This window comes from Miniopterus schreibersii (genome assembly GCF_964146895.1).
Source record: "Miniopterus schreibersii genome assembly, chromosome: 1".
Taxonomy (NCBI): Eukaryota; Metazoa; Chordata; class Mammalia; order Chiroptera; family Miniopteridae; genus Miniopterus; species Miniopterus schreibersii.
Genome location: NC_138101.1, coordinates 90,222,630 through 90,294,718, shown reverse-complemented (window position 1 = coordinate 90,294,718; position 72,089 = coordinate 90,222,630). Strand labels below are relative to the sequence as shown.

Genomic DNA, 72,089 nt, shown 5'->3' with positions numbered 1-72,089 from the left:
GTTTTGCGGGCGCCCTGCCTGGGCCCCAATATGTGAAAGAAATCACGAAACCTCGCCAGCTACCTGGCAGGTTTAGAGGAGGACCAGGGATGGACGCTGGCAGCTGCGTTCCCGCCTGAAACCAACAGAATTGACTAAGCTTCTGGTTGTGTGAGACAGCGATGAATTTCATGAAATGATAATGGAGATGTGAAGCTTGGGGGATGTAACAGGACTGTTCTTTGTGTGCGTGTGTGTTTCTTTCAAGGACACTAAGTCCAGGAATACTTGACAGCTGCTCGGACCTGCCTCAAGCGCTCCTGTCTGTCCTGCCCGTCCTGCTGCACCCACAGCAGCCACTGGGGGGCTCTCTTGACGACCAGGTTTTATCTTCTGCTTGTGCCACAAAAGGAGTAGTCACTGTGTAAAGAAGATACAAATGTGCTCAGTATTTCCAGGGATTTACATACTCAAGTGCTCTGTAAAATCGCCCCATAACTACCAGCCAGGCATGAAGCAGTGCACATGGCAGGCACTCAAGCATCTGCGCGGGGCCTGGGTGTGCTGCCCTTTACAAGTGGGATGGTAATAACATTCCTTCAGGAAGCCCTTTGCCAAGGTGTCCATTCATTCCTGTGACCATAAGTGGGCTGGGAATTCACATGGGCCAAGTAGGCAACAAAAGTATTTGATTTGCAGCTGTGACTTGGCCTCTGGCTTTGGCTGGCCCAGCAGCCTCTGTAGAACCTAAGAGTAAAAGGCGAGTCAAAAACAAAAGAAATCTGTCATTCCTAACAATTCTTATCGCAGCACTTAAACTGAACTAGAATCAAAGACCAGTGTTCTACTTTTGCAGATTTACTTAGAACGACTTACAGTTTATGCTGAGCTCGACATTTGCCCCACGAACTGGAGAAGAATTGTTCTGGGAGCCATTCTTCTTGCTGCCAAGTATCTGCGCAACTGGGTTGTACGGAATTATCGCTTCTGCCGAATCCAGCAGGGCATCACACTCAAGGACATGTGAGTTTGCAAGGTTTTGGTGACCTTTCTCACCATTTTCCAATACCTCATTTGCCCCCATAAAGAATATTTATTAAGAAATATTTTTAAAGGTTCCATTGTGCAGAGAACTGAATGAGGCATACAAGTACATTCATTTTTCTATCCACATTTCCTATAACAATTCATATTCCTCACTAATCAGTAGACCTTTGTCTGTTATTGTTGTAATAATCTCTGATAATTTGAAATGTATTTCTCTGATGGCTATTGGCAAACATTTTACAAGCTCACATCCTAAAACAACAGTGCTATTAATATCTTCATGGCTTTCTGAAAGCCGTCTGCCAGTTCCAGTCCTTTCCCCCCCTTTTTTATTTTTACTTATTCTTTTTTCCAATAAGACTTTACATTCAATATTATTTTGTACTAGCCTCAGGTGTACAGCATCATGGTTAGAAAATCATATGCTTTGCAAAGTGAAATGATGTGGTATTTGTATTTCTCTGACTGACTCATTCCACTTAGCATAATCCCCTCTAGGTCCATCCATGCTCTCACAAATGGTAAGATTTCATTTTATGGTAAGATTTCTTTTTATGGCTGAGGAATATGCCATTGCTTTTTCATCCACTCATCTATTCATGGCCGCTTGAGTTGCTTCCATAGCTTGAGGATTGTAAATAATACTGCAGTGAACACAGAGGGCATAGATTGTTTTGAATTCGTGTTTTGGGTTTCCTCAGACACATACCCAGAAGTGGAATCACTGAGTCATAAGGCAGTGCCCTTTGTAATTTCCTGAAGAAACTCCATAATGTTTCCCACAATGACGGCACCAATCTGCCTTCCCACCAAAAGTGCACAGGTGTTCCCTTTTCCCCACATCCCCTCAGCACTTGCTGCTTGTTGGTTTATTGGTGATGGACATTCTGACAGGTGTGAGGGGATATCTCATTGTGGTTTTAATTTGCGTCTCTCTGATGATTAGTGATGCTGAGCATCTTTTCATATGTCTGTTGTCCATCAGTGTGTCCTCTTTAGAGGAGCGTCTGTTCAGGTCCTCTGTCTGTTTTTAATGGGATTGTTTGTACGTTCGGTGTTGAGTTATGTACGTTTTTTATAAATTTTAAAAAATAACCCCCTTACCAGATATATTATTGTCAAATATGTTTTCCCATCAGTGGGTTGTCTTTTTAGTTTGTCCATGTTTTCTCTTGCTGTGTTAAAACTTTGTATTTGATGTAGTCCCATTTGTTTATTTTTTTTTTCTTTCACTTGTTCAGGTCATCTATCAGCAAAAAAACATTACTAAGAGAAATGTTCCAGGTTTTACTGCCTGTTTTTCTTTAGGAGTTTTATAATTTTGAATCTTACATTTAAGTTAATAATCCATTTTGAGTTTATTCTTGTATATGGTGTAAGAAGGTGGTCTACTTTAATTTTTTGGAAGTATCTGTCCAATTTACCCAACACCATTTATTGAATAGACTCTCTTTACTCCATTGACTGATTTCTCCTCCTTTGTCAAATATTAATTTACCATATAGGTGTTGGTTTCTTTCTGGGCGTTCTATTCTGTTCCATTGATCTATAGGTTTGTTTTTATGCCATTACCATGCTGTTTTGATTGCTATAGGCTTGTGGTATACTTTGAAATCAGGTTGCATGATACCTCCAACCTTGTTTGTTTTTCTCTCAATTGCTGTGACTATTCAGGGTCTTTTGTGGTTCCATATAAAATTTTGGCTTATTTGTTCTACTTCTGTAAAACACCATTGGTATCTTGATAGGAATTATGTTGAATGTATAGATCGCTTTGGGTAGTATGGACATTTTAAAGATGTTAATTCTTCCTATCCATGAGCATGGTATATGCTTCCATTTATTTGTATCTTCTTCAGTTTCTTTCTTCAGTGTCTTGTAATTTTCCAAGCACAGGTCTTTTACCTCCTTGGTTACATTTATTCTTAGGTATTTTTTGATTCAATTATATGTGGGATTGTTTTGTAGTTTGCCTTTCTGATAATTCATTATTGGTATATAAAAGTGCAACTGATTTCTGGATATTTATCTTATGTCTTGCTACTTTACTGAGTTCATTTGTCAGTTCTAATAGTTTTTTGGTGGAATCTTTAGGGTTCTCTATACACAGTAACATGTCATCAGCAAATCATGACAGTTTTGCTTCTTCCTTCCCAATTTGGTTACCTTTGACTTTTTCTTACTGTCTGATGGCTGTGGCTAGGACTTCCAGTACTGTGCTGAATAAGAGTGGGGAAGGGGGACATCCCTGTCTTGTTCGTGATCTTAAGGGAAACTATAGCAGTTTTTCTTCATTGAGTATGATGTTAGCCGTGTGCTTGTCATATGTGGCCTTTATCATGTTGTGATATGTTCCATCTGTTCTTACTTTGCTGAGAATTTTTATCAGAAATGGGTTATGGATTTTGTCCAATTTTTTTCTGCTTCTCTTGATATGACCATTTAGTTTTACCTTTCACTTTGTTTACCTTTTTGTGTTTCATGTAAATTGATATGTGGATATTGTACCAATCTTGTATCCCAGGAATTAAGTTCACTTAATCATGATGTATGATCTTTTAAATGTATTGCTGAATTCAGTTCGCTAATATTTTGTTGAATATTTCTGTATCTATGTTCATCGGGGATATTATAGTATACTTTTCTTTCTTTTTAGTGTATTTATCTGGTTTTGAAATTAGGATAATGTTGTCCTTGTAAAATAAGCTTGGGAGTCTTCCATCCTCTTTAATTTTTTGGAATAGTTTGAGAAGGATTAGTGTCAATTCTTCTTTGAATATTTGGTAAAATTTACCTGTGACATCATGTTCAGGACATTTGTTTGTTGGAAGTTTTGTTTTTTAAATTATTACAGCTTTGATTTCATTAGCTGTAATCAGTCTATTCAGATTTTTATTTCTTTTTTGTACACTTTTAAGATTGTGTATTTCTAGGAATTTATAGATCTCTTCCAGATTATCTAATTTGTTGAAATATAGTTGTTTATAATCTTTTCTGATAATCCTTTGTATTTCTTTGGTGTCAGTTGTTCCTACTGTTTCATTCCTGCTTTTATTTATTTGAGTCGTCTTTATCTTGATGAATCTGGTTAAAGGTTTATCAGTCTTGTTTATTTCTTCAAAGAACCAGATCTTGGTTTATTGATCTTTTATATTATTTTTTTAATTTTTATTTTGTTTATTTCCACTATGGTCTTATTATTTTTTTCCTTCTACTCGATTTGGGCCTTGTTTGTTGTTTATTTTCTCATTTCTTTAGGCATAATGTTAGATAATTTATTAGAACTTTTTCTTATTTCTTGAGGAACACTGGTATATGAATTTCCATCTCATGACTGCTTTTGGTGTTTTAAATAGATTTTGTGTTGTTGTGTTTCCATTTTCATTTCTCTCAAGGAACCTTTCAATTTCTTTCTTGATCTAATTGTTAACCCATTGATAGTTCAGTTAAAAACTACTTAATTTTTTAAAATCTTCACCTGAGGATATGTTTTCATTGATATTTTAGAGAGAGAGAGAAACATCCCTCAGCTGCCTCCCATGCATGCCCACACCAGGGATCGAACCTACAACCTGGGTAAGTGTCCTGATAGGGAATCGAGCCCTCACCTTTTTGGTGTATACGACTGTGCTCCAACCACATGAGCCACCCAGCCGGCGCAGCTGAGTGTTATTCAGCCTCCATATGTTTGTGTGTTTTTCAGTTTATTCTGTGATTAACTTTTAGTATTAGTTTAGTGTATAGTACTAAAAGTTAATTTAGTGTATAATACTAAAAGATAATCCAAGAAAATTCTTGATATGATTTCAGTTTCCATAAATTTATTGAAACTTGTTTTGTGCTCCAACATTCCATTTATTGTAGAAAATATTCTCTGTGCACTTGAAGTATATTCTGCTTCTTTGAAGATAAATGCTCTGAAAATATCAATTCAATCCCTATGGTTTAGTGTGTCATTTAAGATGAGTGTTTCCTTGTTGATTTTCTTTCTGGAAGATCTATCCATTCATGTGAATTGGGGTGTTAAAATCTCCACCTGTGACGGGATTACTGTGGATTCTCCCTTTATGTCCATCAAGATCTGCTTTATGTATTTAGGAGCTCCTATGTGTGTGAATAAATGGTTACAAGGGTTATATCCTCTCGTTGGATTGATCCCTTTATCACTATGTAGTGTCCCTTTTGACTCATATTATAGCCTTTGTTTTAAAGTCTATTTTGTCAGATACAAGTATTGCTACCCCAGCTTTTTTCCCGTGTGCATGAACTATCTTTTACCATCCGTTTACTGTCAGTCTCCATGTTTCTTTCATTCCTAGCTGGGTCTCATGTAGACAGCATGTATATAAGTCTTATATTGTTATTCAATCAGCTATTCTTGTCTTTTGATTCCAGCGTTCAAGTCATTTACAGTTAAAGTGATTATTGATTGATATGTATTTAATACCATTTCATTTCTTATAACTATATGCCTGTTTTTCTTTTTTTTAAAAATTTTATTTTTTTAAAAATATTACAGATGTCCCTTTTTCTCCCCAATGATCCACTCCACCACGTCCCATCCCCCTCTCCAGTCCCTCTCCCCACCATTGTGCATGTTCTTAGGTTGTGCATATATGCATATAAATTCTTGGTTACTTTCTCCCCTTCCAGCCACCCACCGTCCTCCATCCCTCTGACATTTGTCAGTCTCATCTGTGCTTCCGTGTCATTGAATCTATTCTGTTCATCAGTTTATTAAGTTATTTAGATTCCACATATAAACAAGATCCTGTGATGTTTGTCTTTCTCTGCCTGGCCTATTTCCCTTAGCATAATATTCTCCAGGTCCATCCATACTGTCCCAAAGGGTATGAGATCCTCCTTCTTTATAGCTGCGTAGTATTCCATGGTGTGAATGTCCCACAGCTTTTTATCCACTCATCTCCTGATGGGCACGTGGGCTGTTTCCAGATCTTGGCTATTGTAAACTGTGCTGCTGTGAACATCGGGGTGCATATATTCTTTCTGATTAGTGTTTCAGGATTCTTAGGATACATTCCTAGGAGTGGAATCACTGGGTGAAAAGGCGGCTCCATTTTTAATTTTTTGAGGAACCTCCCTACTGTTTTCCATAGTGGCTGCCCCAGTCTGCATTCCCACCAGCAGTGGACTAGGGACCCCTTTCTCCACACCCTCCCTGCACATGTCATTTGTTGATTTGTTGATGGAGCCATTCTGACAGGTGCGAAGTGAGACCTCACTGTGGTTTTAATTTGCATCTCTCTGATGATTAGGGATGTGAGCATTTTCTCATGTGTCTCTTGGCCATCTGTGTGTCCTCTTTGGAGAAGTGTCTATTCAGGTCCTTTTTCCCATTTCTTAATTGGGTTGTTTGTCTTCCTCTTGCTGAGTAGTATGAATTCTTTGTACACTTTGGAAATTAGCCCCTTATCAGATTCATCCTTGGCAAATATGTTTTCCCAGACCGTGGGGTTCCTTTGTATTTTGAGGCTGTTTTCTTTTGCTGTGCAGAAGCTTTTTAGTTTGATGTAGTCCCATATGTTTATTTTTTCTTTGGTTTCTCTTGCCCTAGGAGATGCATCAGTGAAAATTCCACTACGTGGCATGTTTGTGACTTTACTGCCTATGTTTTCTTTCAGGATTTTTAAGGTTTCGTGACTTACGTTTAAATCTTTTATCCATTTTGAGTTTATTTTTGTGTGTGGTGAAAGTTGGTGGCCTGGTTTCATTTTTTTGCATGTATCTGTCCAATTTTCCCAGCACCACTTATTGAAGAGACTGTCTTTACTCCATTGGATGCTCTTGCCTCCTTTGTCAAGTATTAACTGACCATGTGGCCTGGGTCTATTTCTGGGGTCTCTGTTCTGCTCCATTGACCTATGTGCCTGTTGTACCAATACCAGGCCATTTTGATTACAGTGGCTTTGTAGTGCAGTTGTTGTCCGGGATAGTGATCCCTCCCACTCTGTTCTTTTTGCTCAAGCTGACTGCAGCTATTCAGGGTCTTTTTTGGTTTCATATAAATTTTCAAAATATTTGTTCTAGATCTGTGAAATATGTTGTTGGTGTTTCAGTAGGAATTGCATTGAATCTCTAGATTGCTTTTGGTAGTAGGGTATTTTAATATTAATTCTTCCAATACATGTACATGGTATATTTTTCCACTTGTTTATATTTTCTTCTATTTCTTTTTTTGAGTGTCCTGTACTTTTCTGAGTACAGGTCTTTTACATGCTTCGTTAAATTATTCCAAGGTATCTTATTTGTTTAGTTGCCATGGTAAATGGTATTTTTTTTTTTTTTTTAGTTTCTCTTTCTAAAAGCTCATTGTCGGAGTATGAAATTGCCATTGATTTTCGGGTGTTAATTTTGTACCTAGCTACTTTGTTGAATTCATTTATCAAATCTTATAGTACTTTGGTGGAGTCTTTAGGGTTTTCTTTGTACAATATCATGTCTTCTGCAAATAATGACAGTTTTACTTCCTCCTTTCCAATTTGGATACCTTTGGTGTTTTCTTCCTGTCTGATGGCTGAGGCAAGGACTTCCAGTACTATGTTGAATAAGAGTGGTGAATGTCGATAACCCTGTCTTTTTCCTGGTTTTAAGGGAAATGGTTTTAGTTTTTGACCATTGAGAATTATGTTGCCTGTGGGTTTGTCCTACATGGCCTTTATTTAATTCAGGTATGTTCCCTCTATTCCCATTCTGCTGAGTGTTTTTATCAAAAAAGGCTGCTGGATTTTGTCAAATGCTTTTTCTGCATCTGTTGATATGATCATATGATTTTTGTCCTTCATTTTGTTTATGTGATGTATCACATTTATTGTTTTGCAAAAATTATACCAGACTTGCAGGCCCGGAATAAATCCCACTTGGTTGTGGTATATGATCTTTTTAATATATTGCTGGATCTGGTTTGTTAGTATTTTGTTGAAGATTTTAGCATCTATATTCATCAGGGATATTGGCCTGTAATTTTCTTTTTGTAGTGTCTTTATCTGGTTTTGAGATTATGATGATGATGTCCTCATGAAAAGAGCATGGGAGTTTTCCCTCCTCTTGAATTTTCTGGAATAGTTTCAGGAGGATAGGTGTTAATTTTTCTTTGATTATTTCATAAAACTCGCTTGTAATTCCATCTGGCCTTGGACTTTTGTTTGCTGAGAATTTTTTTATTACTGCTTCAATTTCATTTGTTGTTCTTGGCCTGTTCAGGTTTTCTGATTCTTCCTGATTCATTTTTGGAATATTGCATGCTTCTAGGAATTTGTCCATTTCACTCATGTTGTCCAGTTCCTTGGCATACAGTTGCTCATAGTATTTTGTTATGATCCTTTGTATTTCTGTTGGTTCAGTTGTTATATTTCCTCTTTCATTTATGATTTAATTATTTGGGTCTTCTCTCTTTGTTTCTTAGTGAGACTGGCTAAAGGTTCATGAATCTTATTTATCTTTTTTAAAAAATCAGCTCTTGGTTTCATTGATGTTTTGTATTGTTTTTTCAGTCTCTATGTCATTAATTTCTGCTCTGATCTTTATTATTTCCTTCCTCTACTGCTTTGGGGCTTTTCTCGCTGTTCTCTTTCTAATTCTTTTAGTTGTGTGTTAGATGGTTTAGTAGAGCTTTTTCTTTTTCTTGAGATATGCTGGTGCTGCTATGAACTTTCCTCTCAGGACTGCTTTTGCTGTGTACCATAGATTTGGGGTGGTTATCTATTAATGTGTGTTTTTTTCCATGAAGTGTTGGATATCTTCCTTGATCTCATTGGTAATCCATTTACTGTTCAATAACATGCTCTTGAGCCTCCATGTGTTTGAATAATTTTGAGGGTTTTTTTATAGTGGTTGATTTCTAGTTTCATGCCATTGTGATCTGAGAAGATGCCTGATGTTATTTCTATCTTCTTAAATTTGTAGAGACTTGCCTTGTGCCCTAACCTGTGGTCTATTTTTGAGCATGTTCCATGTGCACTTGAGAAGAATGTGTATTCTGCTATTTTGAGATGAAATATTCTGTAAATTTCAACGAAATCCATTAAATCTAGTGTGTCATTTAAAGTCTGTGTTTCCCTGTTCATTTTCCGTCTTGATGATCTGTCCAGTGATGACAGTGGGGTGTCGAAGTCCCCCAATATGATTGTGTTGCTTTTGATCTCCTCCTGAAAACCTACTAAGAAATTTTTTATATATTTAGGTGCTCCTATATTGGGTGCATATATATTTATAAGGGTTATTTCCCCCTGTTGGTTTGATCCCTTTAGTATTTTGTAGTGACCTTCTTTATCTCATGTTATGGTCTTTATTTTGAAGTTCATTTTGTTAAAGATAAGATAAGCATTGCAGCTCCAGCTTTTTTTCATTTCCATCTACATGGAATATTTTTTTCCATCCCTTCACTTTCAGTCTGTGTGGATCTTTTGCTCTCAGGTGGGTCTCCTGGAGACAGCATATATATGGGTCCTCTTTTCTTATCCGTTCAGCTACACTCTGTCTTTTGATTGGAGCATATATTTTGTTTACACTTAACATTGCTATTGATATGTACTTATTTAATGACATTTTCCCCCTTTATGTTGACATATTTTTTGCTCAATATTTCTTCCTCTTCTTAAAGCATTTCTTTTAGCATTTCTTACCAATAGTAATAATAACGATAATAATAATAATACAAAGTTAAAAGTAGAGACACTACTTGGAGACAAAATGGGCAGAGAAAAGATTCTGAAAGGAATGAAGGGTGAGCAAAAAATTAAGAGTAGAGAGTAAGAATAGAAAAATGGCTGAAAAATAAAAAATAAAAATAAAGATAGAAACACAAACAAACAAAAAGAAAAGAAGATGAAGAATAAAAGGGGTGAAAAGAAGAAGAAGAAGAGAAAAGGAAAGGAAGGGAAGGGAAGGGAAGGGAAGGGAAGGGAAGGGAAGGGAAGGGAAGGGAAGGGAAGGGAAGGGAAGGGAAGGGAAGGGAAGGGAAGGGAAGGGAAGGGAAGGGAAGGGAAGAAGAAAAGAAAAAAGAAAAAAAGAAAAGAAAAGAAAAGAAAAGAAAAGAAGAAAAGAATAGAAAAGAAAAGAAAAGAAGAAAAGAATAGAAAAGAAAAGAAAAGAAAAGAAAAGAAAAGAAAAGAAAAGGAAAGGAAAGTTACACCAATGGAACAGGAAGAGAGAGAGGTAAAGCGAGGGCAGGGAAGGAGGCCAATAAGAGACATGGGGAAAACAATAAAGAAAATCAATAAACTTATGAGTTATAATGATAATATCCCGGTAATAAAGCAGAGAATGTCAAGAAAATCTTTGTAATAGAACAAAAAACAAAACAAAGGAAAAAGCAAGACAAAACAAATTTTTTTAATTAATTAAAAAATTAAAAACAATTACAAATTTAAAAAGAAAATTTTGTCTATTCCATCATTTTCTATGAAATAATAATAAAAAATAAAAATAAGAGTCAACCTGCCGAGTGCTGTCTGGGCGGCTTATGCTGTCTGGGGCTCATTGTTCTCTATGCTGGTCTCAGGTCTCCTGAGAGGCACTTTGTGTTGGCCAATGTCAGGGGCTCTCTAGGTTGTGCTGGGTAGTTGGCTTGTCTGAGCCTCTCTGTGGGCCACCTCCACTTGTCAGCTATTTTGCCTCCCCCTTTTGGTTGCCTGGTCTTACTCCAGAGTCCTCTGAAGAGTTTTCAGGGTGCAGCTGGCTAGTGTAGCTCAGGATATTGCTCCCCTTACTTAGAGGTTTCATTGTCAGGCACTCACTGTGCAGAAGTTAGTCTCTGTTTATGGATATTTTAATGATTTTAGTTCAAATCCATGAACACAGTATATGCTTCCACTTATTTGTGTCTTCCTCAATTTCTTCATTTTTTTTATTCAAAATATTACACATGTTCCCCATTGACCCTTCCACTCCACACCCACTCCGTTCCCCAGGCCTTCCCCACACTATTGTCTGTGTCCATGGGTTATACATACAGGCATATAAATTCTTGGCTTAATCTCTCCCCACCCATCCACCCCCACCTTCCCTCTGAGGTTTTTCAGTTTGATCAATGCTTCCATGTCACTGAATCTATTTTGTTGATCAGCTTATTATGTTCTTTAGATTCCACATATAAGTGAGATCGTGTGATATTTGTCCTTCTTTGCCTGGCTTATTTTGCTTTGCACAGTAATCTCCAGGTCTATCCATACTTTCCAAAATGGTACGAGGTCCTTCAATTTCTTTCTTTAATGTCCTATAGTTTTCTGAATACAGGTTTTTTTTACCTCTTTGGTTAAATTTATTCTAAGAAAACTTATTTTATTCTTGTTTCAATATTAAATGGGATTGTTTGCTTAGTTTCTGATAGTTCATTATTGATGTATAAAAATTCCACTGATTTCTGAATATTAATTTTGTATCCTGCTAGTATGCCAAATTCATTTATTAGATCTAGTAGTTTTCTGGTGGAGTCTTCAGTGTTTTCTATGTACAATACCATGTCTTCTGTGAATAATGACAGTTTTCTTTCTTCCCTTCTAATTTGTATGCCTTTTATTTCTTCTTGTCTGATTGCTATGGCTATGCTGTATAAGAGTGGTGAAAGTGGACACCCCTGTCTTGTTCCTGTTCTTAAGGGAAACTTTTAATTTTTACTCATAGAGTATGATGTTGGCCATGGGTTTGTTATATATGGCCTTCATTATGTTGAGGTATGTTCCATCGTTTTCCAATTTGCTGAAAGTTTTTATCATCAATAGGTCCTGGATTTTATCAAATGCTTTTTCTGAAGGTACATGCAAAGAATAATGAAACTAGACTACCAATTTATACCATACACAAGAATAAACTCAAAATGGATAAATGCCGGAGCCCGTCTGCAGAGTCGAATGGTCCTGAGGAAGGGGTGAGGATGGAGAAAAGTCAGACACAAAAAAGATGGGATCGGGAGGACTGCAGTTCATGACTGCTGCAGTCCAGACTTTATTTTCCCAGCTCAATTTACACAGACACTGTTGATTTTGCTGAATAGCGCCCCGCCCCGCATTCCTTCCCCTTGCCCGATACAGAGTAGTTCCTTCAAGGCCCTATGAACGCTCCTTAGAGTAAACACCCTGCCTCCTGCAGGAGCTCAGACCTTGGTAACTGTCTTTATCTCGGCTTCTAATGGGAACTTTTGGGGAGGATTGAGTCCTTGGCTGGTATGTGCCTTGACTGTCCTTTGACCCTTCAGGCTGGGACCAACTTCCTGATAAGCCTTTCTGGAATTTCTGGCCGCAGGTTAAATTAGTATCGCCTTGGTGCCTCAAGGTCTGGGTCAGGGAGCAGGAGAGCAGATCTGCAGCTCAGCCAGGCAGCTCCTCCGTGCCTGGGGCCACAGCGGCTCCCCACAACTTAGATTCTCCCTTAAAGATTCGGAGCTGCTTGACCTAATGCTGGACACGCTGAACACTGTGGGACAGATGACAGGACCGCACTCATTTCAGCTTAAAATTACAGGCACAGAGGGGTGGGGCAAGTCCCAGCTGACAGATGCCAATGGTGGGGGACATTTTAAGAAGAAGAAGAAATTATGACAAGACAGGAGTGACCGCAAACTGGGGACCATGCAGAAAGGAGTACGGTATTCCAAACTGCTAATATTTTTTTAAAAACTTCCGGCTCTTCATTACATTACAGAATTCATCACACGTTTTGTAATTACTGACCGGTTCAACAACAAATTAGGAAAAAGTTTTAGGATAAATTCTATGCAGTTTTACAAAACATATTTGCATTTAAATATTCCATTCAAACCAATCTCTTGAGATTACCTATAAATACAAAGGAACTAAAATCAGATGATAGGTTCAGGCAGGGGAAGCTGGGAACCAATAACTAATATAAATTTGGGATCAGGCTACAGGGTGCAGTGAGTGTCCTGCTCCAGGAGCCGGCGGGGACCCCAGTGGATGGGTTGAGCGCAGGAATATCTGGGCCCCGCGGGCCCCCAACACTGATTCCACAGCCGGGGCTCCGTCCCTCCTTCCTCAGCTCCTGGGCCCTGGCAGGTCACCCTTTCAACCCAGGGGCCGCTCTCCCCGCAAACATGACTCCCCTGCAGGCAGTGAAGCCGCCCTCACACACTCACCTGCTCACCGTCCCCCTCGCAGGGAGCTGTCCCCAAGGTGGGGGAAGGTCGCCCCCAGGGAGCTCCGGGAGGTGGTCCTGCCCGAGGTCCCGCCTGCGGGTGGCCCGCAGCCTCGCGGGAAGGGAAGTGGGCGGCCTCTGAGTGCGGGGCTGAGGGCGGGTGCGAGCCGTGGGGGTGGGAGTGGGGGTGGGGGAGGGAGGCGGGTGGGCGGGGTTGTGCCCAGGTGACCGAGACTAAGTCCCAGGGCACCGAATTGAGCGTTTGGAGATTTATTTGGCCACCGTGGGAGGCTCAGAGCGGGCTTGTGCCCTAAACAAACCCGCAGCCCCAGCAGTGTTTGCGGGAGGCTATAAAGGCAGAAAAACAAACTCCTCTCTGTCTGGGAAGGGGAGCAGTTGGGTCGCGGGCGGGCGGGGAGCTGGCGGGGCAGCGCGGGAGCTGAGCCCGGCTCATTGACTCTCCAGTCAGCGTCCTCGGCGGGGCCGCTCCTCTGCGCAGGGAGGGGGGAGGGCAGCGCTTCTGCGGGAGGGTCTGCTGCTCTGGCTCATCCTAAAGTGGGGCTGCAGGGTGGAGGATGGGGCGCTGTGCTTCAGGCGGCTGGCCCGGGTCCGAGCGCACCCCGCCCGCCCCGCCCGGAGGAAGAGCCGCCCTCACCCTGAGAGGAGAAATCCCGCAACTTCAAGAGAAATGCCCCCCCCAGACCCCGGGAAAGAAAACCTTCGGGGATTTGCCCCCCGCCCGGAAATTCTGTTTGGGGGGCCTCCTGGGCTGGAGGCTGACTGTGGGGAAGGGGGACTTCCGTTCCTCCAGCGGGTGCGGGGCCGGGCCAGGCGGGGCTCGGGGCGGGGGCGCTGCGTCCCCTCCGGCCCTGTCTCCGCGCAGCAGGGAGGGTCGAGGAGGGAAAGATACTCACCTTCCTGCAAACGGGAATTTAAAAAGCTGGGCAGCAATACTCATATCTGACAAATAGACTTCAACAGGAAGGCCACAGCAAGAGAAAATAAAGGTCCCTACATACTAAAGGAACGGATCCAACAAGGGGCGTAACCCTGTAAGCACATGTGCACCCCAGATAGGAGCACCTCAATATAAAAAGAACTTCTGCAGACGTTAATGGAGACATCGGCAGCAATGCAGCCATAGGAGGGACTTCACCATCCCACCCACCTCACTAGGTGGATCTCCCGGACAAAAAATCAGCAAGGGAACAGGGAGTCTAAATGACACACTAGGTTAGATGCATTTAATCAACATTTACAGAACATTCCACCCCAAAGCCGCAGAATAAACACTCTTCTCAAGGGCACACAGGACATTCTCAAAGATGGACCACATGTTAGGATACAAAACAAGTCTCCACAAGTCCAAGAAGATTTAAATCACATCAAGCACCGTCTTGAATACAGTGCCAGTGGGAATGCAGACTGGTGCGGCCACGGTGGAAAGCAGTGTGCAGTTTCCTCAGAAAATTAAATCTGGAACTGCCAATTAACCCAGCGACCCCACTTCTAGGAATATATCCTAAGAAACCCAAACACCCTGTATTCATAGCAGCACAATTTACAATAGATAAGATCTGGAAACAGCCCAAGTGCCCATCAGTAGATGAATACGTTAAAAACTGTAGTACATTTTCTCCATGGAATACTACACAGCTATAAAAAAGGATCTCTCACCTTTTGAGTCAGCCTGGAGGCACCTGGAGAGTACTATGCTAAGTGAAATAAGCCAGCCAGAGACAGACAAGTACCAGAGGATCTCACTCAGATATGAATCTAATGAACAGAACAAACCAATGAACAAAATAGATCCTGAGAAGCACAGAACAGACTGACAAACCTCAGAGGGAAGGTGGAGGTGAGGGGTGGGGAGCGATTAACCTAAGAATTTATATGCATATAAGCATATAACCTGTGGGCACAGACAATAGTGTGGTGAGGGTTTGGAAAGGGGGGATGGTGCTAGGTAGAGGGGGTCAGTGGGGGCAAAGGGGCATCTGTAATACTTTCAACAATAAAGATAAATTTAAAAATAACAACAAAACTACACCACAGAACCTAAAAGTATATCCCAAGGACAAAAACAACTACAAAGAAATCCTAAATTGAATCCAGTTATTTTAGTGTTAGTAAAACAATATTTGTATTGTTATTTTGAAAATATTAGATATACATATATTGTATGTTAAAGCAAATAAGTAATTATGTTGATGTTATTAGGATCTCAGGTTTTCAAGGTAAAAATACACAAATATTTTTTCCCCAAACATTTTTATAATTTATATATTTTTCAAGATGTTAAGGAAAAATTCTATAATCTTCCATTGATTTGAAAACATCAGTATGAATTCATGATATATTTTTCCCTTTGTATGAAAATATGTGTTTCCTAGTGTTTCCACTAAAAAGGCCTAAAAGAAATGATGCCTAGTGGCAATGGGCTTTCCTACTCACTATCACCTAGATGGTGGTCTCTAAACACTATTTCCCAATAAAAGTGGCTAGACTGCCTTGCCCAGGTCTAATACAGAACATTTACAAAATACTCCTTAAGTATCTTGTCATGCCAGAAAGAAAGGACCTATCAGAATACTAGGGCCGTATAAAAAGATAATTAACCAAAGGGGTTCCCACTCCCTAAAGACGGGACAATTTAAACATGACTGCAGTGGGTTAAATCACATATAACCCATGTGTTATAAATCTATACAATTCCGTGAGTTCATAAAGATGCTTAACAAAAAGTAAAACTATAAACATTTGGAAGTAGCTCTTCTGAAAATTGGTGATGAAAGGGAAAGTATCAGGCACTAATTCTGCTTTCCTCATAAAATCTGTACTTCAGAGTAATAATTGGATGAGAAGGGAAAAGTCTTTATAGAAGAAGGCCAGCTAATCAGAGCTAAAGCAATAATAAAAATGTAAAACTCATCATGTTTCAAGCCTTAATAAGATAATGCATCCGAGCAATGAATCAAGGGATGCCAAAACCCTTCCATGAAAGGTGGATCAGGTTCATTCTGTCAATCTTTTGATTTTTGTGTATGTTTAAATGTTTCCATAATAAAAGTTTCATCTTTAGGTTCCTTGTTCCTAGCATAGCACCTGGCATGTAAGAGTCAACTACTTTTTTTTTATTGTGACTCAGTTCAGTCAGACCTTATCTGTTTTCCTCAAACAGCTTCCCATTTTTAGGAAATCTTTTGTTTCTGTCTAAACCTGTGCTGCTCACACTTCAATGTGCCTGAGGATCGTGGAGTGGGACTGGAGGTTCTGCGTTTCTAATAAGCTCCCAGATGGTGATGCGTTTCCTGGGCTGTGGACCGTGCTTTGGGTCTCAAGGATCTGAACCAGTGATGTAGTTAGTGGACAAGGTATGATCTCATATCCAATGACAGGAATAAGAAATAGAAATACATTATAGCTGTTTACTCATTCCACCCACTTAGGACACAGCATTGAAAAAAAATCTACCACATTGAGCACGTTGACCCGGCCCCTCAACCGCCACTGTTCGACGGGGGCTGTGGGAGCCCCTGGCTGCCATCGGGCTGCGTCTGGGATGATGCCGCAGCCGGTCATGGCCTGGGGACGGCCACATGCTGCGGGAAACAGTGCGCGGTAAAGGCGGCAGAGAGCTAGGGCCGGACAGTATGTATCTGTTGGCTTTGTTGGGCACAGGGTCTGTTGGAACATGAGAGTAGACAATATGTAAACAAAAGGAAGGGGTTGAGTTCAAATAGATCTTTATTCATTGCAATTCAAATTTCATGTAATTTTCACATATCACAAAATATTATTCTTCCTTTGATCTTTTACCAACATCTTAAAAATACAAAAAATTTTCTTAGTTCACAGGCTGTGCAGAAACAGCAGGTCAGATTTGAGCCATAGTTTGCCAACCACTGGCTTAAAAGATGGAAAGTCAATTATTATTTTTGGGTTTTTGCTTTCTTACTGCTACTATATATTTTTTCAACCCACTCAAAAAGTGCATATTCCTAAAAAGTAGACCCCCAGCTCATGCTTTCTCAGAGCACAGGGATCTCCTGAGGGGCTGTTTTTAATCTCTCTCTGAGGGTGAATTCCAATACAAATTGGAATCTTCACACCAACATCTTTCCCCCTCATATTACCAGGTCTTAGCTCCCACAGAGGAGGTTATTATAACCAGGTACTGCAGTTCATGCTAAGGTATTCATTGGAGTCTTACATAGGATAAATTTTAAAAACCAAACAAACAGTTAAATAGAAGTTATGGAATTATGTGATTCTATCAGGTCACCACGAAGTGGAAAAATACTGGTAGAAGGATAGAATTTACACTGTGATCACGTTTTACGCATTTATGAAAGAAGTGTGATTTGTAATATTTAACGTCAATCTAAATACACTCACAGATTTACTGAAAGATTAGAAATATATTTAACCCCGAGGTACCAAAGAAGTTTTAGAATAGACTCTATTTTTATAAGGTATCCTAAATGTCAGGGCTATAGTTTGAAGCTGTGTATCATGTTCTTCAATATTAGAGTTCTGCTCAATCTAAGTTTTGGGCACAGCAAAAAGTTGAAGTGTGGCTCAGTTATGTTCCACTGAGATGCAAGAGAGCTTTAGCATATCAAGGATAAAGGGCTTCCACTCTTAAGGACAATCAGATCACGAACGGAATGAGCCTTCTGTTGATAAACAGAAATCCAGGTATATAATCTACATCCTAAAGTCAAATTCATTCTCAGAAAACCACTTGTACATATAGTGTAAGCTGCTGCTGTAATGAAAAGCAAGCACTTCTCAAAGTCCATAAACTTTAATTCACCACTTTCTAATATCTTTCCTATTGTACACCAAACATTATATAATTTTTCTATCATATGTCCTTCACTATTAATAAGTGGATCCTTCTGGGGCTCTCTTGGACCTTTCTGCTGAAAGAATTACATTTTGCTCTGGGCTCTGAAATGGGACAGAATGGTCTATCAATTGAATGATCTCAATGTCCATTCTGAACTCAGAGACACTTCCTATCCCAAAATTGTGTAGAACCATATTTCCCAATGTAGCCTCCCCGAGTTTCTGCAGTGAGATCATATAACAATGTCAAGATATAAAAATTAAATATTCTAAATTAAATTTTATAAAATGTTTTCCAAATTATGTAAATATGTAGTGATGTTCCAAAATTAAAATAACTTCTCTCAGTAATTTCCTAGTGATATAATTAAAGGATTATAACCTTAAAAAATTAAAATCCAAAATCTTTCTGTTGAAGTCCAAAAGGGCAAAAGTGTAAAAAAAGTCCTGATGTCCTTGCACATTACTAATCCAAAGAAATTAAAGTCCCGAATCCCACCTTAAAGGCCGGGGTCCTTCTTTGCAGCGCCTCCTTCTGCCCGACTTCAGTGAGATGAGCCCCCGGGTCTGCGTTCCCTCGGCAGCTGCGGCCTTTCCGGGGAGGTGCGCGCAGGACATCGAAACCCTGTGTGTTCACCGCGGAGCGGCTCGGGAGCCCCCTCGCAGGGACTCAAAGCATAAAAAGTTTACACAGCAATTGTTTCCCACGCCTACACATTTTAGAAAACAAAGCAGTCCCCAACTTCCATTCCAGTTATCACACATACAGTCATGGTCCAAAACCCAGAACTTAGTATTGTCAAAGACCATGCTAGAAACTCAGAAGGATCTAAAAAAGGAATAATGGTTCCAACTTCACCCACATGCTGACCAGCCCGTGATGCTTGCTGGGGCCCATGGTCATGGGAGACAAGTGCTGTCCATCCACCCAGCAGAACAGTGTCAGTCACTCTAGTAAGAAATGAGGAGCGCTACACGTGACAAAATGGGGGAACTTTACATCACGCTAAGTGAAAGATGCCAACCACAGGAGGCTACACAATGACTGATCCCATTTCTAGGAAATGTCAAGAACGGGCAAATCCATAGGGAAAAATAAAAGCGGATTTGTCGTGACCAGTAGACCGGGGAGGGGAGAGTTGGGCCTCAGGGCTTATATGAACAGGGTTTCTTTTTGGTGTGATGGAAATACTCTGGAATTAGGGAGTGGTGATGGTTTGACAACATAGTTGATGGACTAAAAATCACTGACTTGTACACTTTCAAACAGTGAATGTTACGTTACATCCCAGTTTTTTAAAAGCAATTGGGAGAAACCTCCCATAGTGGTTAAGTCTGACCCCGTGGGATTTACTCTGTGCAGCCAAGATGTAACAGGGACTGTAATTCACTCGCACACCCGGTTGTCATTTAAGAAATTCCTGCCTTTGTCTTTAAAGTGCGCGGTGGCCGCAGGCCCGGGGTCGGGCCTCACTGAGAGTCTCCCCGCAGCCTTTCCAGTCTCAGCTTTGACCTCGCGCTGCGGGCCCGCGTCCTGGCGCCTTCCCGCTGCAGGGCGCTGGGCCCCACCTCCGGACGCGGTCTCCACGCTGTCCCCGAGCCTGTGCTGGCCCCGGGCCACAGCGTCGCTCCGTTTGCTGTGACTTCCTCAGGCAGGGAGCCTCCTCCCCAGGGAAGGCTGTCCCGCCCGCGGGTCCCCACGGCTGTCCCAGCTGGAGAACTGCAGCCAGTTCTGGGAGGAAATTGCCCTGCGAAGTGGCCCCGGCGGCCTCCCGTGTCATCCCCGCCGCAGGGGTGTCCCCCGGCCCAGGCCTGGCGCCCGCGCTGCCCCGTTTCCTCCGCCGGCAGCTCCAGCGGGACGTCCCAGGAGCCCGCTCAGGGGCCTCTGCCCTTCCCTCCAGCAGCGCCGCGCCCTCTGCCGGCCTGAGGACTTTCTTCTTCTTTCCCATTGATCTTTGCTCGAGACGTTTTTCTAATATATTCCTTTGGATTTTATTTTATGCAGCTTTCCACAGTGAGATGTGTGGGAACAGCAAGCTCTGCCCCTACCAAAAGCACCTGCTATTGAAACAGATTTTATCCACAACTAAATTTCCCGGATTAGATACCCCCCCAGAAGAGATCATCCCATCAGACCATCTATAAGAAAATCAATAACCCAGTCAATATACTCTTTCCTTTCCCTCCCTCCCTTATAGTTCATCTTTTCTGTGTCTTCCCTCCAATCTTAACCATAATTTCTTGAACCTGTTTTCCCAGGTTACAGCATACAATGAACGGTCTCCTTAGAGTCACTCATTTTTTTTAGGTTTAACACTCATCTAACCTGACTTCCCCTTTCAAACCTGTCCTGATATTCTGTAGCCCATTCATCCATGTTCCAGCATGTATCAGTACTTCACAAATTTTTCCTTTTAATACTTATCTAATGCCTCTGGGGAGTTTGTGGATGATAACTCTTTCATTGAGTATAGAACTTTTTATTTTTTGTTAATTCTCACCTGAGGGTATTTTTCCCATTTACGGTTAGACAGAGTGGAAGGGAGGGAAGGAGGGAGACGGAGAGAGAAACACTGATGTGAGAGAGAGACACATCGATTGCTTGCCTCCCACGCTCGCCCTGACTGGGGCCAGGGATGGAACCTGCATCCAGATCTGTGCCTTGACCAAGAATCAAACCCTTTCGTGCACAGGCCAATGCTCTAACCACTGACACTCACCGGCCAGGGCTAACACTATTCTTTTAGTAAAAGTATCTTTTCACTAAAAATTGACACAGCACACATATAGAAATGCTGTACACAAAACAGTTTATCATTAATCTTATAACAGCAAGGAAAAATGATTGATATTTTTTATGGCCCAAATGATATATTTATTTTTTAGATGGAACAAATGTTAGGCCAGTGTACTTCAATACAACTGCTAATAATAAATACGTGCGTGGACCACACACACAATGGACTAATGGACTGTAACCAGCCTGATGTTGACCTGGACCCAGCTCCGACACGGAAAGGAAACTCTGGACACTGGCTTTACTTTTAGCTCCACCGAAATCCCAGCTCCACTTCTCTGACTGGACTAAGGGAGATGGGGCTTTGGAAACCCAGGGATGTAATTCCGTGGAAATAAAGCTTCTTACCAAACTTCATCCTCCCGTGGGGGCCTCCAGAAATGCTTCTTCCAGCGGTGCCCCAAGACCACACTTCCACCGATAACAATTTGTTAGAGAGCCAGAGAAAACTAACACACTAATAAAGGACACGTACTTTTAAAAACCCACTATCTACATAATCATAGAGAGATATTCTGTTTTTCCTTTGCAATTTCAACAAGAAGTGGATACCAATTATTCTCCCACCCTTTTTTAAAACCCTGTTTGCATAAGAAAAATAATATTCTAGGCATTGGAAAAGAAGAAACAAAACTATCACAATTTATAGATTACATGTCTGTTCATGTAGAAAATCCAAAAGAATCTGCAGATAAAATATTCAAGTAAGAAAAAATGAGAGTTTTGCAAAATACTGAATCCAAGCTCAAAATGCAACATAACAATTTTATTTCTAAAAGCTGGCAAGAAAAAGAAAATTGATTTTTTAAATGACGTTTATACTAGGATCAAAAATATTAAATAATTGCGAATAAATCTAAAAAATATATGCAAGATCTCTATGGAAAATATTTTTAAACATTGAGAGTTAATCAGACAAACTATTAAATAGTTTGGAAAACTCAATATTATACATGTCTTTTCTCCACAATTTATTTACAGATACAATGCAATTCCAATCAGAATCCTTGCGGTATATTTGTAGTGCTTGACAAGTTGTTTATAAAAGGTTTTTGGAGCCCTTTCCTGCTTCCTTCTCTTCCAAACATTTTGGTTCAAAGGCATGGGGACAAAGGCAGGGAGGTGCGGTGGCCCAGAGCGAGGTGCTGGAGCCCGGATGGAACGAGGAAGGTGTGTCTGGGAGGGTCCCCTGCACAGTGTTGGAGCTGGAGCCAGAGCACCCCGAAAGGCGGGCGACATGGCAGGAGGGGTCAGACAGCAAGGTCAGGGGGCACCCCGCAGGCAGGACAGCCCAGCCTGGCCTTCAGAGCTGACAGGGTAAGTCATCTGCAGAAGAGGTGGCCCGGCACGGGGTGAGGAAGGATGGGGTGAAGAGGGCACATGCCTGGAAGGGACAGCAGTGGAGACAACCCAATGTGGGGGTCACAGTCCAGGTGGGAGGGAGGGGACACGTGCGTAGGGGCAGGGCGACAGAGCTGGTTACCAACAGGAAGCCTGACCCGATAACCAGATACTGCGGATGGGGCCCGCTTACTGCCAGAAAAGGGACTAAGAATGGGAAGGAAACAACTAGCATGAACCCTGCGGGATTAGATTGGGGAGAACTCCTGCTTTTCAATATGTTTCCAGAGAACTGCAGACGAATGTGCGCGGATGTACGTGTCCATCTGAACACACGGTCCCTGCTGCTCTGAGGGACCCGTGAGCAATGACAGCCCGGGAGCAACGCGCACCCCCACAGCCAGCGCCGGGGCCTTGGTTTCTAAACGTCCTCGCCCCTAAGAGGAATCGGGGCTTTTATGGAAAAGGCTGATTCTAGGGCTGGGGAGGAAACCACAGGGTGAGCCTGGAACATCCTGTTGCCCAGAGAGCAAGGAAGAGCTCACGGGAAAATGGGGACAGGTCAGAAAGACAGGAGGGCACCCCGAAAGGCCACCACGGGCCCAATCGGGGGGAATTAAGCACCAAAACAGTCAGCTTTCCCTTCTCCCTCGTGCCCACTTGTCTTTAACTGTCTCGGTGCAGAAGGGATGGCGGAATGAGGGCCCCAGCACCTGGCAGACAACATGGTGCCAGCTGATTCCAGCAGGAATCATCGCGGGCGCTGTACCAGCTGCGAGAAATTCAGAGGAGGGGCCAGGTATTGGCACCGCTCAGAGGACCCCGCACAAGGGATCTGTGACATACAAAACATAAATAGGAACTTCACTGTGGGCAAGCCTGGCAGACGCTTCTTAACCGCACGCTCCAGGTCAACAGCGCCAGGCCTGGAGCCGAGCGTGTGCCCCAGGTCGGCTGTGCTGGAAGATCCGCGTCGCTGCGGGACGCGCCCGCCCGGACGGCATAACCTGAGCTGCGTGAGGGAGCTCCACGCGGCCCCAGACGGGAGTCCACAGAATAACTGCCTGCACTCTTCAAACTGAAAGTCATGAAAAGCAAGGAAGCCTGAAGACTGTCCCAGATGAAGGAGACTAAAGAAACGGGACAATGGGCACAACACAGCGTCATGGATGTTCTTTGACTATAAAGGATATTACCGAGACAATAGGAAAATCTAAATGATATCCAAGATTAAATATTAATACTGAACCAATTTTAATTCCCCCATTTTGATAATTATACTGCAGTTAGGTAAGATAATTCCCTTTTCATAGGAAATGCACACTAAAGTACTGAGGAGTAAAGAGGCATGTTTGTAACTTTCAGATTTTATATATGTGTGTGTGTGCGTATGTGTCATACCTACATTTATATTTATCTAGGAAGAGAGGAGGGAGGAAGGGTAAAGCAAATGTAGTAAAATGTTAGCATTTGGGGGATGGTACCCAGGAATTCTTTTTACTATTCTTGCAACCTTTTTGTAAGTCTGAAACTGCCAATACAGAGTTTTCTAAAAGAAAAATAAATTGAGAAAAATTATTTTAACAAATTGTAACCCATTGAATAAAATAAGCCATGAGCCTATATTGATAAATGAGTCAATCAGAAGTGTAGGGAAGAGACCGTTGCATAGTCCCAAAGTACTTCCCTATAAAACACTAATTGCTTGTAAAGTGAGGAGGGAACATTACAGAGGAGAAACCAAGCAGGTACCACCCTCACTGACCCACATTAACATCACCAAGAATGGAGAAGCAACAGTGTAGGGCCCACCACAGGACACAGTTAGAGGAGTAGAGGACGACTTCTGTGATGCTTGGGCTAAAAATGCATAACCGAAATCTCATCATAAGGGAACATCAGAAAATCCACCCGAAGGACAGTCTACGTTACGGAGCTTACTCTTCAAAAGACTCAAGGTCACGAAAGTCAAGGAAAGACTAAGGGCCTGCTCCAGACTGAAGGAGACGAACACACACTACAGCTAAATGCAACCCAGGGATCTGAACAGGATCCTTTTGCTATAACAGACACTACAGACAAGTGGCAAAAATGGAAAAGAATATGAGGATGAAATAATAGAATGTATTCGTGTTAATTCCTGATTGTGAGGGTGGTCTGGTAGCAAGTGGAAGGTACTGACTGGTAGGAAATAAACACTAAAGGAATCGGGGTGTTGGCATAATGTCAGCAATTTACTCTCAAAGGGTTCAGGGGAAAAGAGTTCTTTGTACTAAAACTTGGAGCTTTCTCTAACTTTAACACTATTTCTAAAAAATAAATCAATAGAAAAGGGAAGAAGCCTTAGGCAAACTTTATTTCCCCACAAGACAAGATCTATGAATCAGGGTCTAAAATGACATGCGATGAGTCTAATGGCAATATAACTAACAATTGTAATACATCCCAACATTGATGGCAGCCACAGCAGCAGATATAAAAGTGATGTCTGTCTAAATCTTTAGGATCAAATATAGTGATAAAATTGGAATAGATAAAAAAGCTATCAATTAACACCACTAAAGTGTGAAGGACATTTTGGTGGTTTGGGTGTGGTTTAAACAGCTGGTATTTGGGCAGTTCCAGTATGTAAACCTCCATACTGCTGGCTTTCAGTTAGAAAACATGCTTGAAACTTAGATGCCAAGAAACATAGTTTAAAATACTATAAATTTTCATCACACACATGATCCAATAATATTTTTCTTTAATAAAGATCTCACATGTTATGCGTTTAATGGAAAACAATTATTGAAATGTTATGTAAACAGTCCAGTAAATAAATTTTTACTATTTGTTTCAGATCATATAATTTTTCTTCAAAATCTGTGCATATTCTCGTGACGTTTTCACAAGTAGATCTTGATGTGAAGTTCACCGAGTAACGGATCCTACAGGATAAGCTCTAAAGGATTCAGACCCAAATGCAGCAGCACCTGGAAAGAAAAGGAAAATTATATTCTTTATCTACACTACCACTAAGTATAAGTGTTAAGAAGAATGAAAACATCTGTATATGATGACAGTGCACAGCACAAGGTTACTGTGGCCTGTAGTCTGCCCGAGGATGCACACGGGATGAAGTGCTACTGTGGACACGAACAGCAGTGTGCTGGTTGCCAGAGGGAAGGGGGTGGGGGGCGAAGGGGGGTCTTAATATACAGTGATGGGAGAAGATATGACTCTGAGTGGGGGCACACAGAGGAATATACAGATCTTGTAACAGAAAGCCACCCCTGAAACCTATATGTTCATATTAACCATTGTCACCCCAATAAGTTTAATAAAGTGTTATATATAAAACCAAAACAAAAATAAACAAAACAGAATTGCTATCATGGCTAAGTAGCAGGCATCTGGCTGCCTTGAGGTTCATTCATTCACTCAACAGCCACACAGTAAGGAGCACGGCAGGCGCTGGAGTTAGAGGGGAAGCTGCTCAGGCCAACCCTGGACAGTCACCCGCTGTAAACTGAACAGACGGATGAGCAGGCAGCTTCCACTCAGCGCCGCATGTACCGTGGCGAATATAAAACAGGGCCCCACCGGAGCACACAGAAGGGACGTTCCAGTTGTGTGTCAGTATGGCTGGCTTTTGGGGAGCGGGGATGTGTAAGTTGATACCCGAAGGACACGGGAAACCTATGCCAGAAAGAGAAGGGCAGCAGATGCCAAGACTAGGGGTGAGGGGGGCTCCTGTGGAGCCGAATCGCCTCGTTTGCCAGACGCTGGAGCAAAGGGGCGGAGGAGGGGAAGTAGCGCCTAGAGACAAGTCTGAGTTATTTGGCCAAAACAATGGACTTGGTGTTTTTACTCCATGCAAAGGAATCTGGAGATTTTCCTGAGGGTAGAGGTAAATGACAAAGTCAGTGACTGGAGATCTAAATGTCGCCCCTCGGGTGATAGCTATGTGAACTGTAGCTGCTTCACTAAGTCCTGGTCCCTGGTCAAAACCTGAGAAGTGGGTGACGCCCAGATTTCTGGCAACAGTTTCAGCTGACATTCCATCAGCATCACAGAGGAAAGGAAGGGGGTGGCCAGAAAGGAGAGATGCACGGCCCGGCTGGGTGGCTCAGCTGTAGGACTGTCCCTTGCAACTAAAGGTTGCAGGTTCGATTCCCATCAGGGCACATACCTAGGTGTCCGGTTTGCTCTCGCGTGGGGGCAGGAACGGGAGGTAATCAATCGATGTTTATCTTTCACATCAATGCTTCTCTCTCTATCTAGCTCTCTCCCTCCCTCCCTCTCTCTCTAAAATCAGTAAAAACATCTCCTCGGGGGAGGATTTAAGAGAGAGAGAGATACACGGAGTTTTGAGGTTTCTAAAAGCTACGGGACGCGATGAGAAGATGCAGAATAAGCAGATCTTCCTCACGCTGCGCTTTCACTGTTCACTTGCTTTGGACAAGAAAACACGTGGTGCAGTCAGTGCCTGTCACCCGGACATGGAAAATGCCCTTCCCCACTTACAGTGTGTTTCAGAAATCAATGATGTTTCAATTTAATTAGCAAATTTTGGCAACATACCTTCTTTTAGTTTTCTACTTAGAGTTTTTTTCAAGCTCCTGCTGCATCTGCAGGAAGTCAAATATATTTATACTCTTTCAGTTTAATAAGAGACATTATTATAGGAATGAGAAAGAGCTTATGAAATGCGTCCTTTAAATAATGCTTTTAGAGACTAGACCTAACTTGGGATTGCGTAAACAGAAAAATAATCACATAAATAAAATAATTTTAGATAACAGAAAGCATGTATATGTAATGCTATTGAGATTAACCTGATAAAAAGCATAATTAATCTTGGTCTATTGAATAAACATAACTTCAGAAAAGTGATGTTTCATCCCATTGGTTCAAAGAAGTTCAAACAAGTCAAGTCATATTTCACACTGAGTGCATTACTTTGCAAGTCTTAGAAAAACTGCCCTTTTTAAAAGTTTTGGGGCTTGTTTTCCATTTTAATGAAGTCTTCCTTAAAGTGACTTTTCTATTCTTATACTTATAGAAAATTAAAATCTCAAACTATGTTCTATGCCATTAATTTTTCAACCTAAAATGACAAAAGCGGTACTGTCATAGGTCATGTGAAAATTCTACCAGCAAAAATAAATAAATAAATAAAGCTACTTTGCTGTCTGTTCTATGACTGAAACATTTCTTTCTAGAAATTAGGGATAAATTTGGAAACATTCAACTAATTATAATTATAGTCTTCTTCACTATAAAATGTGTGGGGATATTGCAAATGGTATTACATATCCCAATCTAGAGTATTCTTAACTTAAGCCTTTCCTGTAAAAGGTATCTTCTCCCTAAAAGCCTGAAACAGGGTTTAAAATACTCTGCTAAACATAAACACTGTGGCGATCATGATAATGTGATACCCAATGCCTTTCCAAATTTTAGGTGTGAAGACAAATTTGTTGCCTGAGATGTTCCCCAGTATTTTCAGAGGCTGTTCTCCGTCACACTTTACAAGAGCATGAGCGACAGGCCTTAGTACACGGAGAGGGTGGCAGCGACCTTGCTCGGCAGGCCTTGTGGTACTAACTCAGCACCTCACAGAGAGAGGCCTTTACTGAATCAATTTCATGTTACCATTAATAAACAATATGTGCAATGTAAAGCACATTTTTACACAACTTGAATTAAGAAACCACTAATGTAACTACCTTTTCCCCAAAAAGCACTTTTCCTAAATATTTACTTCTGTGACATTTATGCTTATTTCTAAGTGAGGATTCTGTTCAGATGGTGGAAGGAGCTTGAAGTCCAACATTCATAAGGAGAACACATCTGCAATTTTATTTATATTTTTCCATTTACCAAAAATATAGAAAGGTGAGGAACTTATGCACATAAAAACAATGCATCGGCAACTTTAAATTCAAAGGACTTATAATTAAAAGGATTTTTCTCACTACTGGTAGTTCTCAAACTATATCTAATAGGAATCTGAGTTTCCACCGGGGACAAGTTAGGACTGCAGAGCCTGAGTCTCCATCCCTCCTTTAGCTAGACAGCTCTAAGTCTCTGTTTTATATAATACAGTTTCATGAAGAAAAAATTTTTTTAAAGTTCTAGTCCTTGAAAGAAAATTGTTGAAGGTGTGAAAATCACTGATTTAGTCCAAGTCCCCAATTCTACATCAGAGTCAACAAAGGTTCAGAGAGATTATAGGTCGATCGCCCAAGGTCACGAAGCCAACCAGCTGCAGGCAGAAGCGGGCTCTGCGTCTCCCTCCTGAGCCTCGGGCTCCGTGGCAGCTGCTTCCTCACACTCAGGAGAGACACACGGGCTTTAAGCAGAACTCAGAGGAAACCAATGCGGGAACTTTGCCGTGTGGCTCAACAATGTTTCGGCAGGGGACGCGAAATAGCAGCTTTCTAACTAAACTGCACGTTTCAATGTCATGAATAAAAATCAAGGGACGGAAATTAGCATCACGTCTCCTCTTAGGAGCATCCGGGACACTCAGTTTATAAAGCGCAGGACAAGAAACGAAGGAGAAAGTCTTCAGTTAAACCGAACAAGCTGAAATGGAGGAAATTCTTCCTTAAAAGAACGATTCCTTCCCCCAAAAAACCTGGTTTACCAAACCCATCAAGACGTGAGTGATCCATGTTGTGGGTCCCCTGTAGCAGAATTTAAAACCCGCAGCAGGTCTCTGTAGCACCTAGCACGCTGCTGTCCCACTTTCTCATCCTCAGTTGGTGTGAACGACAGACACGCGCTAATTCCCACGGTGATTTAACCATCAGGAAGGGCAGGGCCCGCCTCCCTGCCTTCCTCCCACAGGAGGACCTGGGCTCTCTCCACCGGCCCCTAGAGCAGGGGTTTGCCTGGTGGGCGAGTCCGAGAGAAGGAACTGAGGTCACTTGCCTGCTCGGGGCTCTTCCTGGAGAAGCTGTGTCGCCCAAGGGCCAGCAGTGGGTCCCTGCACCTCCCGCTGAGCAGCCTCAGGGGATGCTCCGGGAACCCAGCGGGAGGGCGGCTGTCTGCCCGCAGCCCCTGCTCTCATCTCAGAGGGGAAGCGGGTGTCACTTGCCACCTTCCCACCACAGCTCCAAGAAAGGTGACTCCACAACCCTCACAGAAAGGTTTTCTTCTTCCCCGACTTCTACTTAATGTGCATTGTCCGGAACCCAACAAAGGCTCCCCTGCTCGACACACTAAGTGGTCCACACACCAGGCCCTCAAAGGTGGGCTTACTGGAACGCGCAGGAGAGGCAGGGTGGAGGGAGAACAGGGGCAGGCCCATAGCTGCAGCAGGCTGAACCCACAGCCCCAGCAAACCCAGTAGTTGCGGATGGGTTAAGGTGCAGCCCCCACACTGCAGACCAGCAGAGGGCAGCAGTCCAGCAGCATTCCTAGCCCCACCCCAAAATCCAGGTCCCTGCCCAGTTGCAGCAGACCAGTAGCAGCAGCAGAGACAAGTCTCCAGCCTCCTGGCCGCAGCACTGTGCTGCCAGTGGCCACGGGGAATGAGGCCGCAGCTCAGTGGGCTCACAAACTAGCTCCCCTCAACTGGCCACATCCCCCTGCCTGCCACGCTGGTGGTGCCCTGAGACCCAGGCAACCCGGATCCAGCACCAGCACCCACCACCCTGGTCAGCCTGCTGCCACCACTCCCATGTCCAAGGCTAAGCCTCCCACACCTTGAATCACTGCACCCCCCTCCCCAAGCTTAAGTAGCACAGTGAGAGAAAACAAATCCTGTGCTACAGCACCACCTACTGGAAAACTAAAGAAAGACCCCAAGTTATCAACCTGCTGAATTGTGGAAACCAAATGTCCCTAAATAAGAAAAGTGTTCACTACTTCAAATGCACCAGCAGAGAAACAACCCATTAAGCAGCATGGACCACCAAGGTAACGCTAACAAAGAAAGAAAATGACAGTTCTCCAGAAAGAAACTCAAAATAACGGCTGGTTGTGATACAAATGAGAGAGAAATCAAAATAGCAGTCATGAAGAAACTCAACAAGACAAAAGAAAACTCAAAAGGCAGTTCAATGAGCTCAGAAATAAAATGAATGAACAGAAGGAGTACTTTACCAAACAGGAGAAAACTATAGAATGAACCAAACAAATTCTGGAGCTTAAAGAACTCCATAAAGGAGATGAAGAATGGATATATTAATAACCATGATACACAATGAAGCCTAGTTGCTATTTCAAGACTCCCTATCATTGCCATCTTAGTCACCAGTCATTCAAGTGTTGGCAAGATATACAGACATAAGTGACCCTCATTTTAAAAATTCAAATATATCGGCAAACATACTGCTGCGAGAGATGTCTGAGATTTTGCTGCCTACGTTTTCTTCAAGGATTTTCATGGTTTCACAACTTAAGTCTTTTATCCATTTTGAGTTTATTCTTGTGTATGGTGTGAGTTGGTGGTCTAGCTTCTTTCTTTGCCTGTCCCTGTCCAATTTTCCCAGCACCATTTATTAAAGAGACTGTCCATTGTATGCTTTTGCCTCCTTTGTCAAATATTAATTGAGCATAAAGGCTTGGGTCCATTTCTGGATTCTCTGTTCTGTTCCACTGATCTATATGCCCGTTTTTGTGCCAGAACCAGGCTGTTTTGATTACAGTGGCTTTGTAGTATAACTTGGTATCTAGTATTGTGATCCCTCCAACTTTGTTCCTCTTTCTCAAGTTTGCCGTGGCTATTTAGGGTCCTTTTGGGTTCCATATAAATTTTTGGAGAGTTTGTTCTAGATCTGTGAAATATGTCACTGGTATTTTAATAGGGCTTGCACTGAATTTATGGATTGCTTTGGGTAGTATGGACATTTTAATGATGTTAATTCTGCCAACCCATGAACACAGTATATTCATTCTTCCAGTTGTTTATATCTTTCTCTATCTCTTTCTCTCTTTTTAACATATCCTTATTGATTTCACAGAGAGGAAGGGAGAGGAAGAGGGAGAGATAGAAACATCAATGATGAGACAGTTATCATTGATCGACTGCCTCCCTCACACCCCCTACTGGGGGTTGAGCCCACAACCCAGGCATGTGCCCTGACTGGGAATCGAACTGAGATCTCCTGGATCATAGGTCAATGCTCAAGTGCTGAGCCATGTCCAGCCAGGCCTCTATTTTTTTTATCGTCCTATAGTTTTCTGAGTACAGGTCTTTTACCTCCTAGGTTGTTTATTCCGAAGTATCTTAAGTTTTTTGTTGCAATGGTAAATGGAATTGCTTTTTAAATTTCCCTTTCTGAGAGTTCACTATTGGTGTATAAAAATGCCTCACACTGAGCCAGCGGAGCTCAGAGGTTGAGCATCGAACTATGATCCAGGAGATCGCAGTTCGATTCCCAGTCAGGGCACATGCCCAGGTTGTGGGCTTGATTCCCAGTGGGGGGCATGCAGGAGGCAGCTGATCAGTGACTCTCTCATCATTGATGTTTCTATCTCTCTCTCTCCTTCTACTCTTCCTCTCCCTGAAATCAATAAATACATATATATGTTAAAAGTGCCTCACACTGATCAGAATGTCTATCATCAACAAATCATTAAGTGACAAGTGTTGGTGAAGATGTGGAGAAAAGGGAATCTTAGTACACTGTTGCTAGAATGTAGACTGGAGCAGCCACTATAGAAAACAGTATGGAATTTCCTCAAAAAATTAAATATGGAACTGCCACTTGACCCAGTGATTCCACTTCTAGAAATATATCCTAAGAAACCCAAAACACCAATCAGAAAGAATTTATGCACCCTATGTGCATAACAGCTCAATTTACAATAGCTAAGATCTGGAAATTGCCCAAGTGCCCATCAGGAGATGAGTGGATAAAAAAGCTGTGGGACATTCACACCATGGAATACTATGCAGCTGTCATAAAGGAAGGATCTCTTACCCTTTGAGACAGCATGGAGGGACCTAGAGAGTATTATACTAAGTGAAATAAGCCAGTAAGAGAAAGACAAGTATCACATGATCTCACTCATATGTGGAATCTAATGAACAAAATAAACTGATAAACAAAATAGATCCAGAGACATACAAGTATAGAACAGACTGATGAATATCAGAGGGAGGTTGGGGGTCGGATAGTGGGGAGAGGGGAGAAATTAATCAAAGAACTTATATGCATATATGCATAATCCATGGACACACTCAACAGTGTAGAGAAGGCCTGGGGTGGGTGGGCCAGAGGGGCCCGATCCTGGGTGGAGGGGACCAGTGGGGGGGTAAAGGACATCTGCAATGCTTTCAATGATAAAGATAAATTTAAAAAGTAAATTAATTAAAAATTCATATATCTCCTTAATTTAACTATTTAGAAAATGTACAACTGCTCTGCAAGACATTTTATAAAAATTGAAATAAAAATGCTATAAGTAAAGTAGCAATTAAGAACATTCTCTCACATAAGATGACAAAAAATGTTCACTTAAAAACAGAAATTAATCCTTTTAGTATTACAAGATTATTTAATTCATAAAAAGGGTTCTTGAGGCAGGAGTCCCCAAGTTCTATTTTGTAGTAGAATTTCTAGAGGGTATAAAATTATTATCAGCATTTTCAACAAAAAGTGTCTCCGGGACTGGCATCGTGCCAGGAGTGCTGTGTAAAGATCTCTCCTGTTGCTTCTGCCTGAGAAGTTCATTTTTGACCTCTGCCATCCTCTCCTTAGTCCTGTGAAGATTGTAAACAACAAATGCTTAGTATTTTATTTTTCCCTAAGTGACCTGCATTTTTTTAAGTAGCCACAATAGTAAACGGAATTTCCCATTTTAACAATGAAAATGTGTTGGAGCAGGCCTTCTATATTCAAGTATAGGTTCTAAATTGTTCTAGAGAAGCACTATGTTTCTAGGGAGGGGGGAGGGGTTCCTCACTAACAAGTAATCCAAAGCAGGGAGGGGGGAGAAATGGCTGTGATGTGGGCGCTTCTCAGGTGACACTTGCTGCCTCCTGGAAGGACTGTACCTACAAGATTCTGGAGGATGCCCTTGGGCATATCTAGTGAACCACTTGAGAGGTTTTTTAAAATAATCCCTCAAAGACACTGTCAAGCATTTGCTTTCACCACCCCTGTACAATACACTCATTACCTTGGAGATTTTAAACATTTCCCATGGACGCATAATTTAGAGCAACAACCTCTATGGGAACAAGACAGCCTCGCTGGGGATCAAAATGAAGGAAAACAGCTCCAGAGGCGATCAGCTTGTAACACTGTTCCCAAGGCACCGGAGCTGGGAGCCGCCCTTTCTGTCTCCCCGCCCCCCCTCAGGGCTCCACCACATTCTTTTTAGCAACTGTGTCAATCATACCGCCCTTCACCCCTGCTCATCTTTCCCCATTTACCCTGCAGGCCTTTGAGCAGAAAAACTATAAAGGATAGTTTGTCTCGAGGTGGCCTCCAGTGATAATAACAAAGGTCACAGTGAAGAAAGTAAATTTACCCAGCGCCAGAATGTGCCCAGCACTTAACCCTTTCAGTTTAAGTTATTTTCCAAAAGTAGTTAAACTCATTAATATTTCTATTTAGAGTAATTACAACATGCAACTTTATAAAAATATCACTGTCTAAATTATAAAGCTTCAAAAACAGCTTAAAGACTAGTACATCATGTAGGTTAACTTAGGAAAATATTAAGGGGGGGAAAATAAAATGGGGAAGAGATGCAAACTGTCCTGGACAAACATTTGATAGACAAGTTCATTTACTAACATAATTTTCCAAAATTATACTACTTAATTAGCTTCCATTTCTACTAATCTCACGAACCTGGCTTGATAAAAATTATGCTTTAGAAACTAATTAATGAGGTAAATTTATTTTCTTTGATTTTGTGTTTTGACTTACTCGAGTAGTAGACTTGGCAGTGACTTTGTCCATTGGTTTTCTCTCTGGTGGAGTTGGTTATATTTTTCCAATTTGGGAAGTTCAGATTCCAGATCTTCAATTATGGGTTCCAACTCCCTTCTTAATGAAGCTTTACTATGTGGCTTTTGTTGAGGTAATGGATCCATCTGAAGCAAATAAGAAGGATACATTTTTTAAAAAAGTATAATTTGAATAATTATATTTGTTTCCTTTAATTTTGAGTCTATGACTCACAGAGCAGCTTTAAACATGAAACTAAGCTAGTTTAAAATATTATGTCAACTAAATTAAATCTAAATTATAAAAATAAAGTTAAATCTTTCTTTTTTATTTAAATTTTATATTGTTAACACTATTGTAGATGTCCCCCGTTTTCTGCCCCTTTGCCGCCTCTAACCAGCCCCCACCCCCCTCCCACCTTGGCCATCACCACAGTGTTGTCCGTGTCCATGGTCTATGCATAGATGTTCTTTAGCTAATCCCTTAACCTTCCTTTCTCCAGGCCCTCCGAACCCCCTCCCCTCTGACATCTGTCAGTCTTGTCCATTTATCCGTGCCTCTGGTTCTATTTTGTTCATCAGTTTATTTTGTTCATTAGATTCCACATATTAGTGACATCATATGGCATTTGTCTTTCTGACTTGCTCATTTCACTTAGCATAAAATCTTTCTTTTACTAGTACTCATGCATTCTGATAACTCAAAAAATAATAGAATCAATTTATTTTTAAAAATTGAACAACAGAACTTAATAATAGTATAATTTTTAAATCAAAATTTTTACTTTTCTTCCTTATAGTCTTGTTTTACATCAACTGGTCTTAAAAATAAAATGATCCTCTAGTAAAAATCATTCTGAATGGTCAATTTAGTGATAATAATGATGGAAATTAAAATACTGAAATGAGAAACATGCCACCTTCCTTCCTGAAATCTACAGAACAAATTGATATTAAGGGAAGTGGGGGAAACACATACAATGTCTATGTCCAAAGTGAAATTTGCAGTGAAATGAAATAAAGCACATTAAAGATCAAGAAATTAACCTGTAACAACAGATAGGCTTGTTTTAATTTTTTGTTTAAATGCTTTATTTCTCCCTCGCCAATCGTCTGTTCATACTGTTCTATTTTTTTTCTGAGCATTTTTGCTTTTTGTTTCCACTTCTGTTTTTTATCCTCTAGTTTTTCACATTTCTTTTGAATTGCTTTCACTGATGATAATGCCTGTTGAAGTGTATTTTCTTCATCCAGATGTGCACATGCTGAAGATGCAGGTTCCAGTATTGCTATGAAATCATCAGTCTGCGTGAATGAAATAATATAGTTTGGTTATGAAGCTGTGGACTGAGAATAGTCTTAATTCAACACCAGTTAATTCTAATAGTTTGAAATGAATTCAGTTGCAGTAAAATGTTATCCGTACTGTAGTACAGTCTTAGAATGTGGAACCTTGGATTACTCAGAATCAAGACCAAAGTTAAAACAACCAGGAGTCACAAACATATATTTACTGTCATCATATTTGCCACACAGAGTCTGCAGTTGATTTTATACTCTTTTTTCTGTGACTGTTTCATGTCTTTCCTCCACAAAATGACTATATGTCACCTCTTAGCAGAAAGTCTCTTACCTCTTCCCTCATCTTAACTCTTCATAATTTTTAAAGAAGTGCAGGGATATCATTTTGAGGTATTTAGGACTGAGTCAACAAATGCATCCCAAAATAAGACTTTCAAAATGAGACTCTAATTAATGAATCTTCTAAATATGGATTCTACAAACAGTTGATGCTCATTTGAATTCCATTCTAAGAAAAAATGATCCCATGGATTGCGGAGAAATCACATCTCCCACTGTAAAAGTTTAAGCGAGATGAGCCCTAAAAAAGTGGGGCTTAAATCAATAGTGAAATATTGAAATTCTTTGTTACGTCCCACAAAATAAGGGACCATACTAAACAAAAAGAATAGCACCGTCAACAACAAACCTGCTGGAATGTCAGTGATAGTGGGAGGAACAGCCTCCTTAGAGATGATGATTGTTTGCTAAGACAAGGCGAGTGAGGCAGTTACTGAAACATGTCTACAACTCCTTTGCACTTCTCCATGAAGCAGTGCTGGCCTTAGTCACTGGTTTCTAGTGAATAGAATGTGGTGGACCTGCTGTGTGACTTCTGTGTCTGGTGACACAGCTCCCATCTCACTCTCTCGGGAAGTTCACCCTGAGACCCGGCCACCCTGTTGTGAAGGATGAAGCAGCCCAGGCCGCGTAGTCAGTCCTCGTCTTGGTGGCAGCTGAGTCTGCCCCAGCTAATGTCCCAGCCAAAAGCCTGCTGCCACTGACAAACAGGTGAATGAATAGCCTTTACATGAGTCTAGTTCCCAGCTTCAAGTCACCCCAGCTGATGGCAAGTGGAAAAGAATTGAGCCGGCCTCACTGCAGATTTGCGAGCAAAGTAAATGCTGTTTTAAGACACAGGGTTTAGGGGTGGTTTATTAAGCATCAATAAATAACTGGCACAGATACTGATATTAAAAATGGAGTGCTGGCACACACATGAGGGGGAGTGCCTTTGAACAGGAGGTAGGTGGATCCAGAGATAATGTATAGAGGTGTGACAATGAAAACCAAAAGAGCCTCCAAGAAACAGTGAGTGGAGGCCTCATAGCCCTGAGGTGGCTGACAGCAAGCGCTTCTGGACAAGTGAGCAAAATGACACTGAAACAAGGATGACGGGATTCTCCCTAGGAAGCCGTGAAAGTGAAATGCACTAGGAAGATGAGCTAAAGGAAGACTATTAAATGGCAGAGAACCAGAACTTACCGGGTTCCAATATTCATTTCCCATTTAGAGCTTCTCCCACATGTCCAATGGTCAAATAATGCTAAAATACACACATGGCTTCTGGGTAACATCAAATCCAGGGTGTTCCAGGAAAGCATGGTCTAAGGATGAAGCCAAGACTTAGAAAACCCTTAAGACCTCAGAAAGACTTATGTGGTGCCTCAGATGCCTTTAAGGATTTCCAGAATGTGAAAGTTTTCATGGCACTGTCCTACAACACCTCCAGGAAGCCCAAGGTGAAGAGCTTACCTTAAAACAATGTGTGAGGGTGGCTTTTCTAATGATATGAACACCAATAAAATTCACAGGAAACTCAAAGCTTCTAAGAGAACTGTAGTAGCAAAACCCCTGCTTGCTCACTTGGACTAAAGGAGAACAAGACAGTGCACAATAAAAAGAGGCCTGTGGGCCTTAGACCTTCTACAGGGAGGAGGCGGGCTGAGAAAAGAGCTGTAAGCACAGGTCAGCTCTTAAAAGGGCTCAGGGAGAAGAGCCAAGGGCCCTGGAGAAGCAGTGCATGGTTAGGACAAGTCTTCCTCTCCTCAGTGAGGAAATAGAGAACATTATGAAATCGCTTTACATCTCAGTAGTAAAACCAATGCAGTGTCCATCAGCACCATTTACATACAATTTCCTTCTACCTTCCCTCAAGCTTGTTTGTAAGGGAAGGTAAGACCGACTCATCTTCATGTCACACCACAATGTTTCTCCATGAAAACAAATAGGCTTTACATTTTTGAGATTTCAAATTGAGACATTTCCAAAGAGGAGAGGGGACAAGCCAGGTGTGACCCTTCTCCTCCCTGGGCAGTGAAACCTGCCAGCGAGTCTATGAATTATGAGTCAATCACATGAAGTAGATGCCAAGGCAGCAGGTCTGTTACAGGGTTTAATGGAAATGAAGCGAAGCGGGAGACGCTGGGTTAGAGACTAAAGGTTGGAGTGGAGAGTAAAAGGAATGGGCGTTACCTTTGTGAGCCTACTTTCCCCTCCTGTCAGAGTCAGCAAACACAAGCTGGCCACGGGCTTTATCAGGAAGCAAAATATCTCCACGAAAGGAGCGTTAAAAGCATTCCACTACACTGACTTTTTATTATTACATAAAACACCTGGTAATATGCAAGATGACTGGGAAAGAGCACTCATAAAATTTGATTTGGGCCTAGCAGAAGGACAGACTTATCAATCAATGAATTAGAAGGGAGGATCCAAAAATTAACCCTCACATTATGGCCAAGTGCTTTTTGACGAGGGAGCCAAACAGTTAAATCAGACATGAATGGTCTTTTTTAACAAATTGTGCTGGGACAACTGGATATCCACATGCAAAAGAGTAAAATTAGATCTGTACCTCCTACCATACATAAAAATTAACTCAAAATGTAAAAGCTAAAACTATAAAACTCTTAGAAGAAAACATAGGTGTATATCTTCATGACAGGATTTGGGTATTTTTCTTAGATGTGAAACCAAAAGACAAAAATAGACTAACTGGACTTGGTCAAAATCAAAAGCTTCTGTGCTTTAAAAGACACCATCAAGAAAGTGAAAAGGGGAGCTATTGAATGGAAGAAATATTTGAAAATCCTTTATCTAATAAGGGATTTGTATCTAGGATATATACAGAACTCTTACAATTCAATAATAAAAAGACAATCCAATTAAAACTGGGTGAAGGGATCGAAAACACAGGCTTTCCAAGAAGATACACAGATGGATAGTCAGCATGTGAAAAGACGGTGGACATCACTAGTCACTAGAAAATCACAAATCAAAACCACAATAAGATGCCACTTCACACCCACCAGGATGGCTACAGTCAAAAGACAGGCAATGGCAAATGTTGGCAAGAATGCAAAGAAATAGGAACCCTCATACATTGTGAATGAAAATGCAAAATGGTGCAGCTACTTTGGAGAAAAGTCTGGCAGTTTCTCAAAAGTTAAATATATGATCTAGCAGATCCATTTATAAATATATTCCCAAAAGAATGAAAACTTGGATATGAATGCTCATAGCAGCATTATTAACAAAACCAAAAAGTGGAAACAACCCTAAAGGGCCATCAAATGATGAACAGATAAAAAAATGTAGTTGCTCCATGCAATGAAATGTTATTCAGCAATAAACAGAAACGCAGTACTAGTGATACATGTCGCAAAATAGATGTTCATTGAAAACATCATGCTAAATATAAAGGGCAGTCACAGAGGACCACATATTGTGTGATTCCACTGATATGAAATGTGCAGAATAGACAAAACTGGAGAGACTGAGCGGACAGTAGTGGTTCCTAGGGCTAGGAAGGGTGCGGAAGTGGAAACGGGCACAGGGTGGTTGCTAAAGGGCACAGGGTTACTTTTTAGGGTGATGCAAATGTTCTAAAATGGATTGTGATGATGACTGTATAACTCTTGGAATATAGGAAAATCCACTGAATTGTACACTTTAAATGAGTGAACTGCATGGTATGTTTATTATATCTCAATAAAGTCGTTGCCAAAAAAGATTTTAATTTGGTGCTGGTGCCTGGGGTCCAGTAATGGTATGCTTCTTGCCAGGGTTCAAGGCACAGAAGAATTAACAGTATGCCCTTTTTATAGAAAAGTGATAAAGAAAAAAGGCTGTCTTGTTCACTGATACCAAGTTCATACAATTAATAGAAAAATCTGTATTTCACTGCTCAAAGAATTGAATGATATGTATTTCCCCAAGGTAGGTGATTTTGGGGTCCCAAATCTGATTTACAATTACCTTCTGTTTTAACATATTAGTCCGAATTTCCATTTCAGTTAGATTTGGTTTTAAATCTTCAGGAAAACTAAGCTCTTCATTTTCATGTTCATTTAACTTCCTTTGTGTAATGTTTAAGAGTTCCTTCAATCTGCAGAAACGTACAAAATGAGTAAGTCCAATTCTTTAAGAGTAAATATTTGATAATTATTTGAACAGATACTATGTTCTATCATATAAAATAAATAAATCCATAAATTATGATCCTCTCATTTGTTCCAATCTAATATTGCTTGAAAGCATACTATCTAAATTGTAAATGTAAGGTGAAAAATATTCATGGCATATGTGATACAGAGTTAATATTGAAACTATGCAGAGTTCTTATAATTAAGTTATTATTAATATTCATGTTAGTATGTCAATATAAAACATGAAACTATTATTAAATATCAACTATAAACCAGAGATCAGTTTCCAAAGTGAAGTAGAAAAGCATAATTACAAGTGAATGTTTTGAAGAGACACAAAAATACCTTTTGGTACCTCCTGACGACAATCTACGAGAAGAAAGGTCCCAACAAAACATCAAGGAGCTCATTCAAAATAGAAAGAGAAGCAGGAGAGAAACATCTTTGAAGTCTGACTTGAAGGCAGAATTAGAAAGGGGCAGGGCTTTAGAAGAAGAGAAGTCAGAGAGAGCATGTGTAGCAGTCTCTTCAAGGCAGTTTTAAGAAGATATCTTTGCTCGCACAACATTAACAAAATGAAAGGGATACAAAGCAGTGTAGAGAAAGATAGTGAAATGAGGGGAAAACACTGGTGAGGATCAGAGAACAAACTTAAGTGCTCGGCAAATAAACAGAAAGGAAGCCATGTGGGGATTCCCAGACACTGGGGAAAATCCCATTATTTTTCACTAGTGGTAAAAACATGATTATACAACTTCTTTAAGTCATACAGACAGTTTTGTATGTGTGATATATTTTATAACTAAAAAAGGAGAAAGAAACATAAGCCAAATCAAGAGAATTTTTGATGTTGTTAAACAATGACACAGGGAGGCTTTTAGGTATTAAACTATTTGAATGCTGAAGGGAAAGCACACTCACGACTGAAAGTAGGAAAGGCCACCAGAGAGCAAAGACATCTTGCAGAAGTAAAAATTCAAGGTAGACATGAAAAGTGCAGTCGACAAGATATGCAAAATGCATCCTCATTATTGTTTTAGGAACCACTAAAGAGTAAGTAGAGCCCAGCCGGGTGTGGCTCAGCGGTTGAGCATCGACCTAGGATCCAGGAGATCGTGATTCAATTCCCAGTCAGGACACATGCCCAGGTTGTGGGCTCGATCCCCAGTCAGGGGCGTGCAGGAGGCAGCGGACCAATGACTCTCTCATCATTGACGTTTCTGTCTCTCTCTCTCCCCCTCCCTTCCTCTCTCTGAAATCAATAAAGATGTATTTCAAGAAAAAAAAAAGTATAGTATTTTGGCCCTCAAAGCAGTTTCAGATTGTGCTGTGAGTTTCTCAAGTAAATTTTTAAATAGGATAATTTGTTTAATTATGAAAATTACACATAGGAAATAAATTTGGATTTTGGTTTTAATAAAGTAAGTGGCAGTTAAATCTTAATTGAAGGTGGAAATGGTCTGAAATATTAAAACCTTACCTAGTGAACTCTTTCTCCAGTTCACCCATCTTCTTTAATCCTTCACGCAGGCAAGACTGCAGGAAGAATTTTAACTCAGTCCATTCCCTTATCTGTTTCTTTTCATGCTGAATCTGTGAAAAACATTTTTAAAGTGAATTATTTTTAAAAATCTAAACACTCACTCTTCTTTCTTAAAAATATGATTTCTCATGAGTTCATGAATAATATGTGTAGACAGGTTTATAAAACATAGTAGACAGGTTTATAAAATCTAGTTTATAAACCTGGTGCTTATAAGGACAGATTTGAAAAATAATGACCTCTTACAGCAGCTTAAATTGACTTTACGGTTTCACCATTTTTTGGTCTGGAATTTAAATTGCCAAAATTTGCTAAAACAGAGGTTTTGACATATAAAATACTAAGTCTTAAAAAAACCCCAAACTTTAAGAGAATGGCTATATTGACATTTTAGTTTCTAAAGCTGTCCTAGAAACATTTTCATTAATAATTGAACATATTCCAGGTTTTATTAAATTGAATCTTACTAAGATAATCTTTGAAAAATTCCCATGCAAATCTGACTTTAGGATGAGATGCTCTCATTCTCTGTAAGCTTCTGCCGTAAGTTTCAATCTCTCCTTCTCTGTTAAACACTTTCTCTTTAAACAAAGTTTGTCTTCTCTATATTGAATAAAATCATAGCTTTTACTTGATCCTTGTAGCTTTTCCCATCATCCTGTTCCCCTCTTCCACTCAATGCTAGCATCTTTAATGCGGGCTCACCCCCAGGCTCCTGCTCTCCCCACTCCTCTCCTTTTACAGGAGAATCCACTCCAGCCCTGTAACTGCCCCAAGCACTTCCTGAGGCTCCTTTAGGCCCTGTGCTGCTTTACTTCCCACAGCTACTGGGAACAAGGGCCACACCCCACCCTCTGGGCCTCCAACCCCAATTCCTTTCTACATGATGGACAGTCCTCGACTCTTTCTATTCCTTTTTAATTTAGTTTTACTCTTTATTTATTTTTTGTTTGTTTGGAACAAAGTGGTAGCACGTTTATTTGTCTTCACCCTGTTGAATGCCATGAGCTAGAGCTACACTGAAGTTGAGGGGAGATATAACAAGTTTAAGAAACTCAATACCTGGCTTTATAATTCAATGGTCTTTGTTTATAGCAACACATTAAACTAAAGATATGCGCTAGAGACTGTATACTTAGCACATGAAAATCAGTATATAATCAATACAACAGAAATTATGAGGAATTCCTAAGAGACAGAAAGCTGACAGGCTCAAAGCTGATAGGCTCGAATCGCAGACACATGCACAAGAGGAGGGCTCTGAAGGAGGAACTGGGGGAGCTCAGTCAAGCAGCGGAGAGACAGTGCTCACCTAAGACAATCTTTTTATTTAACCTTTTTTTATAGAAAATTTCTAACACAAACAAAAGAAGATAGAATATTATATTTACCCTCCAGAGGTTCATCACCCAGCTTCACACTTTTCTTTTTTATTACTTTTTATTCTTTTTCTACCTCACTTTTTTTTTTCTTTCCATCACCACGTATCCCCTCTATGCCCCCTTCCACCTCCCCCAATCCCCTCACAGCCCTGCAATTGCCACCCTGTTGTCCGTGTCCATGAGTTCTCTCTAGCTGTTTTCTTTTTCGCTCCATCCCTACACCCCCCTCCAACACCACCAACACCATCAGCAGACAAGTACCATATGATTTCACTCATAGCTGGAATTTAATGAACTGAACTACTAAGCAAAACAGAGACAGACTTATAGATAGAGAGCAGTCTATTCCTTTCCTAAAATTCAGAGTTCCTTAAATCTCAACACTTCAGACCAGATTCCCTCAACATTTCCAGCCCTGACCCCTTTGCTGAGCTCATCTGTACTTCTCTTCCTCCCTTCTAGCTCCTCATAGACAATACCCTGAACCACACACTCATAAACCATGATGTGACAGGTCACCTATGTAGATAGCTAATCTTGTACGTTTTATGTTGATTCTTATTGGTGTTACTTTGAGTGTGCTAGTGTTCTGTTCTGATCTTGGGGGCACCTTTGTTAACCAGCATTCTCTGTCTTGATTTTTCTCTTAAAATGCAAATGTTCTTCACGAGCATCAGATTATCAATTATTTGCCTTTAAAAAATAATAATTTCCTATTCCATAGAGACCTGACCTAGGGAAGTCTTCTGACATTCCTTTCACATGCATACTCAACTATATTGTTTGAAGACTTGAGAAAGCTAGAGCTATCTTCTTGCCAATTCAGACTCTTCACCTCAACACTGTGTTGATCAAATATCTGGGTTTGAATCCCAAGTCTATCGGTGATATAAAGTATTTAATTTTATTCTAACAATAGTTAAGCTCAAATATTTCCAACTTATATGACTATATCATATAATATCATATACCCATATCATATAATATACATCACGGACAAATTTATACTTAGAAACACAAGGCTATCTCTCATGAGAAAAATTAAAACAATGTAAAATTAAGGGCTAAATTCTCCTGTACAGAAGAGATGACAAGTGCTTAAAAGAATGAGGTCAATGAGAGTTCGAACAGTCAGAGATCACTTCATGGAAAAGGAGAGATTGGGAGCCAGGTCCAGATAGATGTAGGAATAAGCAAGAGGAATAGAAACTGAAAACACAGAATGGACAGCATGAGTAACAGCAGAAAGATGCTGACATCAGCCCAATTATCTCAGAGGATAAAGTCCAATGGCAAAGAAATAAAAACATATGTTCACACAATGACTTGTACACTAATCTTCACAGTAGAATTATTAACAGCCAAAAAGTGAAAACAACACAAAGTGCCTTCAACTGATGAATGGATAAATGGTTGAGCCACACAATGAAGTATTGTTCAGCAATAAAAAGAAATAAAATATTGATATGTGCTATAATGAGGGTGAACCTTTAAAATATTACATGAAATGAAAGAAGCCCATCACAAAGGACTGCAACTTGTGTGCTTACATATACATGAAATATCCAGAATAGACAAGTCAACAGAGAAAAAGTAGCCTGGTGGTAGCCTGGTGCAGGGCGAGATGAGAAGCTGGTAGTGACAGCTAAGAGATGTGGAGTTTGTTTTTGGAGTGATAAAAATATTCCATAATTGATGGAGATGATAGATGCACAACTCTCTGGATATGTTTAAAAGTATTGATTTGTACCATTTAAATGGGCAAATTATATATGTAAATTATATCAATACAGCTTTTGTCAAAAAAATCCAATGGTTGATCTAGATTTAATTTTCTTAATTGTCTGACGATTTCCATGCTTTCATAATATTCTGAGAGGAAATGAAGGATATGCCTACTTCAACCAGTTTGTATAATGACTTTCCCGTACAACTTATTTCAAAATCTGTAAAATAAATACAGATTCTCTATCTATTCACTAAAATGAAGGTAAGAACTAAAACAATTTTCTGGAACATCCCATTAAGCATTATCCTTTGATTTTATCTCGCTGCCTCATCATGATAATGGAGATATCACTAAAAATATTGTTTAGTAGAAAGAAAAAAAAGCCCCTTGACTTCTATGAAAAACACTGCATAATTCTCAACTTTCCTAAGGGTAAATATTATAAGAAAAAACACAAAACACAAATGGCAGGATAAAAGCCAGTGTTTAAGAAATAAGTGCACTATAAAGATAATAAAATTATAATAAATTAATTACAATAAAAATAGAAAAGAAAGCTGACCATGAAAAGTAGTACCCTAAAACACTCTATATTGTTTAACCAGCTGTAGATGAACTGATGATATGTTAAATTTCATACATACTTGACTTCTGCTTTCATCTAATTCTTGCTTTAACTTCTTTTTCTCATCTTCTAAATTCATACGAGAGGGTGATTCAACCTTCTGTGAAGCCTCTAACATAGATAGTTTATTTTTGGTATCAGCCAGGTCTTGTTGAAGTTGTCTCACCACTGCCTAGTAAGATATTTCCGTTACTGGTTTTAGAAATCACATTTTAATTAAATTATGTTAATAATTATAACTTCACATACAGGATAGGGCTAAAGGTTACAGCTGTGAGTACATGAAACACAGTTTACTTTTGTATTGTTATTTACTAATTACTGCATTACTCTCCATACGAACAACTGTAAACCTACTTTTGCCCACCCTGGATGTACTTAGAGTCACATATTATTAACATAATATGTAACTGGGAAATATCACCACATACATCAATTCGCCTTCTTTTCCTCATAATGGACAGATTCCTGTTTGCTTAATCAGGTTAAAGACACAGAAATGTAATCCTCCTGCCTAATCAGTATTAGGTTACTTAGACATCTGATTCAGCCCCTCTCTCAAGCCCTGACCCTCTTCATGAATCTCAAAGCTTTACAATCTACTGACGTCCCAAAGAGAAATGGGTATGTAGGTGGATCAAGTGGTAGTAAGTTCAACATTGTGGAACATTTTTCTCTTTTTATTTATTTATTTTTTAACCAGAGGCTTCAATTAACTTCAGAGCTCCTCACACATTCAATCCCTTGCTCAAATTCTTCCAATAGATTCCCATCATAATAGAAAGTGAAGTCATTCCAATGGCCTTCGAGGCCCTAGGTAACCCGCCCTTGCCCTCTCTCCCTGCTACACATAAATCCTGCCACCGTCACTAGTCTGAAACGGAGATCCAATGTCAAATTAAGAAATCACAGAGAGTTACAACTCTCTCTGTATTGGACAAACTTATTTCCAAATGATAGTAATTAGGCCTTGCCATGAGAAACATGATCCAATCACTTGTAAAAATATTCAAAGAAAATTGTAAATAGTAGTGGAAAGTATAAATTTGCTAAAACTCATCACATTTGTCCCAAATTATGATTTAATGAAAAGTAGATGCCTTTAAATGAGCTGAAGGGTCTCATGAATATATTACTTGAGACTGAAATATTCCAAATTTAATTCGAATTCAAAATAACATTATACCAACTAAAATGTATATAAGAAGCCACTGAAGGAAAGGTACTATGATACAGCATCTGCACTTCAGTTCATCTGGAAAATCTGAAATAGTGTCAAGATAATCCACTTAATTGAATCTTAATTTCAAAATACTCATTTTAGGTATGAACATTTCCATTTATCTGCTTGCTAAAGGTATTAAGACGTGGTGACAGAAAGATTAAAATTATTATTGTATCAGTATAAGACTAAATTTTAATATCAATCTATATCTATTAACAATCTATGGCTTAACCTCTTAAAATTTCATAGGCAACACAAAGTCTTTACTCAAAACAAAGCACCTCTCAGACCTAATGTTCAGTTGCTGGATACAATGTCTTTTAAGCTGATGGAGCAAACACATTTATAATCTATATATTTTTAATATTCAACTAGATTCACATTTAACCATCATCAAATATTACTCTGAATTTTCTTTTAGGAAATTGGAAAACTATTTATCTGTCTGGATACTTACACGTTTTTCTGCTTTATCATTTTCATACTTATATATTCTTTCTTTTAAATGATGCCATTCATTGGTTAACTCCTTATTTCGGTCCTGTTCAGCACGAAATGTTTTTCTCATCTCCTGAAGCTGATCTAGGATATTAACAACTGTCTTTTCTTCACTGTCAGCTTTGCTGTGAGCATCATCCAGCTGCTGTCGAAGCAACATATTTTCACTTTGTAGTTGACATAACTTCTCCCTTAAGGATTCCTGCTCTGCAATGTATTTATTCACTTTACATTGTTCACTTTGATACACATGTTCAGTTTCTGTCTTTTGGCCCTTTGTTTTGCTTAGGTCTCCTTCTGCGCCTTTTAAAATCAAGGTCCTTTCTCTGGGAGCATCTCTTGTGTGATGAAGCTCAATTTCTAGGCTACTGAACTTACTTTCAGGTTTAGAAAGTTGTTGAGAAAGAATCTCATTGCTTTTCTTAAGGTCAGACATGTCAAAATTCATTTTGTCCTGGAAACAAAACCATTCATCTCTTATTCTCTGGAAAGCAAGTTGTAGGTCTTTCTTTGATGTCTGACATTGTTCACGATCCTGTAGAGCAGTAGCCAGTCTAGGTCGGTATGATTCAACTTCTGCTTCCAGTCTTTCTCTGTTTTGTTTTTCATTCTCCAGTTCAGAGTTGAGCGTTGCATTCTGAGCTGTCAGAGCCTCAAGCTGTCCATGATATTGAAATATTGTTTTTGTTAATGTTTCTTCATTCAGTTTTATTGTCTTCTGAAGATGGTCATTCTTTTCTTTGGCAATTGCAATGTCCTTCAAACATTTCTTTTCCATTTCCCGGTTCTGATTTTTTACTGCATCTATTTCCATTCTTAGAGCAGCAATTTCATCCTGCAACTTGTGAATTTCAGGCAACAGGCTTTCTTCTCTTTCATACCTATCAGAAACCTAAGTAAAACAAAGGAGACTTGTAGCTAACACTCATTGAAATGACATATCATGATAGCCTCTGAAATTAAAGGATAACCTATATGTTTATATAAAATAAGGCTGCAATAAGTGGATATCCCTCTGAAAAAAAAATAGAGTTGGATCCAACCTCTAACTTGAGATAAGCATAAATACTCCAAAGTTCAAAAATTTAATAAGATGATGAATTTTTTAAAGTGAAAAAGAAATCACAAGAGAATTTTTAAGACTCTCAGTACTGGAAAGGGCTTTCTCGGAGTCACCTCAGAACAAGAATGTATTATATAAAAGATTAATAACTCTACACTTAAAATTTGAGTTTACAGTCTGAACATATGGCTACCCCACAGTAAGAGTGTTCATCTTGTACATATTAAGATACACTAAATTTCCTAAAATTCTTTTTCCCCCCAAAATATCTCTTAGGTATTCTACTTTTCCAGTACTTTCAAAGTCAGCTATAAAAACTACCTCCACTAATAACTGATAACCTAGGCTTTGTCCTAAGCACTTCTGCATCTATCAGTGAACCCATTCATTTATCACAATCTAGAATGGAGAGGTGAAAAAGATAAGCAAGTTCAGGTTCTTCCCCAGGTGCGCAGACTCCACAGGTTGTGCTCTGGCACCACCCACAGTTCTTCTCTAGTGTGAATACAGAAACACTAAAGAAGCCTCATCTATCAAAGTACAAATGGTGAATAGGATAAAATTTATAGAGCTCTTCTTAGAAAAGGCTGAAATTTTTTGTTGTTACAATAACTTTTATTTCTTGTTCATGATGTTTAAAGTAGTAATAAATGTAAAATGGGGGGAAGTACACTAAACTACTTTACCAGGAATAAAATACTTACCGATAAATTATCAGGTGAACTTTTACCTCTGTTTCTCAAGGCCAGGATCTCTGCTTTCGACGTGTCCATGTTAAGCCTTTGTACATCTTGCTGTAATGCTTCATTTACACATCCTGTAGATGTTCCGACACTGTAGGGGTCAGAGGAACTCCATTCTTCTATTTCAGATTCCACGCTTTTATAGTTACTAGCACTGCAATGATCTGCATATAATGGCTTCTGCAAGAAGTCTTGATTTTGCTTTGATTCCTTATAAGTATTTGTAACAGCATAAGTATCATGCCTTTTCATTTGAATCATGTGTTTTTTTTCACTGTGGCTGGCAATCTGCAAATCAAGATGACTTTTTAGACCACTAGACTGAGGAGTATGACTGACTCCTAATTTCCAATTAGTGGTATTTGCGTTCATATTTTTTGTCTTCTGCATATCAAACTCTTGGTCTTCTTTCACTTTGGATGTAACTACTGGGTTCTTTACTTTGATATTTTCTGTATCACTACAAAAACGCTCTTCATTTTTGTTTAAAACATGTTCAGTGTCAGGTTTGTGATCATTTTCAGAGTGTAATTCCTTTTCGCTTAAACAAAGCTCAGAAGATGACCAGGGAGAGTCTTCCGGGGGCCCAGAGCATGAATGAGATGGAAACACATTTTTGAGGGTGGGTTCTTCTCCTCCAGGAAATGTCTGGAATACTTCAGAGAGAGGCATTCCAAATGCATCTTTTCCCCCACAGTCAAGTACTTTATTTGTCAGAAAAGAAGGCATTTGTTTTACACTTGCTCCTTTTTTAGAGTTATGGAGGGGCCCTTCCTCAGGACACTCACTAGTGTCTTTTTCACAAAATTCATGACGCTTCTGCTTTAACTCATCACTGGTAAGTTGTAAATTCTTCCTCTGTTTGAATTTCCCATGTTTAACCCACATTTCCTCATCCTTTTGCACAGAAGGATGTCCTGAATATGCAAAAGTATACTCTCTGTCACATGCCCTATTTATTTCTGAGTCTTGAGACATTTTTTCCAGATGCAAAGTTGTAAGGTGAATTTGCTTGCTTTGGTTTTCTGCTGTCTTTGCTGTAGGGATATACATTTTTGAAATAGCTTCACCCTTAAGTAATCAAGTATAGACAAAGGAAAATTAGAATATAATTAAAATTTAACTTTTAGAATTCTTAATCTATAGTTAGCTACTCCTAAATCACTGGATTTTAACTGAGAAGTAAATATTTACTGGCCTTGGTCTAAATTAAAAGAAAAACATGAACCCTCAAACTTAATTTTGTCACAATTCATTAGATGTTAAATCTATCAAAAATAAATTAGTAGCTGTATTTTTATGCTAAAAGGCTTCCTCACTTAAAATATTTCACCTCCCCATAACCTCAACAGTGAGCCCCTGCACCACATTTCACCTAACGATATCCTCAATAGTGAGCCCCTGCACTGCATTTCAGAATTTTGTTAGAGCTGATCTAAGATGGAGCCAAAGGAGCTAAGAGTTACATTCACCTCCTCCCTGGACCGAACTGGAATTACTACTAAGGTACATAACTACCAAACTGAATAAGCAACTGAAGACTAGCTGAACATTACTCTTGTAACCAAGAACTACAGAAGAACCCTCAGCTAGACTGGTAGAAAGGGCAGAGATTCAAAAAGGGCTGGCCTTGCACCCACTTGTGGTGGTTGAGAATGCTGAGGGGTATCTCAGCTGCAAAGTTCCCCCCTGAGGATCATGGGGTCTCAACCTACACTGGGGTCCCCAACCTTGGGCACCAGAGGTGGGAAGAAGAGCCCACATAATATCTGGCTCTGAAAAGCAGCAAGGATTCTGTCCTCCAGGAAGAAATGGGAGTCTGCTGGAAAGACAGGAACCCTCTTAGAGGGCCAGCACACAAGTCTTATTCCAAACACTCACTCTGGGACTATGAAGAAAGGGTGTCTCAGAGTGGAATGGAGTCATGCGAGGAGAAACTGCTTTGAATGGCTCTGGGAAGAGAGCTGAAGTTATGACCTCTGGGTCCCTTCCCTGTGCTGAGCTTCTCTCCCAGAGTGCCCAAAGATGCCATCATTCCTGGGTCAAGCACTCCCTTCATTAGAGCATCAACATGGGGAATCTACTAGCCCCACTGTCCTCACTCCTTGTTCTCTACCCTATGGAGCAACACACTACAAAGGAGTCAGCTGCCTGGGCCTATTATGTAGACTTCATGGAGGTCTCTTGAGGTGGTCTGGTGGACTTAAGGGGTGTCAGAGACGGAGTTGTGTAACTTTGGGGTGGGGGCCATTTTTAAAAATCCCTTGCAGGTCTAACTAAGGCCACCATTCTGATGAAGAGCCCTCCCTTCACACAGCCAAATCTTGGCTTTCTGGGGCCTGATGAATTCTGCTGGCTTTTACTCTAATGATTCCCTGAGGCCTCACCCAACCCAGCCACAAAGGTCCATGGATACCCCATGGGTGGTAGCTGGCAATGGTGTATCCTGGAACTATTGCTGAGTAGCCTAACACCCAGTAATGAAGCTGACTTTGAATCTGTATCAATCTGGTGAACACCACTCTCACCTACCTGATGACTCACTTACCTCATGCAACTCACATACCAACAGGAGCTCCTTCAGTGACTGACCACAACAGAAAGCTGGCAGGCAGAGGTGGACCTCAGAGTGACTTGGGCTTTTTGCTCACCTGGCCCACGGGCTTGGTGCTGGTGGCAAGAGGCCTTGGTGTGCAGCTTGGCCCCCCCTAGGCACACCCAGGCACAACAGAGGCGGTCACAAACCCTGACTGCTTTGTAACTCCACACAGGTAGCCCAAGGGAAATCACTGGCAGAACCTGACTTGCACCAGAGTCCCTCCCAAGAGGGCCAAGTACCAGTACATGTGGTAGGGGGCTTCAGAGCATAATCCAATTAACTCCATGAGAGTGACGACCAAAGATTTCTGCAGGCACCAGACCATGCTGGCGTGAATTACTCAACATGGCATCAGCTTTCACACTGCAACACAGTGCATACTGTGGTCAGCCAACCTGAGGATCAACCCCATCCATGAACAGGCCATTAACAATCAAGATTCTACAAAAGGAGGGCTCACATAACACACACAAGTGACTTTCCTGGAGCACCTAGCTCAGGTGATCAGAAAGATTGTGCCACTGAGCTGCATAAGACACCTAATACATAAGGTTATTATACTAAGACTGGGGGGCATAGCAGATCCACCCAGTACACAGAAACAAATATGGAGAGGCAGCCAAAATGGGGAAACAAAGAAACATGCCCCAAATGAAAGAACAAGAAAAATCCACCAAAAAAGAACTAAATGAAATGGAGGCAAGATATGCACCAGATACAGAGTTCAAGAACATGGTTACAAAGATACTCAAGGAACATAGTGAGAACTTCAATAAAGAAATAGCAAGTATAGCCTGGCCAGTGTGGTTCAGAGGTTGAGCATCAGCCTATGGTCCAGGAGATTGTGGTTCAATTCCCAGTCAGGGCACATTCCCAGCTTGTGAGCTCGATCCTCAGTGGGGGGTCATGCAGGAGGCAGCAGATCAATGATTCTCTCATCATTGATGTTTCTCTCTCTCTCTCTTACTCTCTCTGAAATAGAGACATGTTTAAAAAAAGAGAGAGATAGCAAGTATAAAAAAGGACAAAGACATCATATAAAAGAAGCAGTCAGAAATGAAGAACACACTAGAAGAAATCAACAGCAAATTAGATGAAAAAGGAAATAGAATCATTGATTTAGAAGACAAGGTAGCAGGAAACACCCAATTAGAGCAGCAAAGTAAATAAATAAATAAATAAATAAATAAATAAATAAATAATAAATAAATAAAAATTATTTTAGAGGCTAGTTTAACAGACTTCTGGGACAACACAAAGCATAGCAATATTCACATTATAGGGATTCCAGAAGGAGAAGAGAGAGAGCAAACAATTGAGACCCTATATGAATAAATAATGACTGAAAACTTTTCTGACCTGGTGAGGAAGAAAGACACACAAGTGCAGGATGCAAAGAGAGTCCCAAGCAAGATGAACACAAAAAGGCTCACACTAAGACACTTCAAAATTAAAATGGCTAAGTTTAAAGACAAAGAGAGAATCTTAAAAGCAGCAAGAGGAAAACAGATAGCTACCTACAAGGGAGCCCACATAGGGCTGTCTGATGCATTCTCCACAGAAACATTTCAGGTTGGTAGGTATTGGCACAAAATATTCAAAGTAATGAACAACAAGAACCTACAACTAAGACTACTCTACCCAGCAAGGCTATCATTTAAAATTGAAGGAGAAAAAAAGAGCTTCCCAGGTAAGCTAAAGGAGTTCATCACCAACAAACCAGTATTAGAGGAAATATTAAAGGGACTTTTATACAAAGAATATGAAAAACGGAGGGGACATAATTATAAAGAATAAAATAGGAATAAGGGTGTACCTATCAATAATCGCTTTAAATGTAAATGGCTTCAATGCTCCAATCAAAAGACATGGAGTAGATGAATGGATAAGAAAACAAGATCCCACCCAGCTGCGCTTGGCTCAGCGCTTGTGCATTGACCTAGGATCCAGAAGATCACTGTTCAATTCCTGGTCAGGACACATGCCCAGGTTGTGGGCTCTATCCCCAGTCGGGGGTGAGCAGGAGGCAAGCCATCCAATGACTCTCTAATTATTGATGTTTCTATCTCTCTCTCTCCCTCTCCCTTCCTCTCTGAAATCAATAAAGATATATTTTAAAAATAGAAAAAAGATCCCTACCTTTGCTGTCTACAATACACCACCTCAGCGAAAGATACACACACACTGAAAATAAAGGGATGAAAACAGATATTTCCTGAAAATGCAAACAAAAAGGGCCCTGGCCAAGTAGCTCAGTTGGCCGCCCCGATACGCCAAGTGTGTGGGTTCAATCTCGCATCAGGGCACATACAAGAAGCAACCAATGAATGCATAAATTAGTGGAACAACAAATCAATGTTTCTCTTTCTCTCTCTATCTCTCAAGTCAATAAATTAAAACATTAATTTAAAAAATTTTCAAATGCAAACAAAAAAGGCTGGGATAGCAATACTTATATCAGACAAAATAGAATTTAAAACTAAGGCTACAACAAGAGACAAAGAAGGTCATTACATAATGATAATGGGATCAATCCAATAAGAAGAAATAACCCTTGTAAACATATATGCACCCACCATAGGAGCACCTAAATATATAAAGCAAATATTGATAGAATCGTAGTTGGGGAGTTTAATACCCCATTGACATCAACACTGAGATCTTCCAATATATATATATATATAACAATCAAAACCACAGGGTATATATTTTTTTCAAGTGCACATAAAACATTTTCCAGGATAGACCACATGTTAGAGCATAAAACAAGCCTCAATAAATTTAATAAGATTGAAATCATTTTACACATCTTCTCCAACCACAATGGTATGAAACTAGAAATCAATGGCAAACAAAACAAAAACAAAACACCACACAAACACATAAAAGCTAAATAACATGTTACTAAACAGTGAATGGGTTAACAATGAGATCAAGGACGAAATCAAAAGATACCTTGAGACAAATTAAATGGTAAGAGACCACCCAAAATCTATGGGACACAGTGAAAGCAGTCCTAAGAGGGAAGTTCATAGCAATACAGGTTTACCTCTAGAAACAAGAAACCTCAAATTAACAATGTAAACTTTCACCGGAAGACATGTTTTAAATGAGCCCATCAGATTGTTTTAAAATGTGTGACGTGGCCTTAATTTGATCGACTGATTGATTGTTGTTATGACAGTATTCTATTTTTAGTGAGTCAAGTTCACCAAAGATAAAATTAACAATTTTAAAGTGAAAAATATAGTAGCACTTGGTACATTTACAATGTTGTACAATGATCACCTCTGTCTAGTTTCAAAACTTTTCATCAGTCCACAAGGAAACCCCATTCCCATGAAACAATAGCTCCCCATCCCCCCTATTGCTGGCTCTGGCAACCACTTGTCTGATTTCTGTCTCCATAGCATCACTTATTGTAGAAATTGCATGTAAAAGAAATCACACAATAAAACAGAAAAATTTTCTGCTTTGGCTGGTGTGGCTCGGTTAGTTGGACCATCATCCCATGCACCGAAGGGTCATGGGTTCAATTCACAGTCAGGGCACATACCCAGGTTGCCAGTTCAACCCCAGTTGAGGTACAGTAGGGTGAGAGTCTCTTGATTTTTCTTTCTAACCCTTCCTCTCGCTCTAAAATCAATTAAAAATATATATATACCCTTGGTTGAGGATTTAAAAATAAAAAGCCTAATTTTCTGTTACAAACCTAAAGGTAGTCCACTATAAAATTTTAAGAGTAAGTGCCATGCAAAATTAAATTGAGGGCAGGAAAATTCATTTCACAAGAGAGCACATTACCTTGAAATCTTCATGGTGGGATATAGGCCATGAATCATTAATGCCAGGTTTGCTGGAAAGTCTTTACAGTAAAATATACAAACAAACAAAAAGAGTGAGTTCATTTCTTTAAAAAAAAGCAACAAAAAATTTTAAGCGAAAAATCAGCTATCTATGTATCAAATGAAGATTCTTGATATAATTAACATGGGGCCCTGGTTTTAAAAAAGCTTTTAGTTATCTATTTCTGCTGCCACCTCTCCCAACCTATGAACTATTTAATGAAGACACACTCTGCTTGAGATTAATTTGTTTTTACCACTTAATGGCTAACATAAATTTGTTACCTGAGCTGGAACAAATCTGATGACTTAAACCAAGGTAGAAAGATACACTGTCCCTTCCCCATCATCTGTCCCTGGTTCAAAGACTAATCTACATCAGTAAAAAATGGCACTCTTGATTCTTGAGCATGGCAACCACTTATTAAGGAGAACCCATTCCTTCCTTTTACCCTAAAACTGTACAGGAAGTTCCCTGAAATGGTTAAAAGTTAAATGTCCAAATATAAATGAACAAATGTATGTGTTCTCAGCCTTCCCACTCCCAGATCACCCTTCTGCAGACTCAATGACAGTCTTCAACCTTTAAATCTTCAACCTATGAAGGCACAGACTCCTGATACAAGGCTGGGCTCCAATTACCAAGAATAGGAGCTCTCTATTTCCCTGCTCCTGGAAAACAAACTAAATGGAGTCTCAGGGATTCACTCATAACATAGGCGTGTTATCAACTATCCAACCCCATTACTGATTTGACAGCTAGTCCTGCCCCTGCCCAACCCTCCATGTACATGGGAAGCACATCAGCTCATTGGGAAAAGTGGTAGAGGTGAGAAGACACCTGCCTTGGGCCATACATGTATGTCGTTCAGCAATCTCCAGTCCCCTAAGACTCAGTGGGACCTAAGCCCCACTCTGTAAGTCAGAGTTCAGGTAGATAATACCACAGTCCTGTTTGTGATCAAAAGAATATTTCCAGTGGCTCAAAGTATTTTAATATCTTTCTGTAATTGTCCTAGTTCCTCCAATTAAACAAACAAAAGAGCAGCAACCTCATCAGGATTCTCCTGAGCCCCTTCTTTTAATGTGCCTTTTTAGACAACTCCCAACATCCTGGGGCTTCCTTCTTATAATTTATCATTAACTTGTCATAAACCCCCATATTCTCATCTCTTTTCTAAAACTGTCCCAACCCAGTGTTGTTCATCTTGAAACTTGGGATTCCCCTGCTAATTCCACTCTTAACCTCTATCCACTGTGTTCACTAGACCCATTCCCCATATTTCTATTATTAAAACACTCACCTACAGGATGATAAAGAAGGAAGATTATAACACTTAGAAACCTGAATTTACATTTCATTTCCACCACTTACTATGTTCCAAATAGTCACTTTAATCTCTTTGAGTTTCAAATTCTCCATGTGAACAACCACTTGACCAGGTTATGAAACACAGGTTGAAGTGCTAGAAGGTGTTCTCATTAATTAATTGCTAAAATTCCTTAAACTCCTGAAATTCTATGTGCCTTTGATTCTGTCTATAGAAAAATGGAGAACACCACTGCTGGCAGAAGTGGAAAAAAACAGCACAATGAAAGAAACACCAAAAATAGAGAAGTAAAAAAAATCAAGAGAAGTCATGGAAGAGGAAAAAAGGACTCTAGGAATACAAGAAAAAACTTAATACAACTAGGCAAAGGTGCTATCCTGAGGGGAAAACCAGACTCGGAAGTCAGTAAATAGAGCAGTCAATTAGAAACATCTTCTAAATAGATGTTGAATTTAATTAAGATAACATGGTCTACACATAGATATTTGTTACTTACAGATAAGGAATTCATTTCAAGAAGAAGAGATATCATTATACCTAGAAACACTTGCCTGATTAGGCCTTGCTTGGAGAAAACCTTTGGTTCTGTGGCCATAGCTAACTGTGAAGTGCCCTAAAGCCTTTAATGGGAAAACGAGGTACTAGTTACCACTGCACTTGCCAAGTATAGTAAGACAAATGCTTGGACTAACTGGGCCTTTTAGAAAAACACTAAATCAGAGTTAAAACACAATTAGATTTGACTTTCTGAGTTGATATAATTTGCATCCCTATCTCGATGCCATACAGGGACTTATCAGTGTATGTTGAAGGACCACAGAATAGATTTGGGAGCCAAGTAGGTTGACAGTCAAGTCATGGGTCAGTAGTTGGAGTCATGGGTCAATTAATCAACCTCCCTGAATCACAGTTGCCTAATTAATAAAAAGTAAGCTATAATAGCATAGCTACTTTGCAAAGCTATTGTGATGACTATGTAACACATGTTAATTACATAATATTGGGCCTACCCCACAGTAGAACACTCTAGAAATGCATTTCTTAGTTAACATAATTTTTAAAAATCCTACCTCCTTAAAGAGTCTTCTTCAGAGCTCTCATCCCCTATTAAAGAAATAGTAAAATACACTTTAAAGCAACAATAGAAAAATACAGGACTTTAAAAGTACTGGACTAATGCTTTGTTAGGAAGGATTCCTTTGGGACCACACCTGAAGACTATACTAGAGTGAGTATTAATGATATAATGGCTAGGCATTAATACATTAAGAACATTTACTTTCCCTTTTTAAATATATCAAATGCAAAGAGTGGGCTCCATCAAAATGTGATACCTACATATGAACTGCTATTTACAATGAACATAACCCTACCCAAACCCCATCAGGCTGACAGAAAACGGTATCGTTAGGAGAAGCAGTATCATAAACGAACAATATCAAACTTAAATAGCATGAGTTTTCTGGACTCCTGCCGAGAAGAGCAGTTAGAAGAGGGTGTACTTATTTTGTTGTAACACAATTCCCACTTCTCCAGCTCTTCAGTGAAGACTAGCTGGTTTAGGATGAAACGCTCTATCACAAGGAAATTTGGTCACTAGGCACTGCACTTGGCAGCACAGCAAAACAAAGGGAACAGACCCTTTCTCTTCCTATACCCAACTGCGAGATAAGTAAGAAAGACTTCGATTCCAGTAGTATACAGTATAACCCCTTGAGACTGTCTCCTTCCATTGCTAGAGTCTATCTGGACCCACCGCATAGAGCAGCGTGGTTCAAACAGTTAGTGCCCTGCAGTAGTGCATGAGGTCATTTTTCTCAACCCTCCCCATTAGTGGCAAATGCGTATAGAAATCATGCTTTTTTGGCTTGTGTGGCATATGTCATCAGATCCTATGCTGATGAACAAGAACAAACCACAAAGGACAAAGAACATCTTGGGTAACTACATTCAAGTACCTTAGGATTTTAATTTTTTAAACATTCAAAAAGATACCCACTATATGACTCCAACTATTCAACATTCAGGAAAAGGCAAAATTATGGAGACAGTAAAGAGAGCAGTGGGTTCCAGAGCTTATGGAGCAGAGAGGGATGAAGAAGCAGAGCACAGAGGACTTTTAAGGCAGTGGAACGATTCTCTATGATGCCTAATGGTCCACACATATCATCATACATTTGTCAAAACCCACTGAATGTACAACGCCACGAGTGAACCTTAACGTAAACTATGGACTTTGGTTGATAATGATGAGTCAGTGCAGGTACATCCGTTGTAATAAATGCACCTCTCTGGTGCAGGATGTCAAAACTGAGGGAAGTTGGTGTATGGGGATGTGGGGTTTATGGGAACTCTTGTACTTCCCACTCAATTTTGCTGTGAATCTAAAAATGTTTTAAAAAATAATGCTTACTAATTATTTTTTTAAAAATATCTGCTGAACCTGCTATTAACATAGAGCAACATATTAACACTATTTTCAAGACACAGGCAGCTTCAAAATTAAGATAAAGATCCAGTGAGGAAACAAGATAGCAGCATAGGTAACATCTGTACCCGCCGCCTCCCGCAACCACATCAAAATTACAACTAAAATACAGAACCACCATCACTCAGAACCTCCTGAAATCTGGCTGAACAGGAGCCCTACAAGGACGGAACTGAAGGAGCACCGAGACCAGCAGGAAGGGCAGAGAGGTGGGCAGATTGGGGCTGAATCACCGAGAGGTGATTACCTGGTGCCGCAGGATAAACCTGGGAGGGACATCTTGGCGGTGGAGGTTTCCCAGAGGTGCGAGGGGTCCCAGCCTCATATCAGGCCCCCAGCCCAGGTTCCAGGAATGGGAAGAGAAGTCCCTGCAACTTTGGGCTGTGAAACCAGCAGGCACTGTGGCCGAAGGATGCTGAGGCTGTGGGAGTCCCAGGCACCTCTTCTTAAAGGGCCTGCACATGAACTCACTCAGACACGCCCCCTCTGAGCCCCAGCTCTGGGCAGCAACTTGAAAGGATCTGGGACATTTGGGGAGGAACTAACTTGTCTGAAATCAGGGCGAGAAGTAGAGGGGCAGCTTTCTCCCAGGCAGAAGAGCTAGCAGAGGCCATTGCTCTTTTGTTAAGCCCTCCCTCCACAGAGCTGGCAGGAAGGCACCATATTTGAATATCCACCAACTGACTCCCACCTTTGGCCTCGCCCTGGTGATTGCAGGAGACCCGCCCCTCCCAACTTGCCAGCTCATCTGAGCCATTTCCAGTGGCTTTTCTATGCAAGTGGCCTCTCGAATCATTTGTTTAGGACTTTCCTAAAATCTCTCAAACTAGCAGCAGCATGCCCCATATGTCTTGTAAGTGGCCACAGGCCTGGCACTAGTGGCAGACTGCATAGCTTGGCCTCTCCTGGACACCTCCAAGCCCAGCACAAGTAGCGGCCAACTACGGTTTACTGTGTAGCTCATGCTGGGTGACCCTGGGCATGGCACTAGCAGAGGCTGACTTTGCACCTCTCAGGAGGCCCCAGAGACAGTGCACCTGGTGGTCAGACTTGACCACGCTGAATTACAACCCTACTACATCCACAAGTGACACACTCAAGGGGCACAATTGGTGCACACCAAAGCTCCACTGAAGAAAATCCTGCTCCATAGGGGTGTCTCCAGCACACTAGCTCTTTGGCTGTAGTTGCAGCTGGTCCTCCTAGCCAATTGGCCTGGGGGTCAATTCCTCCCAGTGATGCCAACAGCAACCAAGGCTCAACTACAACAAATCAGAACACACAGCCCACACAGGGGAGCACCTAGAAGGCCCAGCTCAGGTGACTGGAAAGGCTGAGCCACTGGACCCTACAGGACACCTACTACACAAAGCCACTCTACAAAATCCAGGAGACACAGCAGCTCTACCTAATACATAGTAACAAACACTTGGAAACAGCCAAAATGTGGAGGCAAAGAAACATGTCACAAAGGAAAGAACAAAAGAAATCTCCAGAAAAGGAACTAAATGAAAGAGAACCAAGCAAGTTAACAGATACAGAGTTCAGAATCTTGTTTTTAAGGATGCTCATGCATATTAGTAAAAGTATTACGAAAACAAGTGAGACCATCAATGACATAACAATTTGAAATGAAGGTTACGCGAACTGAAATGAAGAATAATTTACAGGGAATTAACAGTAGAGTAGAGGACACTGAGAATCAAATCAGCAATTTAGAACATGAGGAAACAAAGAGCACCCAACCAGATGAGAAAAAAGAAAAAGAACCCAGAAATATGAAGTTAGTGTAAGGAGCCTCTGGGACAACTTCAAGAGGCCCAACATTTGTATTATTGAGGTGCCAGAAGGGGAAGAAAGAGACTAAGAAATTGAAAACCTATTTGAAAAAATAATTACAGAAAACTTCCAGTACCTGGGGAAAGAAATAGACTTACAAGTCCAGTAAGCACAGAGGATCCCAAACAAGAGGAACCCAAAGAGGCCCACAGCAAGACACATCATAATTAAACTGCCAAAGGTTAAAGACAAAGAGAGAATCTTAAAAGCAGCAAGAGAAAAGCAGTTAGTTACCTACAAAGGAGCACCCATACAACTGTCAGTTGATTTCTCAACAGAAACTTTGCAGGCCAGAAGGGAGTGGCAAGAAATATTCAAAGTGATGAAAAACAAGGAACTACAACCAAGATTGCTCTCTCTAGCAAAGCTATCATTTAGAATTGAAGGTCAGCCTTCTGAATAGACACTTCTCCAAAGAGGACTTACAGATGGCCAAGAGACATATGAAAAAATGCTCAAAGTCACTAATCATCAGAGAGATGCAAATTAAAACCACAATGAGATATCACTTCACACCTGTCAGAATGGATACCATCAATAAGTCAACAAATGACAAGTGCTGGCAAGGGTGTGGAGAAAGGGAACCCAAGTGCACTGCTGGTAGGAATGCAGACTGGTGCAGCCACTTGGAAAACAGTATAGAGTTTCCTCAAAAGATTAAATATGGGATTGCCTTTTGACCCAGCAATCCTACTTCTGGGTATATATCCTAGAAATACCAATCAGGAAGAATATATGTATTTCTAAGATTTCAACTGTTACAACTCCTGAAAACCTCTCCAATCTATTCCTTCTTCCCCATTCGTCTCTCCTACCATGGTGCTACATTTGCCTCCCCTGCCTTGGGTCTCTGCCCTTCTCAAGTTCTCCTGCCCACTAATCTGTAGAATCTCTGATTTAAGAGCTCTCCTACTTTCTCAACACAGTTAGTTGCCTTCTCAGCCTTCTCTTCAGTTCATAGAAAGTCCCTATCTTTCCTCCTATTGCAGATGGCTGACAAAAAATAAAAAGAAAAAAAAAGAATTGAAGGTCAGATAAAGAGCTTCACAGATAAGAAAAAACTAAAGAAGTTCATCACCACCAGACCAGAACTACAGGAAATGTTGAAGGGTCTTCTTTAAGAAAAAGCTAATGAACAAAAGAATCTGACAAACTAAATAGATCCAGAGACATTGATGCATGCAAAAGATGATCATATTTCAGAGGAAAGAGGGAAGGGGGATGGAGCGTGGGAAGAGATTAACCAAAGAAGTTATATGTATATATGCATAACCCATGGACACAGTCAATAACGGGGTAAAGTCCTGGGGAGGGGGTGGGAGCGAGGTGGAGGGGATCAATTTGGGTGGGAAATGGGACACCTGTAATACTTTCAACAATAAAGACAAATTAAAATAAATAAATATATAAAAGAAAGATCCAAGTATCAGAATATGGATATTATCTCCTCAATTGAATGAAGCAGATGAAAAGATATGAACAAGCAAATGACTTGAATTGTATACTAGGTAAGGTAAGATAAACACTGATAAATATGACTGACTATCTTCTTTATAATTATAAACAGGGAATAAGTGCAATATAAATCAAAACTAAAACATCCTTATAATTACAAGACAATTTTTATTCTAATTTTGAATCAGAAATCATCATGCTGATTTTATCTAAAAATGATCTTGAAACATTATTCGAATAAAAAGATTATAAATGTCTAATATTGCCCAAGTCATTTACATACAAATAACTGTTAAATACTCACCAAGAGTAACAAAAGTGACTGGCATTGCTAATAATTATGCATGATGCAACTGAAACCACCACAATGTTATATAATCATATTACATGCTTTTAAAATGAAATTTTAAGTCAGTCCCAAAATACAGTCAGGGCTATAACGGCTGTGCAGAAAAATATTACACAGCAAGCCTAAAACAGCGATCCGTAGTAAGTCTTACTCAAATGGCTAACCCCCGGTTGGTGCCAGATAAGATGAATCAGGGGAGGGTTTACACAATTTCTTAACAGGTTAGGAGGGGTTCACTGTGACTAAACACTTTGTACAACCAATGGGATTCATTCTGAACACTTGCTTTCCAACAGGCAATCTAGTATTTTGGCACACACTATGGGCAAGATACTGCTGTGACTAGGGTGACATAAAACCCTTGGCACTGAGTTTAAAGAGACTCTGGAATTGGTAACTGACATTTCACAAGTTTTGTGAGAATTTAACAGTGCAATATTTGAGCACATCCTGGGAACTCCACAGGGAGAGAGCTCTTCCAAGCTTGTGCCTGGTGTCCTCCACACTTTGTCACACACACATTTTCTCCTTCCTGATTGTCCTATGATCCTTCCACTCTAGTAAATTATAGGTAGGAGTAAAACTACATGTTGAGTCCTATGAATTTTTCTAGTGAGTAAGCCCACCTAGGTGTGGGTTCAGGAATCCCTAATAGAATGGCATTATGTGGGGTTTTTATGCTGCGGGATGGTATGTTCCACATGATTAGAGGCAGAGGGTGATTTCAAGCATACCTCTCTTGGAACGGGGTCTTCTTACTGCTTCTTCTGTAGATTGCAGTAGATCTATTTAAATAAGGGAACAAAAAGATAAATGAAAGGATGATATCAGAAATAATTTAAACAAAGAAACCAAAATTTACTCAAAATAGAAAATGCTGAATCCTGATGATAGAGAGCCTGCTCTACTGTATGCAGGTGCCTATAAATAAAATGAAACATCACACTGGAAATATTCTCTAAGGACACTTTAATTCCTTTTTACAATAGTTCTGAATGAATCAAGCAACTAGGGTAGCCAAAGAAAAACAATAATTCTCTAAAGATAGTACAATAGTGTTCTAGTAATTACAGAGTTCTATTTCTTTGTTTCTAAACTTTTTCTCAATATCTTTTGACACAAAAAAACATGGCTCTCCTATGAAAGGCAGTTGTTGAAAGGAGAAGGTAAAAAGTCAAAGAAACTATTAAAAATGTAGGGTGAATTACCCATGGATATCGCAACAAACTCAACATGTATGTGGAAAAACTGGTCTTTCCTGTTGAGTTGGTGCTCTTCCCTGTTCATCTAATAAAGTCCTATTCTCCACCTCCAGTTCACATGCCATTGTGCACACTGGAGACCTATGAATGAACCATTTTAGATTTCATTCTCCATGATAACATTTACATTTAATTATCATGAAATCATATGAACTAGACCTCTTTCCTTTCTCTTCTTTATTTTGCTACAGTCAATGGCCTTAGTCTACCAAGGGCTCTTAACGATGGCTGTCCAAGTGGTGAAAATAACAGCAAATATTATTTTCTTTCATAAATTAAGATTCTTTAAGAAGAACAAAAGCAATCTCATTGGGATCCTTGCCCACTGTTTAAGTGGTGTCATTTTTATCCTTAACTATTGGTTTCTGATTGCAGGAAAGTATTGTTCAGTTCCTAGGTTTAGTGACTTTTTACTCAGACAAATCAATATGCAATAACAAGTATTCATGTATTTAGTGTAAACCATTTGCTATAAAAACTAAACAAAAGATCCTTTCTTAACAAGTTAATTTTGTTATAATGTGATTATAGAGGAAGCGTGCAACCTCTTAACTTAAAATCCTTTTAATTTTTTACGTAAACATATCATACAGGACATTACAAGTCCTGACTAAATAAGTGAACTTCTTCTCCAACAACATTGTTCCAGATTTTAAATCACATACAGTTAACTGTTTAAATAATAATGAATACTAGTCTATTAAGGAAGATAATAAGAAACACTATAGGAGCCCATCCAGCGTGATCCAGGAGTTTGTACAACCAATGGGATTCCCTCTGAAAACTTGCTGTCCGTCTGTCCTTCTAGAATTTTGGCATGCACTATGGGGAACATGCCAATGTGATTAGGGAGCCATAAAGCCCTTGGCACTGAGTCTAAAGGGGCTCCGGGATGGTAGATGGCATTTCACATGTCTTCTAAGAATTTGACAGTGGAATACTTGAGCACATCTTGGGAACTCCACAGGGAGAGAGCTCTTCCAAGCTTGTGCCTGGTGTCCTCCACACTTTGTCACACACACATTTTCTCCTTCCTGATTGTCCTATGATCCTTCCACTCTAGTTAATCATAGGTAGGAGTAAAACTACATGTTGAGGCCTATTAATTTGTATAGTGAGTAAGCCCAGCTAGGTGTGGGTTCAGGAACCACTAACAGAATGGCATTATGTGGGGTTTTTATGCTGCGGGATGGTATGTTCCACATGATTAGAGGCAGAGGGTGATTTCAAGCATACCTCTCTTGGAATGGGGTCTTCTTACTGCTTCTTCTGTAGATTTCAGTAGATCTATTTGAAAAAGGAAAAAGAGATAAATGAAAGGATGATGTCGGAAAACAATGTGAAACAAAGAAAGGGCAATTTACTCAAAATAGAAAATGCTGAATCCTGATGATAGAGAGCCTGCTCTACTGTATGCAGGTGCCTATAAATGAAATGAAACATCACACTGGTAATTTTCTCTAAGGACACTTTAATTCCTTTTTAACATAGTTTTGAATGAATCAAGCAACTAAGGTAGCGAAAGAAAAACAATAATTCTCTAAAAATAGTATAATAGTGTTCTGGTGATTACAGAGTTCTATTTCTTTGTTTCTAAACTTTTTCTTAATATCTTATGACACCAAAAAAAAACACAGCTGTCCTATGAAAGGCAGTTGTTGAAAGGACAAGGTACAAAGTCAAAGAAACTGTATCCAAAATATAGGGTGAGTTACCCATGGATATCCCAACAACCTCAACATGTATGTGGAAAAACTGGTCTTTCCTGTTGAGTTGTTGCTCTTCCCTGCTCATCTAATAAAGTCCTATTCTCCACCTCCAGTTCAGACGCCATTGTGCACACTGGAGACCTATGAATGAGCCATCTTAGATTTCTCTCTCCATGATAACATTTACATTTAATTATCATGAAATCATATGAACTAGACCTCTTTCCTTTCTCTTCTTTATTTTGCTACAGTCAATGGCCTTAGTCTACCAAGGGCTTTTAAAGATGGCTTTTACAGTGAGGAAAATAACAGCAAATATTATTTTCCTTCATACATTAAGATTCTTTAAGAAGAACAAAAGCAATCTCATTGGGATTCTTGCCCACTGTTTAAGTGGTGTCATTTTTATCCTTAACCACTGGTTTCTGATTGCAGGCAAGTATTGTTCAGTTCCTAGTTTTAGTGACTTTTTACTGAGACAAATCAATATGCAATAACAAGTATTCATGTACTCAGTGTAAACCATTTGTTATAAAAACTAAACAAAAGATCCCTTCTTAACAAGTTAATTTTGTCATAATGTGATTATAGAGAAAACATTCAACCTCTTAAAATTCATTTACTTTTTTACATAAACATAGCATGTGGGACATTAGAAGTCATGACTAAATAAGTGAACTTCTTCCCCAACAACATTGCTCCTGATTTTAAATCACCTACAATGAACTGTTTAAAAATAATGAATTCTAGTCTATTAAGGAAGAAAATAAGAAACACTATAGGAGCCTGTACAACGTGATCCTGGGGTTTGTACAACCACTGGGATTCATTCTGAACACTTCCTTTCTATTTGGCAGTCTAGAATTTTGGCACACACTATGGGGAAGATGCCAATGTGACTAGGGTGCCATAAAGCCCTTGGCACTGAGTCTAAAGGGGCTCCGGGATGGTAGATGGCATTTCACATGTCTTCTAAGAATTTGACTGTGGAATACTTGAGCACATCTTGGGAACTCCACAGGGAGAGAGCTCTTCCAAGCTTGTGCCCGGTGTCCTCCACACTTTGTCCCACACACATTTTCTCTTTCCTGATGGTCTATGATCCTTCCACTCTAGTAAATTACAGGTAGGAGTAAAACTACATGTTGAGTCCTATGAATTTTTCTAGTGAGTAAGCCCAGCTAGGTGTGGGTTCAGGAACCTCTAACAGAATGGCATTATGTGGGGGTTTTATGCTGCGGGATGGTATGTTCCACATGATTAGAGGCAGAGGGTGATTTCAAGCATACCTCTCTTGGAACAGGGTCTTCTTACTGCTTCTTCTGTAGATTGCAGTAGATATATTTGAATAAAGGAACAAAAAGATAAATGAAATGATGATGTCATAACACATTGTGAAACAAAAAAACAAGGCAATTTACTCAAAATAGAAAATGCAGAATCCTAATGTTAGAGAGCCTGCTCTAGTGTATGCAAGTGCCTATATGGAACTGACACATGACACTGGCAATTTTCTCGAACTCAGCAGGGTTTCTTTCCTTTTACAATAGATATGAATCAGCCAAGTAACATGGGCAATAAGATGAAAACAGTAATTCTGAAACATAATGAAATAGGTTTCTAGTGATTACAGAGTTCTATTTGTTTGTTTCTAATCTCTTTCTTAATATCTTATGACACTATAAACATGGCTCTCCTATGAAAGGCAGTTGTTCACAGGAAAAGGTAAAAAGTGCAAGAAACTTTATTCAAAATGTAGGCTGAGTTACTCATGGATATTCCAACAAACTTAACATGTATGGGAAAAAACTGGTCCTTCCTGTTGAACTGTTGCTCTTCCCTACTCATGTGATAAAGTCCTATTCTCCACGTCCAATTCACAGTCCAGTTCACAAGCTGGAAACTTATGAATGAACCATCTTAGATTTCTCTCTCTCTACTAACTTTTTACCCTTAATCGTCATGAAAACCTGGGAACTAGACATCTTTTCCTTCTCTGATTTATTCTGCTACAGTCAACTGCCCAATTCAAACAATTGGCTTTCAAAAGGGCAAAAATGCACCATTGTTAATCCTTCATAAATTAATATTTTTTAAGCAGAACAAACGAGAAAGACATTCGCTTAGAAAAACACAATCACTTAAATGGAATAGATTGACCTTCCTGACTTGATTTTAGCATGGATGAGTCAAAGCTTCATCATGGCCTGATGCTAGTCCAAGGAGACAAAGCTCCCTTTGTCTTCGAATCCCTTTATTTGCTTTCCTTCAATCTGTCCTCTACGTGAGTGCTCTGCAAACTAGGGCCCATGGGGTCTAATACAACCTATCATCTGGTTTTGTGCATAAAGTCTCACTGGAATACAGTCCTGTCTTTTCCTTGACATATTGTCTATGACTGCTCTCAAACTACAATGGCAGACTTGAAGAGATATGACAGACCACAAGACCTAAAATCAGCTCCTTTAGACAAAAAGCATTCTGATCCCCTGTTCATATACAATCCAGAGTGCCCCCAACAAATGTATTCTTATGACACATATGCTCAGTTCTCTCCAATGAATCCCTTCAGTAGATATTGCTGACTACCTACCTTAGTCTTCCTTCTTGCTGGAGACCCCCAGCTGTATTTGCACATTTACTGTCCTGATACACAAATGAGGTGATATCTATCCAGCTCCAAAAAGAGAAATGATTATACTAAGCTAATCACAGTGTAACCACTAAGTGGTTTAGGAGTGAGCATGTGATATAGCCCAAGCCAATAAGTTGTTAGTGAAAGTCAATGGCAAGCCACTCAGTTTTCCTCGTATTTAAAAGAAACATATAGCTCAGCATCACCAATCAGGGAAATTCAAAGGAAAGCCATAATACAGTACCACCTCATGCCTCTCAGAATAGCTGTCCTCAAGATATACATAAATAAATTAACTAGTGTTGGCCACAATGTGGAGAAAAGGGAAAGCCTACCGGTCTGGTTTTGGGAGTGTAAATTGGTACAGTCACTGTGAAAAACAGCATGGAGATGCCTCAGAAAATTAGAAATAAAACTGCCATTCCACTTCTGGGCATTTCTTCAACAAAAGCATGAAAACAGATTTGAACAGATATCTCCACCCCTATGTTCAGTGCAACATTATTTAGAATACTTAAGATATGGAAGCCATGTAGGTGTCCTTCCATAGGTATACAAAGAAGATGTAGCAAGTATAACATATATAATGAAGTATCACTCAGACATGAAAAAAAGGAAATCTTGCCTTTTACGACAATATCAAAGGACCAAGAGGCTGTTGTGCTAAGTGAAATAAGACAAAGACAAAATAGTATGTCTCACTTACATACGGAATCTAAAACAAGAAAACAAATCAGAAACATATCCCATAGCTACAGGGAACAAACTCATGGTTGCCAGAAGTTAGTGAGGTGAGGACACACATGATATAGAACATGATTAACAAGTGAACCTTCCACTTATAACATATGTGAGCCTCCCGGATGTACTGTACAGCACAGGAAATATGTCAGTATCATGATAACTTTGCACAGACATAGAGGGTGACTAGACTTAGCGTGGTCATCACATCCTAAAGTATGTAAATGTCTAACCACCATGTTGTACACCTGAAAGTCATATATTGTGTGCCAACTATGGTTTTAACAAGATATTTCAAAGGACAGGAGAAAGGCATAAGGAAAAGCAATCTTTCCAGTGTATAAAGATACACTGTCTTTTGAGAATATGATGCCACGGAGCCATCGCTAAGCAGCTGCCTAGGAAAGGACACATTAACACTGACAGCCATGCAGCTGAAAGAGGACAACTAGGATCCCGATGACATCATGGAAAACCAAAACAATCCTCCTTACTATTGTTTTAGCCACAGTTAATTAGGCCACCTATCCTCTGAAGCTAAGACCATTCTATGTGACTGACAGCCCAAGGCCTACAGGGTAAGATCTCTTCCTTTCCGGTGTAGGAGACTTTCAAAAGCTTGCCTTCGCTAGGTAGTCACCTGATTCCCAGCCATTCCCACAGGACACACTGTGCACCATCAATACTGAACTGGGCATTCATGCGGCAAAGTTCTCTTGTACATCTGAGCCCTTGCACTGCTGTGCACGCTGCCAAATGGGTCATCTCCATCGATGTTCCTCCTGCTAAACGTCACCCTTCTGCCCCTTTACCTGGCAAACTTCTTCATGTTCTGCATGCTTACTTTACATCCCACCTACACTTTTTATGTTTTAACCCTTTGCGGTCATATGTCTGTTCTCAGCCACCACAGCAAGGAACCGTACGCATCTTAACTCCATTCATGTATCAGTTCATAATTTCTCTTGTTTATCCTTCATAATCTTGCATGTTATGTATCACTGCTCTTTCAATGGAAATTAATTCCGACCAGTACGACACCCATGTCCAAATTTAATACAACCGCAAGGGTTAATAATAAATCTTTTGAATTGATTTGACAGATACAGGAAGGGAGAAACAGAGAGAGAGAGAAAGTGATTTCTTGTTCCACTTCCTTATGCATTCCTTGGTTGATTCTGGTATGTGCCTTGACCAGGGAAAAAACCCACCACTTTGGCATTTGGGGAAAGCACTTTAGACAGCTGACGTACCGGCCAAGGCCTCACCCACATTTTTCAAACTCTAATTCTTGTCTTGGATTTAAAGTGTCTGGCACATACTACACACCAATGAAAAGAATAAATAATAACAGGGGTAAGCTCCTAGTGTGCTCTGGCACCTAGTAAGCACTGAATAAAGTATAGGAAATAATAAAAATGACAATGATAATAACAAGCTCTTGGAGGTCAGGGACAGAGTTTTTTAAATGTTTGAATTCTGCAACATCAGCATAACACCTAGTACCTAAAAGACACCTCACACTTAAATAGCAAACCATTAAGAGGACCAACGAATAACTCACTTTTGAGATTTTCTTTGAAAATTCTGTTTCAAAAAAACACACAGAAATAAACCAGGCACAGCTCTCTCATAATATTAGCACCTTCAAGGTCAAACTTCTACTTCCTCTTTGTGTTTTCCGTAATCTGCCAAAGCAACCTACACAAGTTCTTGTTGAAGGTCTACTAACTCCAAGGTGTCCTCATGCCTTTCATGTGGCAGGCACAATGAACTCAGTGCCACAGCTGGGTAGCACACTGGCATTCTTCTTCTTTTTTTTAAATCTTTTTTTAAAAATATATCTTTATTGATTTCAGAGAGCGGAAAAAAGAGGGAGAGAGAGAGATAGAAACATCCATGATGAGAGAGTGATCAGCTGCAGCCCACAACCTGGGCATGTGCCCTGACTGGGAACCGAACCCCGATCAACTGGATCCTAGGTAGATGCTCAACTGCTGAGCCACGCCTGGCTGGGCCACTGGCATTCTTCTTATTGTGAAACACTTCTCTGCTTTTATTAGAATTTGTTTAGTCTGAGTTGAGCTATTTGAATATTTATTACGATTTTCTTTTGAACAATGGCATTAGAGCCTCTGGTTCTCCGAAAATTACAGTGTCATGACAATAATTGAACAAGCAGAAGGATCATATTGTTCTAATGAAGTCAACATGCCTCATTCTGTTTTGACTTCTGAGGAATGAAGTTGATCATAGTGAGACCTTGTTGGTATAATATGTAAAACTCTCTCTGCTTCTCCACTGGCATTGCCTCTCTGACTTCTGTACTCTGGTAGATATGTTTAAAGCCCAATCATTGAGATCCTTGCCCTCTGGCTAAGTGTTGTAGTTTTTATCGTTAACCATTGGCTTTTAGTTCCAGGGAAGTATTGTTCAGTTCCTAGTTTAGTGACTTTTTAGTGAGACAAAGCAGTATGTAATAACAAGTATTCATTTACTTAGTGTAATCTATTTGCTATAAAAACTAAACAACATGTCCGTTGCTAACACATTCAGTTTGTTACACTGTGATTATACAAGAAAGGACCTATGTCTTAACTCAAAAATCCTTTTACTATCTTATATAAACCTATCATATGGGATATTAGAAGTTGTGACTGAACAAATCAACTTCTTCTCCAACAATATTGCTCCGGATTTTAAATCACCTACAATTAACAGTTTAAATAATACTGAATACTGGTCTATTAAGGAAGAAATTAAGAAAAACTATAAGAACCCAACCAGCTTGATCCAGGACTTTAAATAACTAATGGGATTCATTCTGGACACTTGCTTTCCTTCTGGGAATCTAGAATTTTGTCACACACTATGGGGAAGATGCCTATGTGATTAGGGTGCCATAACACCCTTGGCACTGAGTCTAACGGGACTCTGGGACTGGTAGATGGCATTTCACATGTGTTGTAAGAATTTGACAGTGGAATACTTGAGCACGTTCTGGTAACTCCACAGGGAGACAACTGTTGTAACCTTGTGCCTGCTGTCGTCCATACTTTGTCACACGTACCTTTTCTCCTTGCTGATTGTCCTATGATACTTCCACCCTAGTAAATCACAGGTAGGAGTAAAGTTATATGTTGAGTCCTATGAATTTTTCTAGTGAATAAGCCCACATAGGGGTGGGTTCGGGAACCCCTAACAGGATGGCATTATGTGGCATTTTTAT

General features: G+C 40.1%; 1 protein-coding gene across 1 annotated transcript; it reads right to left on the bottom strand.

Moving 5' to 3' along the window:
* Positions 1 to 35,189: 35,189 nt before the first annotated feature.
* Positions 35,190 to 49,679, bottom strand: LOC308557874 (putative coiled-coil domain-containing protein 144C). Its single transcript, XM_081138786.1, has 7 exons — positions 48,569 to 49,679; positions 46,761 to 47,693; positions 45,098 to 45,250; positions 41,280 to 41,392; positions 39,630 to 39,759; positions 36,855 to 36,976; positions 35,190 to 35,333 (listed from the first exon to the last, which is right to left on the bottom strand). The coding sequence occupies exons 1-7, from the start codon at positions 49,658 to 49,660 to the stop codon at positions 35,318 to 35,320; spliced, it is 2,559 nt and encodes an 852-aa protein (XP_080994912.1). The 5' UTR covers positions 49,661 to 49,679; the 3' UTR covers positions 35,190 to 35,317.
* Positions 49,680 to 72,089: the final 22,410 nt, after the last annotated feature.

Bases quoted from the DNA above. Each gene is read 5' to 3' on its own strand.
- LOC308557874 (XM_081138786.1), bottom strand. From the start codon at position 49,660: ATGTATATCCCTACAGCAAAGACAGCAGAAAACCAAAGCAAGCAAATT. The intron at 47,694-48,568 runs GTAAGTATTTTA...TGTTTTACTTAG, and splicing joins GTTCACCTGATAATTTATCG to GTTTCTGATAGGTATGAAAG. The intron at 39,760-41,279 runs GTAAGGTTTTAA...ACGTTTCTGCAG, and splicing joins CTGGAGAAAGAGTTCACTAG to ATTGAAGGAACTCTTAAACA.